Source organism: Aegilops tauschii, chromosome 3 (assembly GCF_002575655.3).
Source record: "Aegilops tauschii subsp. strangulata cultivar AL8/78 chromosome 3, Aet v6.0, whole genome shotgun sequence".
NCBI classification, from domain to species: Eukaryota; Viridiplantae; Streptophyta; class Magnoliopsida; order Poales; family Poaceae; genus Aegilops; species Aegilops tauschii.
Genome location: NC_053037.3, coordinates 183,274,991 through 183,347,079, shown reverse-complemented (window position 1 = coordinate 183,347,079; position 72,089 = coordinate 183,274,991). Strand labels below are relative to the sequence as shown.

General features: G+C 49.2%; 2 protein-coding genes across 2 annotated transcripts; both read left to right on the top strand.

The window, feature by feature from the left end:
* The first annotated feature begins 26,912 nt into the window (after window positions 1-26,912).
* Window positions 26,913-28,936, top strand: LOC109739541 (uncharacterized). Its single transcript, XM_020298624.4, has one exon. It carries the CDS (start codon window positions 27,073-27,075, stop codon window positions 28,666-28,668), a length of 1,596 nt encoding a protein of 531 aa, XP_020154213.1. The 5' UTR covers window positions 26,913-27,072; the 3' UTR covers window positions 28,669-28,936.
* Window positions 28,937-32,575: 3,639 nt separating this feature from the next.
* On the top strand, window positions 32,576-47,835 carry LOC141042828 (uncharacterized). Its single transcript, XM_073511723.1, has 6 exons — window positions 32,576-32,734; window positions 33,478-34,115; window positions 34,280-34,469; window positions 35,775-36,075; window positions 36,417-36,900; window positions 47,265-47,835. The coding sequence occupies exons 1-6, from the start codon at window positions 32,576-32,578 to the stop codon at window positions 47,833-47,835; spliced, it is 2,343 nt and encodes a 780-aa protein (XP_073367824.1).
* Window positions 47,836-72,089: the final 24,254 nt, after the last annotated feature.

The following is a 72,089-nucleotide window of genomic DNA, read 5'->3' as shown; positions in this document are numbered from 1 at the left end:
TTGAGTTGGCGGCAGTTGTCCATGCATTAATAACATGGAGACATCTCTTGTTGGGAAGGAAAGTGGACATTTTCACCGATCACAAGAGTCTCAAGTACATCTTCACTCAGCCCAACCTCAACCTCAGGCAAACTCGATGGGTCGAAATGATTCAAGAGTACAATCCAAGTATTGAATATACTCCTGGCAAGGCGAATGTGATTGCAGATGCTTTGAGCAGAAAGGCTTATTGCAACAGCTTAATTCTCAAGCCCTTCCAACCGGATCTTTGTGAAGCTTTCCGCAAACTCAATCTCCAAGTTGTTCCTCAAGGTTTTCTTGCCAACCTTCAAGTCACTCCAACTTTGGAAGACCAAATTCGTGAGGCACAACTCCTTGACTCCATGGTGAAGAAGGTAAAACATGGGATTGCCCAGGGTCTTTCCAAATACAGGTGCTATCGCATTGATGACAGAGACACTTTATTCTTCGAGGACCGGATTGTGGTTCCTAAAGGTGATCTAAGGAAGGTCATTATGAACGAAGCACACAATTCTCTTCTTTCCATTCATCCTGGAAGTACGAAGATGTACCATGACCTCAAGCAGTCGTATTGGTGGACTCGAATGAAGCGAGAAATTACTCAATTCGTGAATGAATGTGACGTCTACAGAAGGGTGAAAGCAGAACACCAACGACCAGCTGGTCTCCTCCAACCTCTTGCTATTCCAGAATAGAAGTTTGATCATATCAAAATGGACTTCGTTACTGGATTTCCTAAGTCCAAGCGTGGGAATGATGCTATTTTCGTTGTCATTGACAAGCTTACAAAAGTGGCTCATTTCCTTCCAATCAAAGAATCTATCACAGCAGCTCAGCTGGCAGAGTTATACACCTCCAGAATTGTCTCCTTGCACGGCATTCCGCAATTGATCTCTTCAAACCGCGGAAGCATTTTCACCTCTAAGTTCTGGGACTCCTTTCAGAAGGCCATGGGCACCAACATTCGCTTCAGCACAGCTTTCCATCCTCAAACTAGTGGCCAAGTCGAGCGAGTCAATCAAATCCTTGAAGATATGCTCAGGGCTTGTGTCATCTCTTTCGGTATGAAGTGGGAAGATTGCCTCCCATATGCTGAGTTCTCCTACAACAACAGCTTCCAAGCGAGTTCGGGCAAGGCCCCATTCGAGATTCTATATGGCAGAAAGTGCCGTACTCCTCTCAATTGGTCAGAGACTGGTGAACGCCAACTTCTTGGCAATGACTTAAGCACAGAAGCAGAAGAGATGTGTAAAGTCATCCGTGAAAATCTCAAAGCCGCGCAATCGCGTCAAAAGAGTTACTATGATAGCAAGCACCGTGATTTGGTTTCCGAGATCGGAGACCATGTCTACCTCCGCGTCTCTCCAATGAAAGGCACTCGTCGCTTCGGTATCAAAGGGAAGCTTGCCCCTAGATATGTGGGTCCTTTCAAGATCATTGGCAAAAGAGGCGACCTCGCCTATCAACTTGAGCTTCTGTCCAACTTCGCAAATGTGCACGATGTGTTTCATGTGTCATAGCTTCGCAAGTGCTTCAAGACTCCTGAGCGCACCATCAACTTCAAAGAGATTGATCTCCAAGAAGATCTGTCTTATCATGAGCATCCCGTTGCTATTCTTGAAGAAACCGAGCGCAAGACTCGCAACAAGTCTATCAAATTCCTGAAAGTGAAATGGTCACACCATTCCAACCGAGAAGCCACCTGGGAGCGCGAGGACCACCTCCGTTCCGAATATCCGGAGTTCTTTCAGTCCTAGATCTCGGCACGAGATCCTCTCGTAGTGATGGAGTGTTGTAATGCCCCGGATGTAACTTGCCATATTTGTACTCCGACTCTTGTCATTTTCGGCTTTAAGTTATGAGATTCCCTTCATGGTTGGGTTTTGTATTTGTTTTGCATTTTGTTCATGTCATGCATTTCATTTCCATGTCATCATGTGCATCGCATTTTCATACATGTTCGTCTCATGCATCCGAGCATTCTCCCCGTTGTCCGTTTTGTAATCCGACACTCCCACATGCACCAGCGCACCTTCTTGTCTCTTTTCATGAGCGGGTGTTAAACGATCTCGGAATGGACCGAGATTTGCCAAGTGGCCTTGGTACACCATCGGTAGACCGCCTGTCAAATTTCGTTCCATTTGGAGGTTGTTTGATGCTCCAACGGTTAACCGGGTAACCGCAAAAGCCTCTTGTGTATTGCAGCCCAACACCCCTCCAAAACGGCCCAATAACCCTTCCAAACCACTCCCATGTCCTCCGTCATTGGATCACGATCGCGTGGTCGAAAACTACACTCCATTTGGACACTCCTACGTCCTCCTAGCTATAATATGTGATCCCCTCCGAAAATCTCGCAGTCTAACCCTAGCCCCTTCCCCACTACGCCGCCGGACACGTCCGGTCCGCACCGGATAGGAGCCCGCCGCCGCCCGCGGCCAATCGGGGCGCGCCACGTGGTGCCGCGCCCACTTCCCCGCCGAAGTCCGCCGGGCCCGCCTCCGGCCCCCGCGGCCCGCACCGCGCTACGCCGCCGCGCCCGTCCTCCGCCTCCTCCCGCCTCGACGCCCGCGCCCCCGGTCGCCGCCGCCCGCGCCCCGGTCGCCGCCCCTGCGCCCTTCCTCGCCCCCGCCACCGGCAAGCGCCGACCTCGCCGCCGTCCGCGCCGGAGACCGCCGCCTCGCCGCCCCGGATCCGCTCCTCCCTCGTCCTCTCCGGCGAGCTTCGTCGACTCCGGCCGCCGTCTCCCTCAACTCCAGCGAGATCTCGTCGGGTGGACGAGATCCACCCGTTCCTCGTACCAAACAGCCTCCCCGCGTCCCGATCCACTCCGTCCCGGAGCTCTCTGTTATTTTTAGGCCCTGTTCATCATGTCATATCTCCATGCTTGGTGCTCCGAGTTGTGCATATAATATGTCAAAATGTTCATCATGAGATGCTCTTCATTTTGTTCCATTGTGCCATGCTTGTTTGAGTTCATCTTGGTACCTAAATCATCTCTGCAAGAGTGCTATATGATGTTTACTGCTGTTACTTATCAGATTATGATGTTTTGTCATTTTTTGTTGCATTTGATGTGTGCATCTTATGAGAATGAGCTCTACATGTGTTTTGGGCTATGCCATGCCATCTTTACAGGGGTGTATTCCATATATTTTTGTGATCAATGTGGTGACTAGCACAACCATGCAAAGTAGCTCTCGTGATATTGCTGCTTTCAGGGACTCAGAAATTTCACCAAGTCATTGCTCTGCTGATATTTTTATGCCATGTATCCATGTTGCTACAGTGAGATCCATGCTTCTTTTGAGTATGTTCAGTAAGGATGTTTGGGACATATAGATGTGCTCTAGCCATCCATGCCTCTGTTTGCAATTATGGAGTGCCCTAGCATGTCTCGATCTTGCTCTACTTTTGCTATAAAATGTTCCTGGCAGATTGTTTACATGTTAATCTATTTTGCCAAGGTTGTTGTAGTTGATCCTTGCATGCTATGAGCTTGTTCTTGCCATGGTTAGTTTCATGAACATGTCTTCTTGCTGATTCTATTCTTATCTTGTCTTGCAATGGCTTTTGATAAGTGAATCGAGCTCGCAAAGATGCCTTCATAATTCTGCTAATGTCATGCTCTGTTTTCTGCTAAGTCTGAATCTGGTAATAAAACTTGCTGAGGTGCCATCATATCTTCTGTGCTATTTTGGCTCATGATCAGTAAGTGACTATTGTTCTATGCATTCAGTAGATTCATGCCATGCCTTGATTTGCTATGATATGTTCATGTAGCATGTTTTTTGCTTGCTCTAAACATGGCTTCCTGATGTTATTTCTGGCATGTTAGTATTTTCACCAAGTCTATGGAGCTGATATCTTTTGCACTTTTGCCATGCTTGTTTGAACCTGCTCTGCTGTGATTTAGCCGTAGCTCAGTGTTCATGTTGTGTGAAGCATCTTGAGTACACCACTGTCATATGCTTTGTTGTTATGTTGGAGTGCAGTAGCTTAGTTTCTTGTGGCATGCTAAGTGGCATCATGCTGTTAATCGCAGAATTGTGCCATCCTTGTTTTGCTTGCCATTTGCAAACCGTGCATCCGATTTCGGTGATCTTTATATCGATTTCAACCGAAATCATCTCATCTTTCCAGCGGCATACTTCGTTTGCCAAGTTGATGCCTTGTTCATCTTTTCCCTTCCGGAGCACGCATATGCATTGCATATCACATCTCGCATATCATGCCATGTATTGCATCATGTTGCTTGTGCATTGCACCGTGATTTGATTGTTGGTCCTTTTCTTGTGTTCTTGCTTTGGGTAGAGTCGAGAGACGTGAACGCTTACGAGGAACCTGTTGAGAACGCTTACGAGGATCAAGCTTTCGACAACTCTGAGAACTTTGCAGGCAAGATGACCATACCCTTGATATCACTTCTATCTTTGCTTGCTAGCTGTTCGCTCTATTGCTATGTTGCGCTACCTACCACTTGCTATATCATGCCTCCCATATGGCCATGTCAAGCCTCTAACCCACCTTTCCTAGCAAACCGTTGTTTGGCTATGTTACCGCTTTTGCTCAGCCCCTCTTATAGCGTTGCTAGTTGCAGGTGGAGATGAAGTTGGTTCCATGTTGGAACATGGATATTTTGGGATATCACAATATCTCTTATTTAATTAATGCATCCATATACTTGGTAAAGGGTGGAAGACTCGGCCTTATGCTGGTGTTTTGTTTCACTCTTGCCGCCTTAGTTTCCGTCATACCGGTGTTATGTTCCTTGATTTTGCGTTCCTTACGCGGTTGGGTGATAATGGGAACCCCTTGACAATTCGCCTTGAATAAAACTCCTCTAGCAAGGCCCAACCTTGGTTTTACCATTTGCCACCTAAGCCTTTTTCCCTTGGGTTTCGCGGACTCAAGGGTCATCTTTATTTTAACCCCCCTGGGCCAGCGCTCCCCTGAGGGTTGGTCCGAACCGAGCAGCCTGCGGGGCCACCTCGGGGAAACTCGAGGCCTGGTTTTACTCGTAGCTTGACTTATCCAGTGTGCCCTGGGAACGAGATATGTGCAGCTCCTATCGGGATTTGTCGGCACATTCGGGCGGCTTTGCTGGTCTTGTTTTACCATTGTCAAAATGTTTTGTAACCGGGATTCCGAGTCTGATCGGGTCTTCCCGGGAGAAGGAATATCCTTCGTTGACCGTGAGAGCTTGTGATGGGCTAAGTTGGGACACCCCTGCAGGGTATTATCTTTTGAAAGCCGTGCCCGCGGTTATGTGGCAGATGGGAATTTGTTAATATCCGGTTGTAGAGAACTTGACACTTGACACTTGACTTAATTAAAATACATCAACCGCGTGGTAGCCGTGATGGTCTCTTTTCGGCGGAGCCCGGGAAGTGAACACGGTTCGGGTTATGTATGAACGTAAGTAGTTTCAGGATCACTTCTTGATCACTTCTAGCTTCGTGACCGTTGTGTTGCTCCTCTTCTCGCTCTTACTTGCGTATGTTAGCCACCATATTTGCTTAGTGCTTGCTGCAGCTCCACCTCATTACCCCATCCTTCCTATAAGCTTAAATAGTCTTGATCTCGCGGGTGTGAGATTGCTAAGTCCTCGTGACTCACAGATTCTACCAAAACAGTTGCAGGTGCCGACGATACCAGTGCAGGTGACGCAACCGAGCTCAAGTGGGAGTTCGACGAGGAACTTTGCCGTTACTATGTTTCATTTCCTGATGATCAATAGTGGAGCCCAGTTGGGACGATCGGGGATCTAGCAATTGGGGTTGTCTTCTTTCATTTTGGTTCCGTAGTCAGACCTGGTTTGTACTCTGTATGATGTATGTTTAATTTATGTATTGTGTGAAGTGGTGACTGTAAGCCAACTCTTTATCCCATTCTTGTTCATTACATGGGATTGTGTGAAGATGACCCTTCTTGCGACAAAACCACCATGCGGTTATGCCTCCAAGTCATGCCTCGACACGTGGGAGATATAGCTGCTCGATGTGCGGTGGCTCAGGTCGGCGGCGACCCATGCACATCCAGTGGGCGGCTTTTTTGGTGGAGTGGTGCTTCATCCTACACATTGATGACGGCGGATCTCGGCGGCGTGGCGAAGTGGAGACTCGGCACCCGATGCGCGGTGATGGACTCACGCAGGAGGAGGTAGTTGTCTGGCGTCATGGTAGCGTCGATGGCAGAGTGGCCTGACAAGGTAGAAGCCTCAATATCTGCTCTGAAGACGGACCTGTGGAAGATGGCGGCGACGATGCATGTGAGTGCGTCAGACCAGTTTATGCCCCAGACCCGGTATGTGGTCGGCTGGGGCTTCTAGCTGTTGATGATAGGCTTAGGTGAGTGGTCTGGGTATTTGGCCCAACTAGCACCCCTTCATCATATGAATAGGAGTAGTGGCATATGTTGCCAAGATGGCGGATTCATGCATATTGTTGTAATACTTTGTAAGGTCCTCGAGAATAATCTATAAAGTGGCCGTATGCATCTCCCAGATGCAGAGGCCGGGAGTCATCCTCCTTTTCTAAAAAAAAGCGAAGTATCCTGGGTTGCCACCACCCAGATCACCCCCTCCCCGGAGAAGTAGTTGCTTACAGTATTCAAATACTTAGATATGTGAGTTGCCTGAAATTCAGATTATGCTAACAAAGATATGTTGCTCTGAGGCAACACTACTGCTCTCCATTTCAAGAAGACGTGTGTTAGTCCCCATACATGCATGATTTTCGCTAGCACACCACCAATGTCCATTTTCTAAACTTCCAGGCATTAACTTGGACCAAATGGGAAAGGGAGAAGAGGATAACTCGAAATTAGACAAGGGAAAACTTTGTTTTTGCCACTCTAGCTTTTGCCAATTTTTCTTATGCCAGTCTAGAATTTGACACCTCACTTTTGCCACTCTTAGCTTTTGACGATACATCACAAATGCCATTCTGTGGTAAAAACAATAAATTTTCATTTCACTTTTGCCACTCTTAGATTTTGACAATGTATCACAATTGCCACTCTGAAAATTTTGCATTTGCCATGGAATGGCAAAAGTGATATATTGTCAAAAGCTAAGAGTGGCAAAAGTGAATTGTCCAATTCTAGAGTGGCATATGCAAAGTGGGCAAAAGCTAGAGTGGCAAAATCAAAGTTTTCCCATTAGACAAGGGAAAACTCACTGTCAACTACAAGTGTCCGGGCCTCAAGTTGCTGCCCCCTGTCAGCTAGAAGTGTTTGGTTCTTCGTAAGCTGACGCTCCCTGTCAACTAAAAGTGTCCGCGTCTCCGCAAGCTGCCGGTCCTTGTCGAGCCTGGCATAAAAGAAACAACAACAAGAGCAGAACCAGCGTCTCAGCCGTCATTGCCCGCGAAATAAAAGAGAACCCAAATCAACATGCACAAGACAAGCATTCGATCTTACAGCTCACCGCGGAGCCGGTTGTTGTCGTCCCGGAGGTTCTTGAGCTTGCTTTCCATCTCCTTAAGGGCTGCATTATCCAAATCACAAAATGTCAAAAAAAACATCTCCGGCCGAGAAGGACGGAATCTGCTCAGTTTTACCTTGGCACATCTCCTTGATAGCAGGCTCCTGATCTCGCACCGTCCAGTCATTCCGAAGCTTCCGCTTCTGCGCGCAAACGAAGCGGGGGCACAGAAGGGGAGAAAAATGAGACGAAATGGGTGGGTACAGAAGTGGCGGGGGGTTAGGCGGCAGTACCTGGAGGCCAGTATTCTGTCGGTTCTCCATCCGCACGGGCGAAGGTTCTGGAAGCTTCTAGAGCGGGAGAAGAGGTGTCAGGCAGATGCAGCAGAGAGGTGGGTTGTGGAGCGGGGAAGAGATTTTGAAACAAGATCTCGTCTACTCGGATCTGTACATCACAACTACTACCAGCGCAAACTCCTCTTCTTCACTTTGCCGCCCCCGCTTCCGCTTTCCATCCGCACCACCAAAGCCACCGCCGAGCCCATCAAGCCTCCGCCACCGCCACCGCCGTCGCATCCTAACGAGAGCGCCACCGCGATAGCGAGATAGGGAAGATGCCGGAGGAGGAGAGGTATAGACGGGAGAACTGACCTCTGCTGCCGCCAATGCCCTCGTTAGTGAGTAATTCCTCGTTATTTGAGTTATATTTGCCTAAAATGATGATTTACGGTACAAATTTGCAATACCGCTCACCATCATTAGTGAGTAATTCCTTTGTAGGCATACTGGTGATGAAGATGGATTAGATTTCTTATGTAATCGAGTCAGTTTGTTAGGGCTTGATCCCTAGTATTCACTATGTGATAGAGGCGAGGGTGTCCCCATCATTCGATGAGATGATAGTTATCGATTTGGTGGAGTCGACTTTGACGATCCGACTACAAACGTGCACGACGTTGCGCCTTAGCAATCGCTAAACTAACTCCAAGAGGTTATTGACCACATCGGAGCACGATCAACCTGACCACGGAGGTCTATTCCTGCACACAATCAAAGAACAAGCAAGAATATGATAAAAGCAATCTAAATATTGTGAATATAGATGAAGTGTTGATAAAGGTGGGGATCCTAAAGCGGTCTTGGCTTGGTCATTGGACACAAATAAAGTACACGAAGTTGCAATGGCTAACTTTTAACTAAACAAATCCCAAGCAAAAAGCTACCATATTGATCTACTTAAATAGGAGCAAGGGGTGGCGGCCAAGGAGGTGGGAGGATGTCCCAAGGCAGCCTAAAACTAACCCTAGGTCATACAAGGCTCATGGGCCCCCAAGTAGAGGTGATGCAAAACCTTTGGACTTGTAGTTTGACTCGAATTCTGCCGCAGCTTCAGATTATTTCGTCAATATCTCAACGCTCCGGACGTATTTTAGGGTGAATCAAATTGGGTTGGAAAGTGCACGAAATAAACTTTACAACAAAAAAGAATCGCCCAATTCGGAGTACGGATGAAAGAGGTATTGGCGTTTTGAGTCGGGTATGTCTGTGCAATCTGAAACTCAGTCCAGAACGTGTGGGACTTGGACCCTATTTTTCTTGGCCCAAAAGTGACGCAAGAGGAATTTTTGAACAACACCTAAACGTCTCCTTTTCCCTTATCTTCATATGTGGATTGTACACATGTCCCATACACCTGCAATTAGACTTGGCACAAAAGTCTGTGAAGTATTTTTGTCCTGGATAACATAAATAAATTATTGCATAGTTTGCATTAGAAATCACCTCACAAATATGCATGTATGCAATATTTTTGGTTGTATCCAAGGTAGTCATGTCCTCATCACTATGTTTTGAGATTGATGTTGCTATGACTTTGCTATGCTAATGCTTGTTACTAGAGTCCGAGGGCCATGATTTCACATCAAAACACTTATGCTTTCATGAATATATTTAAGATGTTGACCTTACCTGCAAGTTGTATGCACCTGTTATTGTTATGAACTTTAGATCCCCAGTTATCGTTATGAACTTTAGATCCCCAAGGTGACCATAAATTGGGATATCGGCGGGGATGACTTTAACTTGTGGAGTTCATGTTCACTATGTGTTAATGCTTTATTCTCGTTCTCTATTAAAATGAGCACCTTAATTAGCCTTAGTTTCCATTAGGACCCCGCTGCCACGGCGGGGGGGGGGGGGGTAGGAAAAAAGATGTTATGCAAGTTATCATCGCAAGCAAGTATAACTATATAGCGAATACGTGCCTACATATGCTTGATAAATTGGAGTTATTATGTGTTGCTCTAGGTTGTGACTGTTACATATTCAATCTCATCCAAATATCCATCGCTACTCCATGCCTGCACTTTAATACTATTGTTTTTGCTCAAGTTACTGTTGCTGCTCTGTTTTGGTACAAAACTGTTATTACTATTGCTACTGATTTTATTCTATTACCATCGCTATCACGGTTATCATATTATTGTGCTACTAATAAATTGTTGTAAGGAAGTGATTCTTAAGTGTGGTTGAATTGACAACTCAACCGCTAAGACTTATAAATATTCTTTGGCTCCCCTTGTGTCGACTCAATAAATTTGGGTGAAATACTACCCTCTAAGACCGTTGCGATCCTCTACACTTATGGGTCATCACTAGTAAAGTAGGAAGCTGAGTTTAGAGGTACGCAAAGACAATGTTGAGACAATGAAGATTTTCGACCCGTGGTTCCAATAGGTGGTGATATCGCACATCCACATAGATGGAGGCTTCAATCTATAGATGAGCTAAGATCACGAAGATCTAGGTTGCCATATTCCACAAAGTAATGAGTCCAGAAAGGGCCCGCACCCATGAAGGGTCTGTGAAGAAGCAACCTTGCCTATCCCTGTCGGTGTCAAAACCGGCGGATCTCGGGTAGGGGGTCCCGAACTGTGCGTCTAAGGCGGATGGTAACAGGAGGCGGGGGACACAATGTTTACCCAGGTTCGGGCCCTCCCGATGGAGGTAATACCCTACTTCCTGCTTGATTGATCTTGATGATATGAGTATTACAAGAGTTGATCTACCACGAGATCGTAGAGGCTAAACCCTAGAAGCTAGCCTATGATTATGATTGTTGTTGTCCTACGGACTAAACCCTCCGGTTTATATAGACACCGGAGGGGGCTAGGGTTACACATAGTCGGTTACAAGGGAGGAGATCTACATATCCGAATTGACAAGCTTGCCTTCCACACCAAGGAGAGTCCCATCCGGACACGGGACGAAGTCTTGAGTCTTGTATCTTCATACTCCAACAGTCCGGCTAAAGTATATAGTCCGGCTGTCCGAGGACCCCCTAATACAAGACTCCCTCAGTAGCCCCTGAACCAGGCTTCAATGACGATGAGTCCGGCGCGCAGATTGTCTTCGGCATTGCAAGGCGGGCTCCTCCTCCGAATACTCCATAGAAGATTTTGAACACAAGGATCGTGTCCAGCTCTGCAAAATAAATTCCACATACCACCGTAGAGAGTATAATATCCCACAAATCTAATCTGCTGACACATTTTGCAGCATGACATCACGCCATGGCCCGGTCATTATCCGAACCGTTTTTCTCAACCAGCTACTGCACATATTGTGAGGCGGTTTTCTTGGCACGTCTTGTCGAAGCAGAGATCGTGTCCCCTTATCACGGGATTCTCATCAATACGGTTGTGGGTAACCCAACCGCGCCATCAATTACGGCGCTTGGGGAATAAGCGAGTTCACCAGGCAGGTGGGGAGGCGCATAGTCTCTTCCGCCCTTATAAAGGGACAAGGATTCATCTTTTTCACCCACACCTTCCTCTTCTCCTGCCCACTCATACGCACTCGAGCTCCAGTGCCCAAGTTTTCATCCCCTCCGCAAAGCCATTCCAAGCATGTCCGGAGCAGGGGGCAAGTGGATGATCTCCTCCGTTATGGAGGAGGACATTACAAAGCTCCGGGGAGCTGGATACCTAGCCGCAGACATCGCACACCGGCTCCCCGAAGCAGGGCAGATCGTCCCTACTCCAGAACCCCATGAGAGGGTAGTATTTCTTACCCACTTAGTCCGCGGACTGGGATTTCCCCTCCATCCGTTTGTCCGCAGGCTTATGTTTTACTATGGGCTGGACTTCCATGATCTGGCCCCTAACTTCATCCTCAACATCTCGGCGTTTATCGTCGTGTGTGAGGCCTTCCTTCGCATCAAGCCCCACTTTGGCCTATGGGTGAAGACCTTCAACGTGAAGCCAAAGGTGGTAGTCGGTCAGCAGGCGGAGTGCGGAGGCGCCATGGTGGGCAAAATGCCCAACGTCACCTGGCTCGAAGGCTCCTACGTGGAGACCGTGAAGGGGTGGCAATCGGGGTGGTTCTACATCACCAAGCCGCGCGACACCAATTGGGTGGTGGCCCCCGAATTTTGATCCGGCATCCCCATGCGGCTCACCTCCTAGAAAGAGAAGGGCCTATCCTGGGGTCCGTCGATGGAGCTGACCGGACTACATAAATGTATCAAGAATATGATAAGCAAGAAGATCAAGCTTGTCAACATGGTCCAGGTCATGCTTTTCCGCCGGATCCTCCAGTGTCAAAGTCGGGAATTCAACTTGTGGGAGTTCGACTCGGCTGAGCACCAGACGTTGCGAGAGCTCTTCGACACGAGGCACAAAGACGTCTGGAAGGTGCTGTTTAAGGGCGCTGAGGTACCTCCTCCTCTTACCGAGGATCGTGGACTCAGCGCAAAGCGCCCTGCCAATCCGGTAAGTCTTTTAGATCTCATAAGATGTTCTTCTCCCCAGTATAACCGTGTGAGGGATCTGAGCCTCCACGCCTTTTAACAGGACTGGGTGGCGACAGCGAAGCAGATCGATTGTCCAGCCCCCCTGCCCGAAGACCCGGCAGATGCTCTCCTAACGGAGATGCTGGTTCCGGCGCCTTATGAGGCGCTGGAGAAGAAGGCCAAGAAGAAGGCCACGGGGACCAGGAAAGGTCTCCGGCGCAAGGTCATATCGGACTCATCGTCCGAAAACACCAAGGCGCACTCCTCCCATGAAAACGAGGAGGAGGAAGAGGAAAGTTCTCCCCCCCAGCCGGGGGAGACAAAAAAAGGAAGGCCGCCCCCTCTGGGGAGGCCGAAAGGTCCAAGAAGGGAAGGACCCTCCTTCCGGACTGCTCCACAACGGCCGCTTTTAGCGACGATGAGTGGTTGCCCCGGGACAAGCCCCTGGCGAAGTCGTAAGTATCCGGATACCATAATGGTTCTTGGTATGTTTTATTTTATTGCTTCTTATCACGCCGAATATGATTATGCAGTCCGTCCCGAGCCCATATTGACGTATCTTCTTCGGATGATCCTTTGGGTCCGTCGGATATGAACAACGATTCGCTCCCGATCGCCTCCTCCCCCCGCCCTACGGACGACGCCGAGGTGTTGTCTCAAAGGGCACTGAACCAAGGGGAGACGGCTCCGGAGGCGCCCCAAGGCGACATTCCAGGCGTTGGGCGCACGAGGGGCGAGACTCCCCTGGGCCCTAACGCCGGGGGCAGCAAGCCTAGCCCCCAGCCGAATACTGCGCCGGAACCTCCAGTGGTTCCGAATTCTGTCAGGCAACCCCTCGCCAAGGGGGGCGAGCCGTCCATGCCGATGGCCTCTGTCCATCCAGAGGCATCGGGCAACATGCTGGAATCGCTTCGCGGCGCTTCCATCGACGAAGAGCACCGCACTGTTGTGAGTGCGGTGGTCAAGAAGGTTCAGTCCGCCAAAAGCGGACTGACTGAAGCCTGTGCCAGCCTCCTAACAGGCTTTGAGGTAAGTAATCAAATTATAAGAAAATGTTACAACATAGACAGTAGCCCCTGATGCTCTGTTTGGCGTTCATGAAGAAAGGCCGAATAGAGGATCAAATAATAACCTCAGGAGTCTAATCTGAATGTGTCTATGTGAATAAGCAGGCTTCACTGCTGGCCGCTGCCGCTCGTACTGTGGAGGTCGCCGCACTGAAGCGGGACCTTGAGCGGTCCAAGGAAGAGCTTGGCCTTACCAAGAGGCAGCTCGAAGAGAACAAAGGTAAGTGATACCCCATCTGTATATTGATAAAGGAAAATGTGGTTTTTGAATAACAGGATCGTCATGAATTTTGCTAGGGGCCACAACCGAAGTGGCGACCCTGAAGAAGGCGCTGTCCGAGGCCGAAGACAAAGCGGCCAAGGAGCGCATCGAGCGAGAGAAGCAAGAGGCCCGAGTCGGCGAGGTGCAGCAAGAGCTCCAGGCTCTCGTCAAGAAACACGAGTCCTTGGAGCGTGACTCTAAGACGCAAGGGTCTGAGCTTGCGAAGGCCCTCGAAAACGCACAACATGCCAAGGCCGAAGCCCAGAAGGCCCTCCAGGAGATTCAGGCGGTTAAGAAGATAGCGGCGGGTAAGGCATTCATTATGCAAAGCAAGCATGTGAAGGAAACTTTCCTTTTACTTACCCGGATTCGGAGCTCTCAAGGAGCATTCGCAGATCTACCCCGCAGTGTGTCTGATGCCGTGGAGTTCTACCGGGCCGAGGAGGGGAGCTCGACGGAGAAGTTGTTCTGGTCTCAGTATACTGGGACCGAACATCCAGTGCCCCTGAGCGACCAGTTGAAGCAACTGGTCGAGCTGCACAAGGCGACCGAACTGGCCATGAGCGGTCTCATAGTCCGGATGTGGCCTAGCGAGCCCCTGCCTGGCAGCTACTTCGGCCTGGTGAGGCGGCTTGTGAATGCCTGCCCCCGGTTTGAAGTCATAAAGCGGTCCCTCTGCATTGAAGGTGCGCGCAAGGCTTTCGCCCGGGCAAAAATGCACTGGGCGAAGCTGGACGCCGAAAATCTGGTGAAGGAGGGGCCGCCGGAGGGCAAGGAGCATCGCCACCCCGAAAAGTATTATGACAGTGTCCTGAAGGGTGCTCGCCTTGTGGCGGAGGAATGTGCTAAGGATGTAATATTTGAATGAATGTACTCATGTGATCCTGTAATATGAAACGAGTTCATGTGTGCTATGCAACACTTTGTTAATTTAAAATATTACCTTCTGTGCGGCCGTTTACAAAATCTGAGAGTTGGCCAGTCGTCGGCTTCTGCCCCCATGTAACTAGTACTGGGGTGTTCGGGATAAACTTGATCACTCTTTATCCCAGTTTTGGGTCCTTCGAAGGAGGTATTCAGCACAATGAACCAGGCAATCGGACTATAAGGCTTTATCACTCCCACTTAGCCATAGAAGTCTACAATTTTAAATTTTGGCGAAGCCCCTAGTATTCGGAAGGCCGAACTTGGGGCGCTATGTACGCCTAAATCGGACAAGGTCGACTCCTCGCCCGAAGCGGAAAAAATCTTTAAGGATTTGAAACCTCTCGAACAACGACCAGCTCTCGCCGCATCATGACAGTCAGTTTTTGGCTTTCTCTACTGAGGTGCTCGTCCGGAAGAACCGGGACACATCGCAGTAGTTCTCCCAGTGCTACCTTAGCCGATATAGCGGAACGTAAGGTACCAAAACGTGGGAGCCGGGCAAACCCAACTATTGACCCAAGACATGATTCGGAGCCGATGCATATAATGCTATAAGTTCGGGGTGCCGCACTATCGAAAGTGTTCGGACTGTTCACGCCGCGTTATGGGGTACACTGAAGCCCCTGGCGCACTGGTCGTACCAAAATGTATGAGTGCAATTTGTCGTAAATAAGCAGACAAGGAAAAAAAGAAAGGGGAATGCAACAATAGGCTAATGCTATGCATTGTTATTAAATAATACGTCAAAGCGTACGGATACAAGTAGTGCAATAAGCAAAAAATAGGACTATTTGACATGTCCTATCCAAGGGCAAGCTGCATATGGGTATGTAAAACAGGTATATCGATCATTATCAGAGACCACCTGGGGATTCCCTTGTACGTCAGAGCGTCTTGCTTCCTTGGTATTTCCTTCCCACGATGGGTCCAACAATTAGACTGCCGGAAAGGGCTTCCAGAGAGTAGGGTCCTGAAAGAGAGAAGATGATAAAGGTATACGGCCCTTGGGGCGGTTGACCGCATTATGGGACGTGCCGTAGCCGTGCCTCCGCCTATGCCCATGGTATCTTGAGTGCGTAGTTATGTACGCGCGGCGCAAATTTCGCCACTTGACTGGGGCTAGGACGGAGGCCGAATTGCTAGGCGAGCTCAAAACGTGCCTGGCGATCCTCCTGCGGGGTACTCCGGACTCGCTTGAAGGTGTCCGGGGTCTTTTTGCCGAATTGGCGGTTTGCCTAATAAGGCTGCTTTGCGCTTCTGCTGTGAGGGCTGCAGTGTGCTCCTCCGTGCGGAGCGAGCGCTCTGTGTTTCCATTAACTGTTATAACCCCGCATGGTCCTGGCATTTTGAGTTTGAGGTATGCATAATGCGGTACCGCATTGAATCTGGCAAATGTGATTCGTCCGAGCAGTGCGTGATAGCCGCTGCGAAAGGGGACGATATCGAAGATTAACTCCCCGCTTCGAAAGTTGTCCGGAGATCCGAAGACCACTTCCAGTGTGATTGGGCCCGTGCAACAGGCCTCTACACCTGGGATTACACCTTTAAAGGTGGTTTTGGTGGGTTTGATCCTCGCGGGGTCTATGCCCATTTTGCGCATTGTATCTTGATAGAGCAGGTTCAGGATGCTGCCACCGTCCATAAGGACTCGAGTGAGGTGAAATCCGTCAATGATGGGGTCAAGGACCAATGCGGCAGAACCGCCATGACGGATACTAGTGGGGTGGTCCTTGCGATCGAAGGTGATCGGGCAAGAGGACCATGGGTTGAACTTTGGGGCGACTGGCTCCATCGCATAGATGTCCCTTAGTGCACGCTTCCGTTCCCTCTTGGGAATATGGGTTGCGTATATCATGTTCACCGTTTTCACTGTGGAGGAAACCTCTTCTGTCCTCCTGTGTTCGGCGGCCGAGGCTCCTCCTCGTTGTTGCTATGCAGCCCCGTGTCCTTGTTTTTGGCATTCAACTTGCCGGCCTGCTTGAACACCCAGCATTCTCTGTTGGTGTGATTGGCTGGCTTATCGGGGGTGCCGTGAATTTGACACGAGCGATCGAGTATGCGGTCCAAACTGGACGGGCCCGGATTGCTTCTTTTGAATGGCTTTTTCCGCTGACTGGATTTAGAGCCACTGAATCCGGCATTGACTGTCGTGTCTTCGGCGTTGTCGCCGTTGTTGCGGCGCTTGTGTCTGTTGCGACATGGTCTGCCGTTAGTATCTTTGGTTTCTGAATTACCAGGATTTCTTGATGTGTTGTTGCTGCAAGCCAGCCAGCTGTCCTCGCCCGCGCAAAAGCGGGTCATGAGTGTCGTGAGAGCTGCCATGGACTTCGGCTTCTCTTGGCCGAGGTGTCGGGCAAGCCACTCGTCCCGGATGTTATGTTTAAATGTCGCTAAGGCCTCGGCATCCGGATAGTCGACAATTTGGTTCTTTTTAGTTAGGAACCGAGTCTAGAATTTCCTGGCCGATTCCCCTAGCTGTTGGGTTATGTGGCTCAAGTCATCAGCATCCGGTGGTCGCACATAAGTGCCCTGGAAGTTGTCAAGGAATGCATCTTCCAAATTCTCCCAACTGCCAATGGAGTTTGCTGGCAGGCTATTCAGCCAATGCCGAGCTGGTCCTTTGAGTATTAGTGGGAGGTACTTGATGGCATGTAGATCGTCACCGCGGGCCATGTGGATGTGGAGGAGGAAATCCTCGATCCATACCGCGGGGTCTGTTGTACCATCGTATGACTGATACGTCTCCAACGTATCTATAATTTATGAAGTATTCATGCTATTATATTATCCATCTTGGATGTTTTATGGGCTTTACTATGCACTTTTATATTACTTTTGGGACTAACCTATTGACCCAGAGCCCAGTGTCAGTTTCTGTTTTTTCCCTTGTTTCAGTGTTTCGCAGAAAAGGAATATCAAACAGAGTCCAAATGGAATGAAACCTTCGGAAAAGTTATTTTTGGAAAGAAAGCAATACGGGAGACTTGGAGTGCACGTCAGGGGATCAACAAGGAGAGCACGAGGCAGGGGGGCGCGCCCACCCCCTGGGCGCGCCCTCCACCCTCGTGGGCCCCTCGTGGCTCCCCTTACCGACTTCGTTCGCCTATATATTCCCATATACCCTAAAACCTTCGGAGAACGGAATAGATCGGGAGTTCCGCCACCGCAAGCCTCTGTAGCCACCAAAAACCAATCGGGACCCTGTTCCGGCACCCTGCCAGAGGGGGGGATCCCTCACCGGTGGCCATCTTCATCATCCTGGCGCTATCCATGACGAGGAGGGAGTAGTTCACCCTCGGGGCTGAGGGTATGTACCAGTAGCTATGTGTTTGATCTCTCTCTCTCTCTCGTGTTCTTGATTCGGCACGATCTCGATGTATCGCGAGCTTTGCTATTATAGTTGGATCTTATGATGTTTCTCCCCCTCTACTCTCTTGTAATGGATTGAGTTTTCCCTTTGAAGTTATCTTATCGGATTGAGTCTTTAAGGATTTGAGAACACTTGATGTATGTCTTGCGTGGGATAACCGTGGTGACAATGGGTTATTCTATTGATTCACTTGATGTATGTTTTGGTGATCAACTTGCGGGTTCCGCCCATGAACCTATGCATAGGGGTTGGCACACGTTTTCGTCTTGACTCTCCGGTAGAAACTTTGGGGCACTCTTTGAGGTTCTACGTGTTGGTTGAATAGATGAATCTGAGATTATGTGATGCATATCGTATAATCATACCCACGGATACTTGAGGTGACATTGGAGTATCTAGGTGACATTAGGGTTTTGGTTGATGTGTGTCTTAAGGTGTTATTTTACTACGAACTCTAGGGCTGTTTGTGACACTTATAGGAATAGCCCAATGGATTGATCGGAAAGAATAACTTTGAGGTGGTTTCGTAACCTACCATAATCTCTTTGTTTGTTCTCCGCTATTAGTGACTTTGGAGTGACTCTTTGTTGCATGTTGAGGGATATTTATATGATCCAATTATGTTATTATTGTTGAGAGAACTTGCAATAGTGAAAGTATGAACCCTAGGCCTTGTTTCAACGCATTGCAATACCGTTTGTGCTCACTTTTATCATTAGTTACCTTGCTGTTTTTATAATTTCAGATTACAAAAACCTATATCTACCATCCATATTGCACTGGTATCACCATCTCTTCGCCGAACTAGTGCACCTATACAATTTACCATTGTATTGGGTGTGTTGGGGACACAAGAGACTCTTTGTTATTTGGTTGCAGGGTTGTTTGAGAGAGACCATCTTCAACCTAAGCCTCCCACGGATTGATAAACCTTAGGTCATCCACTTGAGGGAAATTTGCTACTGTCCTACAAACCTTTGCACTTGGATGCCCAACAACGTCTACAAGGAGAAGGTTGCGTAGTAGACATCAATGACTCAATGTTCACGGGTTTGAATCCTTCTGGGAATTCGTAATCCATCACTTCATCGGTGAAGCATAGGGGGTGTGCGGCGCCTCTGTGCCGGACTATGTCACGACGCAGTTCATACGAGTCTTGTCTGCTATATTCGGCCCGGTCGGATTTGCTTTTAGTGTATCCGACGTGACGATCATCGTCACGCGTTGGGGCGCGCCCCCGTGATCCATAGATCGATCTTGTATGTCCTGCTTTGTTTTCCAATACGTCTCGCAGGTCCCGCATGTTTCCCCGGGCCTTGGTATTTTTGTTTGAATGGCGGCGGGGTGCGGGCTGGACTTGGCTGATATGCCACTCTGTCTCGGCCACGAGGTGGCCGATCAGCCGCATCATACGCTGGTAATGTAGGTTTTAATGCTTCCTCCTCGAGTTGGGGTAGCAACCTACGCTTTGGGTAACTCTTGGTTGGGCGTTCGAGTTCGTATTCCTCGGCCGCCAGGACCTCGGTCCATCTATCCGCTAGCAGGTCTTGGTCAGCTCGAAGCTGTTGTTGCTTTTTCTTCAGGCTATTTGTTGTGGCTATAAGCCGGCGCTTGAAGCGCTCCTGCTCGACGGGATCCTCAGGCACGATAAATTCTTCGTCGCCGAGGCTCACCTCGTCTTCGGAGAGAGGCATGTAATTGTCATCCTCTGATTCTCCGTCTACTGCCTGTTCTTGAGGGCTGGCTTGCCCATCCTCCCGCTCGAAGCCTGGCTGGGAGGGATTGTCTTCGTCTTCGGCACTATTCAGAGCGTTATTGTCTCTTGTGCCGGTATCGCTGCTTTTGCTATGGCGGGACTTAGAGCGGCGCCGCTGACGCCGGTGCTTGAATTGCTTCTTGGAGGGATTGTCCTCTGTTGCCTTATCGCCATCGCCTTCTTTGGGGGTCCACCATGTATATATCATATGATGAGGTGGCAGTCCAGCGCCCTGTGGGCGGTGGTTCCTGTTCGTCTCCTGCATCGTCGTCCATACCGTCGATGTCTTCGGAGCCGAAATCGAGCATGTCGGTTAAGTCGTCGACAGTGGCTATTAAGTGGGTGGTGGGTGGGGAATGAATTTCTTCGTCATCTGCTTCCCAATCAAGCCGGACATAGTTCGGTCAGGGTTCTCCAGACAAGGAGAGAGACTTTAATGAATTTAGCACGTCGCCCAGTGGCGAGTGCTGAAAGATATCCGCGGAGGAAAACTCCATGATCGGTGCCCAATCAGATTCGATAGGCACGGACGCAGGCGGTTCGGAGCCCGTGGCTGGGGATGAATGCAGGTGTCCGGCAACACGGGTCTCATAGGTGGTGAAGTCAGTATTCGACTCTATCGCCGCTGAGTGTGCGGCCTCCGTGGCGGGTCCATCCACCCGTCCTCGGACGGCGCAATCTGCTCCGGAATGAAAGCCGGAGTAGCTGCAGGTGGGATCTCCCGAACATTGTCCGTTGGCAGAGCTAAGTCATGCCCGTCGTGACTGTGCGGTGCACCTGACATGGGCTCGAATCCGTCAAAGATCAAGTCTCCGTGGATGTCGGCAGTATAGTTTAGGCTTCCAAACCTGTCCTGACGGCCAGGGGCGTAGCTTTCGATCTGCTCCAGATGGCCAAGCGAATTGGCCCGCAGTACGAAGCCACCGAATACGAAGATCTGTCCGGGGAGGAAAGCCTCACCCTGGATCGCATCATTGTCGATGATCGAGGGAGCCATCAAGCCTTATGGTGACGGCACAGTGGAACTCTCAATGAAAGCACCAATGTCGGTGTCAAAACCGGCGGATCTCGGGTAGGGGGTCCCGAACTGTGCGTCTAAGGCGGATGGTAACAGGAGGCGGGGGACACAATGTTTACCCAGGTTCGGGCCCTCTCGATGGAGGTAATACCCTACTTCCTGCTTGATTGATCTTGATGATATGAGTATTACAAGAGTTGATCTACCACGAGATCGTAGAGGCTAAACCCTAGAAGCTAGCCTATGATTATGATTGTTGTTGTCCTACGGACTAAACCCTCCGGTTTATATAGACACCGGAGGGGGCTAGGGTTACACAGAGTCGGTTACAAGGGAGGAGATCTACATATCCGAATTGCCAAGCTTGCCTTCCACGCCAAGGAGAGTCCCATCCGGACATGGGACGAAGTCTTGAGTCTTGTATCTTCATACTCCAACAGTCCGGCTAAAGTATATAGTCCGGCGGTCCGAGGACCCCCTAATCCAGGACTCCCTCAATCCCACCATGACTTACGCCCATGAATGACTAGTCTCACTTGGGTAGATCTTCGTGAAGTAGACGATCTTCAAGCCCTCACAAACTTCTTGGCTTCTTCACGATAGTTGGAGACTTACAAGCACACCTAGCCGATCTACTAGGCACCTCCCTCCAAGAGTTAATAGATGGTGTTGTTGATGATGAACACCTTGCTCTTGTGCTTCGAAAGATAACCTCCTCAACACTCAAACCGTCTCACACATTTTTGGCTTTGGTAGGAGAGAATTTGGGTGTAAAGCAACGAGGTGACTAGAAATCAAAGATAAATGGTTGGAGTGGAATCATCTTTGAAATCTACACAAGAAAGTGGAGCTCTCTCTCAAAATATGGTTATGGGTGGTTTTGCTTCGCTAGACAATGCTGGAGTTGGTGGGGGTATATATGTGCAACACAAAAAATTAGATCGTTACACACACTTTCGAACACACCCGTGAGACCAAATAATTTATCCAGTCAGATTGGTATGTACAAAAGGCAACAACTTTAGCTTGTTCAGTCACACCAAGTGAAATTGATCTGTGGCTCTAAGATGTGATGACCTAAGCACTTTTGCACGCTTCGGTGTCACCAACTGAAACTGTTCAGAAATTCTGAATGTCTTATATATAGAAAGTTGGCATATTTGCTTCAGTGAGTCCAAATGGACATCTCCTTGGGACCAATTGATAGTCTCCATCGTGTCTACATTTCCAAACTCTTTTGCCCTTGTTTTGAACTCTAATTTGCATGATTTGAATGGAACTAACCCGGACTAGCGTTGTTTTCAGCAGAATTGCCTTGGTGTTATTTTTGTGCAGAAATAAAAGTTCTCAGAATGACTTGAAACTTCACGGAGAATATTTTTGAAATTAATAAAAAACATTGGCAAAAGAATCAACCAGAGGGGGCCCACCGGCTATCCACAAGGATGGAGGGCGCGCCCCTGCCTTGTGGGTCCCCTGGACCTCCACCGACCTCAACTCCAACTCCATATATTCACGTTCGGGGAGAAAAAAATCGGAGAGAAGGATTCATCGCGTTTTATGATACGGAGCCGCCGTCACCCCCTATTCTTCATCGGGAGGTCAGATCTGGAGTCCGTTCGGGGTTCCGGAGAGGGGAAATCGCCGCCATCATCATGACTAACTTCCTCCATCACCAATTTCATGATGCTCACCGCCGTGCGTGAGTAATTCCATCGTAGGCTTGCTGGACCGTGATGGGTTGGATGAGATTTATCATGTAATCGAGTTAGTTTTGTTAGGGTTTGATCCCTAGTATCCACTATGTTCTGAGATTGATGTTGCTATGACTTTGCTATGCTTAATGCTTGTCACTAGGGCCCGAGTGCCATGATTTCAGATCTGAACCTATTATATTTTCATGAATATATTTGTGTTCTTGATCCAATCCTGCAAGCTGTAGACACCTATTATGAGTTATGATCTGCATACCCCAAGGTGACAATAATTGGGATTCTTTCCGGTGATTACCGTAGTTTGAGGAGTTCATGTATTCAATAAGTGCTAATGCTTTGTTCTGGTTCTCTATTAAAAGGAGGCCTTAATATCCCTTTGTTTCCATTAGGACCCCGTTGCCACGAGAGGGTAGGACAAAAGATGTCATGCAACTTCTTTTCCATAAGCATGTATGATTATATATGGAATACATGCCTAAATTATATTGATGAATTGGAGCTAGTTCTATGTCACCCTAGGTTATAACTGTTGCATGATGAATGCCATCCGACATAATTATCCATCACTCGTCCATTGCCTACGAGTTCGTTTCACATTGATCTTTGCTAAGTTACTTGCCGTTGCTACTGTTACTTTTGCCACCGTTACCGTTACTTCCATACTACTTTGCTACTAAATACTTTGCTGCAGATATTAAGTCTTTCAGGTGTGGTTGAATTGACAACTCAGCTGCTAATACTTGAGAATATTCTTTGGCTCCCCTTGTGTCGAATCAATAAATTTGGGTTGAATACTCTACCCTCGAAAACTGTTGCGATCCCCTATACTTGTGGGTTATCACCGATACAGCTAGGGTTTAGGACAACGACTATATCTATTTGGTTGGGTGACTCTGATAGAAATGGTTCAGTGAGTCCGAGTAACACTTTGGATTTGATATAGTGGGAAATTATGAGTGTGTCTAAGGTTATTGGAGCTTGATCTCTAAGCACTTGACCAATGAACTCGTCTTCTCAACCTCATCCCCTTTTAATGTTGGGTAACGCAGTAATTTCAAAAAATTTACTACGCACAAGCAAGATCTATCTAGGTGATGCATAGCAACGAGAGGGGAGAGTGTTGTCCACGTACCCTCGTAGACCAAAAGCGGAAGCGTTATGACAACGCGGTTGATGTAGTCATACGTCTTCACGACCCTACCGATCCTAGTACCGAAGATACGGCACCTCCGCGATCTGCACACGTTCAGCTCGGTGACGTCCCACGAACTTTAGATCCAGCTAAGTGTCGAGGGAGAGCTTCGTCAGCACGACGGTGTGATGACGGTGATGATGAATTTACCGACGCAGGGCTTCGCCTAAGCACTGCAACGATGTGACCTAGGTGGAAATCTGTGGATGGGGGCACCGCACATGGCTAAGAGATCAACTTGTGTGTTTATGGGGTGCCCCCCCTCCCCCGTATATAAAGGAGGGGAGGAGGAGGCCGGCCGGCCCTAGGGGGCGCGCCAAGGGAGGAGGAATCCTCCTCCTAGTAGGAGTAGGATTCCTCCTTTCCTAGTCCTACTAGGAGGGGGAAGGAAGGAGGAGGGGAGGGAGAGGGAAAGAGGGGCCGCGCCCCCCTCCCCTAGTCCAATTCGGACTCCCTTGGGGGGGGGGTGCGCCACCTCCTGGCTGTTGCCCTCTCTCTCCCGTAAAGCCCACTAAGGGCCCAATAACTTCCCGGGGGGGTCCGGTAACCCTCCGGCACTCCGGTTTTATCCGAGATCACCCGAAACCCTTCCGGTGTCTGAACATAGCCGTCCAATATATCAATATTCTCTGACAATCGGAGTGACAAATCCTAATCTCGATCTGTGCCAACTCAACAAACACCATCGGAGACACCTTCTTTATAGTCATCCAGTTACGTTGTGACGTTTGATAGCACACTAATTGTTCCTCCGATATTCGGGAGTTGCATAATCTCATAGTCATAGGAACATGTATAAGTTATGAATAAAGCAATAGCAATAAACTAAACGATCATAGTGCTAAGCTAACGGATGGGTCAAGTCAATCACATCATTCTCTAATGATGTGATCCCGTTCATCAAATGACAACTCTTTGTCCATGGCTAGGAAACTTAACCATCTTTGATTAACGAGCTAGTCAAGTAGAGGCATACTAGTGACACTCTATTTGTCTATGTATTCACACATGTACTAAGTTTCCGGTTAATACAATTCTAGAATGAATAATAAACATTTATCATGATATAAGGAAATATAAATAACAACTTTATTATTGCCTCTAGGGCATATTTTCTTCATTTAATAGTATCGGCATACCTATAGACTCGATGTGATCTTCGATCACTTAAATATAAAATGGAGAGTCTTGAGGCATGAACCAACACTTGTCCATAACATTTTGAGGGGTCCAATTTCACCTCCCAAGTTGTATCTAAAATGAACTTTCCTGAAATATTCTTTGAATAGGCATTAGTTCAATGATATGTATGTTGACATAAATTACCAAACCACTCACGGGATTAGATGTACTTTCACTGCCGATGCCCCTTGAGTTTACCAAGCACTTGACCACCGTCCCAGAGGAATTCATGTTGAGGACGAACACCGGCTACACCTAGAGGGTGATGGTCCGGACGATCAACGACAGGCTCACCCTTGATAAGGGTTGGGCCTCCTTTGCCGTTGTTCACCAAATCAGGATCGAGTACCTTGGCTCCTTCAAGCCGACGACTCCCAACACCCTAAAGGTGATCGTCTTCAATGTCGACGGTCTCGAGGTGGTGGCCAAGTGCAAGAGGCACGAGGGGGCCTTTGCCATGGATGTCTATGAAGTTATCTCTGCACCGTTAAGACTTTTGCGTAGGATGTTTTAGATTTTTCCGACATTGCTTGTTATTTAACTGCCTTTGAGTGTGCGTAAGACTCTGGTATATGGGTTTTTACTATGCCTATTTATCTATGTTGAGCATGTAAGTGTGCTAGTAACCCACCACTTCAACAAGAGGTTACCAAACCGCATGCCTTGCAAAACACCATGCACTCTGCATCTGCCTAGAACATGCCTACAACCAAATACCATGCATATGTTTCCTCTCAGCTAGGCCGGGGAGGATGTAGGCAAACAAACTATGTGCACAAATATGGTTTTTATCCTGTATTCACTCAGCCAGGTCCAATTCAGTCACATATGTAAGGAGGCACAAAACAATGGACGGTGCTAGGCGTTGGTCAGCCGACTCAACTTTCGTTTGATCGCCTGCCGAGCACGAGATTGCGAGCACGTCAACGACACAGATAGACACATACTACGTCGTCGTTGCCATCTTCCCTCTTCCCGCACATGCGCACGAAAAAAGGAGGATCTCTGCGCTCGCTAGCCACCTCACCCTCACCCTTGGCTACCCCGTGCTTGCTGGGCACCCCATGCCGCCCGTGCTCGCCCTCAGCCGCCCGCATTCGTCTTCTCCCGTCATCACTTAGGAACTCACCTTTGTTAGTCGCAAAAAACATGGCCGCCATCACGGTAGCGATTTTCATTGTTGGTCATAGCAAACGAAGATGCATGGTTACAGCAGAAAACGTCGCCGCCGCTAATTGTAGCTCGCCATGCAGGTCGCAACATTTGCGTCGCCAGTTGTAGTAAATGACCTCACTGGTTCTAGCAAAATGACACCATGTTTCTAGCATTTCTGCTGCTGGCTACATCACCCCTGTCACCGTCATGGTCGTCGCCAATCGTAGCAGCGGCAACCGCCGGTTCAAGCAAATTGCATCGCTTGTTGCAGCAAAACAACATTGCAGCCACGACCGCCGATTTCGTGTTCCGACAAATTGCAAAGCCGGTTCCAGCAATTGGAGTCGCTGGTTCCAACAAAAAAACTCGTCGGTGGCAACATGGGCCGAAGTGGTTGCAGCTCGCGAACCTTGTGGTCTCCGCCTGTGCCAGGAGCTTGCAAGCCATGGCCGCAGAAACGCAACGCGCAGACATGCAGTTCCCAGCGACGATGCACGCTAGTCGCAGCATCCGTGCACGGCCTAGAGCTCTGCGGCATGTTCGTGCAGTGGGGGAGGAGGAGGAGAAGGCCATGGCGACGAGCGCGCAAGCGGGATGGAAAGAAGAAAAGACGAGGCGAAAGGAAGAAGATAGTGATTGAGGGGAAGAGGCCTATGCGTGGGGCTGCAAAAAACGCGTGATGCCTTGAAGTTGATGGGTTCTGCAACGCGCGACGAATGCATAAGCGACCGACGCAATGCTCAGCCAGTTGATCGTATTGAATCATTTACCGAAAATAATGTAGGTTATCAAGTACTTTCTCTATAACATTTTTATATTATGAGACGGATGGAGTAGGTCTTACACGCACTTCCCAAACTTCCATGGATCCAGACCCGTTAGGTAGGCAGAGCTCCACCAGTCCATCTGGGCATCTGGCCCTAATCGCACCGAACCGAAGTGTGTCCTACTAGTACTGGTGATCGCTTACGGAACTCTTACACCCTCACTGATGTAAGGGGCCCATCACACCAGGGCCTACAGGTCATAGTAAGAGCCAAACGCTATGATCATATCACATGGCAGCGAGAAAAGAAAAGAGGGGAAAAAACGAACGCTCGCCGACGGCAAGACGATCTATCTCCTGACGCCACCACCTCCAGCCTCGAGAGTCCAGATCCAAATCCGAACCCTAGTCCCCACGCGCTCTCATGGATAATTTCTTCAACTCCGTGTTCTCCGCCGCCGCCGCCGGCGAGCACGAGGAAGAGGAGGGCGAGGAGGAGGAGCGGGAGGGCGAGCAAGCAGCGGAGAGGGACGGGGGAGGCGATTCTGGTGGCGGGTGGAGCTTCGGTGGGCTGATGAAGACACTGGCCGAGGAGATTGAGGGGCAGCGGGAAGAGCAGGATGGGGGCGGGCAAGGCGGTATGGCGGCAGCGGATGAGGTGCAGGGGGAGGAAGGGGGTGGCTCCGGCGGCGGATGGAGTTTCGCTGGGCTGATCAAGACGCTCGCCGAGGACTTGCCTCCGCGGGACGAGCAGGAAGCCGCGGAGGATGAGGACGACGAGCAAGAAGCCGAGGCTCCGGAGGAGGAGGCGGGGGAGGAGGGTGTTTCCGGCGGCGGGTGGAGCTTCGGAGGATTGATGAAGACGTTCTCGTCGCGGTCGGAGTCGGTGCTCGAGGGCTACCGCCGCGACCTCCAGGACCTCGGGTCTGGCCTCCGCGTCGAGACCACGGCCCTTCGCGCAGCCGCTGCGCGGGCTGCGGCGGCGCTCCCTGGCGCGCTCGAGGCCGGTGCGTCCGTCGCTTCCGACAGGCTCGAGTCCGTCGGACAGGCTGTCGATGACCTTGGGGCCGCCGCTGCAGGACTTCTTTCCCATGCCAACGAGGCGCTCCGATCTGTCGACGCTGATGGCGAAGATGCGACCGGCGACGGCTCATCCCAACTCTCTGAGTCCGCCTCCGGAGCCTCCTGGCGTTCGTCCCTTCCATCCAAGAAGTACACCCGTTTCGAGGCACAGGTTCTGGCGCTGCGTGCCGACCCTACCACGTTCACCGAGGAGCCTGAGGACGCCGAGGGGTTCAGCAGGTGGCAGGAGGCATTCAGCGTCCAAGAGAGAAAAGATGAGATTGAAGGCGTGCTCAGGGAGAGTCCTGGGTTGGAGAGCTTCGTGGAGAGGCTTGTGCCTTCGGTGGTAGCCTATGACATGTTCTGGTGCAGGTATTTCTTTGCGGTGGACAAGCTCAGGCAAGCAGAGGATGTCCGCACCAAACTCGTAAGCAGGGCCATGTCAAAGGAAGACGAGGAAGAACTCAGCTGGGAGGTCGATGATGACGAGGATGATATTCAAGGTGATCACAAACAAGGCACTGTCACAATACCAGATAAGAAAGAGGAGCATATCGGTGAGTCTGTTAGCCATGAAGCACAGGTTGAGGGAAAACAAGAAGTAGCAGTGAATGAAAAATACGCAGCGGAAGATAAGGAGATGATTTTGGTAGCGCCAAAGGACAATAATGGTGAATCCAGCGGTGAGGCATCGACACCAAAGTTAAGCAATGGCACTGGGCAGGAAGTTAAGACTGAAGCTGGCGACTCATGTAAGGAGAGTGATTTATCACTGGTGTCTCGACCATCAGTGCAGGAGGAAGATCTTAGCTGGGAGGAGATTGAGGATGTTGGTGATCAAGATGAGAAGAAAGCGGGGAGTCCACGGTCAAGCCCTAGTAGCAAAGTGGAGGATATCCGAAAACGGTTGAACTCTGTGGAAGACGATGAAGACCTAAGTTGGGATGTTGATGAGTAAGAGAAAGAAAAAATAGCGCACTCCTAAACTGAGTGCTCTAAAAAGCCTCAAGTCAAAGATGTTTCCATAGTTTTAACCTGTTTGTTCTCAAATGGGATCCTGGTGGTGTTCATAAAAATTCTCTTGGAGTTCTGTCTTACAATGTGAATATTGTGATGGTACACTGGCAATTCAAATTCAACGGGGCTGTATTTTGATTACCCCCACTGTAAGAACTTAACAGAATGGTAGTGTTCTTCTGTTATGGTTAATAACTTGTTTGCGGTTAGTGTGCACTTATTTCTAGTTAAATCATTAGCAGCTTTCTGTTTGAATGTGATACACTAGATCATTTGCATTATGCACTCATTGCGACCGGTTTACCAAGCATGCTTTTGATATAGGTGGTTGCTATATATTCATCTGTTGCTTAATGAAGGTAACTTGACTGGAGTTCATAGGTTGTTCTGCACTCCTGTCTTACATTTGCAGTGCTTGAAGGCCATTAGAAAATTTGGTTTCATAAAGACTACATTTTCACTGACGTCGTCATATCTGTAGGTCATTATGTTTGTTTCCATCTCTTCAATTTGTCTTTGGAATTGCTGTGATACGTCGTTCTTCCTTACTGCTGATGCAACGATGTGAAATTGTATCCAGTTTCAGTATAGGTAGCAATATTGGTTCACTGTGAGATTGCATCTCTATTTTCAGTTTGCGGTCACCTTTTTTTTACTGGAACAATATTCCATTAACCAACTGGTGCGGCAACGTCGCTAGCAACCAAACTAAACTGGTGCAGCAACGTCGCTAGCAACCAAACTCGATATAAAAGTCCGGCTCTGCTCCGTCCAAACAGTGGCGGGCAGAGCTGCATGGAAACCAAACTGCGCTAAAGCATGTGCTACTGAATTACACGTCCTACGGCAGAATACAAACGATCAAAGTGTGCAAAGCATAGACTTCGAGCTTCACGGAACAACACACTTAGCTCCCCTTACACAAAATAAGAGGATCATCCTGGACAAATCTTGATGCAAAACCAGTGTTTGGATGATTAGGAGGAGATTCAAGTCCTGGACTTAAACACCGGTGCTCGCATTTTTCTGTATTTATTCCAGGCCTTTCGGCGATGAGCGTTCAGTAAAGAGGAGACGTTCCTGTCGACTACGAAGGCGTCCGTGGTGACTTCGTCAATTTCAAAATGATGTGTCGGCTTACTCTCTCGGCGGTGCTCGTAGGGGTAGGGTGTGTGCATGCGTTCATATGGATGCGTGTGTATGCGTATCTATGAGCGTACACTTCTGTTTAAGAAAAAACAAATAGACAAAATAAGATTATGTTTTGGTTATAAAACATATATTTCTGTCATTTCTTAAATTGATAAAATAATTATATGTCTGTGATTGAGCTGCTTTATTAGTTTATCTAAAATAAGAGAATGATTGGTATTTATTTTCTTACGAATCAGGGGATTTATTGCTATTTATTGGGTTATCAAACATGTCTATCGGATTTTATCATTAAAAATAGTTTATTTACCGACCATGAATTTATTGTTATAATACATATTGATCTGGTTTATTGGGTTACTGAGAATTAGTTCGATGAAATCAGAAGGGGATAAAAAAAACCCTAAAAATCGGCAAAGGGTGGGAGGACGGGCAAAGAGGCGATGGGGAGAAATTTTGATGAAAGATTGAACCTTACATACTTTTTAAGTAATATAAGAAGGAGAGATAGAGACTAAAATGATAGTCTAAAATCCTTAGGAAGTGTACGTATAGCAAAGAGAAAGATGGATCATATATACCAATATAGAAAGATCCAAACGGGTAGATTCAATAAATCTTGACCATCAACCATACTTCCTAAATGTTTTTATTTAATGTAATGTGGACTTGTGGACTCTTGCCGGTCTTTGTGTCCGGCATTGATGTTTAATTAACGTTTTTATTTTTAAAAAAATTGCGGTATTTTTTTTCGAGCGACCTCAAAAATGGGTTGAGACAGTGTTGGGCGTAAGCGCCGATCCAAACGTGAAAGCGGACACAAGTGTCCGCCTGAGCGACTCAAACAGACAAAAGCAAACAAAATCGCCGTCCGTTCAGGTCGGCCGGTTGAACTTGCTTTATGTTTTGGTTACGCACTTCAAATAAATTTTATGTTTGAACATGTGTGATTGACATGATGCTTTTTTAACATGGTACAGACACAAGCGCCATATATACACGCATACACTCACCCCTATGAACGCACACTTGCACACCCTACCCCTATGAGCATCTCCGAGATACGGAGGTGCATATCATCTTGAGATTTACGAAGTCACCGTAGGCGCCTCGTTGTCGACGGGAACATCTCCTTTCACTGAGGGACTTGAACCCTAATGGGCTAGGGATACCACTGTCCCTCTAACCATCCAACCACAGGTTGGTTCGCGATTGACATGATATTTTAGAAGTAAGGGTTATCAAACACATTAAGCGTTGCAGAAGGGGCGTCCGCTCGCCTATGCCATGCATGCGATTGTTACTGTTACGATGGGGCACACTTTCCGGTCTTCTCCCAGTCTTCTTCCATCCCAATCAGTGGCGAATCCACCAGGGAGGCTTCGATAGGTTCGAGCCTACCCTTCAGATTCGCTAAATTTATTTTTACTACTAAGCTTCAGCATATTTGTTAGGCCCAGCAGGAAAACTGACGCAGCCAGCCCATCTAAGGAAATTCGGTGACTAACCGCTCACGAGGCCATGAGCAGGTCGCCACCAGCAGGCCAGGACCAGGCGGTCCGGTCGACCGGCACAGGTTGTTTTATTACGTAGCTAAAGAAAAAGCTCTGCCTAATTTCTGCGGTTCTGTCTAATTTCTTACTCCCTCCGTTCCTAAATATAAGTCATTCTACAGATTTTGAATATGAACTATATACGGATGAATATAGACGTATTTAGGCTGTAAAATTGCTCATTTTCCTCCGTATGTAGTCCATATTTTAGAATCTCTATAAAAAGACTTGTATTTAGAAACGGAGGGAGTAGTTCAGTAGCCATCACCTTACAGCTCAGTTGCCATTTATAGTCAACAGATTCAAAGTTTCAGCTTATTTTGACGAATAGATTTGAAGATAATGGCTATTATAGTCAACAGATCAAAATTTGGTTCAAAATTTTATATTTTAAAAAAAATACAGAAAAATTCTAGCAAATATTACATGTTTCCAGAGTAATTTGGGAAAGTTTGAGCTTAGGATTTGAAGATAATGGCTATCTTGCTAAACAAATCCAATTTTTTTAATTTGTTATTTTTCAAAAAATCCAAAAAAATTCTAGTAAATACTACATGTTTCCAGTAGTGATATGGGACAATTTCAGTTTATTTGCACAAAAGGATTAGTCGAAAACCAATTTTTGTTCTTCAAAAGAGTGTTCAATTTTCTTGCCGTAAACTTTGAGCCCATCCTCCATTTTCTTTCTAGATTTGCCACTGATCCCAATCCAGCAGTCCACGCCGCCTTCTCCTCTCATTCCCTCTCTCCTACGCCGCCTTCTCCTCCCATCCCAAATCCTCCTGCTTTGCCGCGCTTGCCATCGAAGGAACAACTTGGGTGTCGTCGTCGTCCTCGCTCATCCACACGCGGCACCTGAGGAACCACCACCGGCTCCGTTGATCTGCCAGACCTAGGTCGTCGACGCTGCTACTGTCCAAGGCTAGGAAGAGGAGTGGTCGCGTTTGGATGCAAGTAGGGGAAGCAGCCAACCGCGCCCGGACGGCGGGCACGGCGCCGCTCACACGCCCGTCATCGTCCAAGAGGTCAGGAGCAGGACAAACAGCTTGTGATGGAGCTCGCATCAACGGGTGCCGAGCACCTCTCCAAGATGAGCCACTCTGGGCGAGCTGCCGCGGCGCCAGTTCCTCCTCCAGCGAGGTCATGGACGCCGAGGAGCACGCGTGGATGCTCGCCTGTCCCATCGACTCCGGGAAGCAGCAGGAGGCTAACCTCACCTACACGGCGAGGACGGAAGGGACGCGCGACAGTGTCATCGTCATCATGAACAAAATCACGTTGGTCGACGCCTTCCTCGACGCGGTGAGAATAGTTAATTCGAATAAAGTTACTTAATTTCCTTCCATTGTATACGTACGTTAGATCCGCCCTTGCAAGTAGAACAAGTGCATGGAGTTGTTCCCTTCGATCGTGTGCAAGGCAAGGACCAACGACCATTCAGGTCATACACCATGGCGCTGCTTCTAGCCATCTCGGCAGTGAATCTCTCATATTGGTAAACACTTGTTGGTGCTTCTGGTTTGCTTAGATTTTCCCAATACGATAAATGTCAGCAGAAAGAAATTCATTGCTGAAGTTCAAAAATATATGTGTACAAATAAGTCAATATAATAGATGTCCATGTTGTTAAACATCATGTCACGCTGCATGCCACCGGCCGGTACTAGGAGGAGATTACGTATGAGCCAAGGATAGAATAGGTAGTTGGGTAGTTTAAACATCTATCTCAATATCTCAACTGTATCTATCTCTATCTCCTTCTCCAAGTATTCTCCCTAGAAGATCTTTCTGTAAACAACTCTTGTACCGATCGCACTAGGGTGGCTGCGCCCCCTCTTTATAACGTGAAGCACGTCCCTCTCTTGAGGAAAGACGTTTTCCGCTATCGCACATGGTAGTCAGAGCCTTCCTTTTCCCATCTAAAGCTTCTGTCGAATCCATCTAGCCTAGCCATGTCTTCCTCCTCGAGTGCCGTCCCTTCCAGCCTCAATAGCCAAATCACAGAGAAGTTGTCTTGCACGAACTACGTGCTATGGCGTACGCAGATCACACCTCAACTGCGCGGCGCCGACGTCTACGGCTACGTTGACGGCACCACACCGGAGCCGACGGAACTCCTCATCACCACCAAAGATGGCAAGGAAACTTCATCGCCCAACCCTCTCCACCCTATATGGGTCAGGGAGGATCAGCAGGTCCTTGGCTACCTGCTGGCCAACCTCACGAAGGAGGTCTTGGTCACGGTGACCACGGTCACCACGGCGAGCGCGCTCTGGACGACGCTTGCTGCCATGTTCTCGTCGCACTCGGCGAGCCGCATCAACAACATCCGCACCTCCCTCATCAACGCGCAGAAGGGTAATCTCTCGATTGCCTCTTACTTTGCTGCTATGCGAGGATACGCGGATGAGCTCGCCGCGGCGGGCAAGCCCATCCAGGATGATGAGCTCGTCTCCTACATCATCCATGGGTTGGATGCGGTTTACAAACCTCTGGTGTCTGCCCTCGACGCTCGTGTCACACCCGTCACGCTCGACGAGCTCTTCGCCATGCTCTCCAACTTCGATCAACGCATGGCCCAATTCCATGGGTCCGGCGGCGGCGGCTTCAAGTCTTCAGCCAACATGGCGTCTCGTGGACGGGGCGGCGGCTCCCGTTCACGCAGCAATCCCCGCAACAAGGGGTGATCTGGCCGCGGCGGCGGCAACGACCGCGGCTCCTCTCCTCAGCGCGCGGGCGGCAGGGGCCGTCGTCGCGGTCGTGGCGCGGCAACAGGACGTGTCCCGACACTCCAAGGTGCCAGATCTGCAGGAAACCTGGCCACACAGCAAAAGATTGCTGGTACAGGTATGAAGATGATGATGATGATTCTCAAGATGATGACAAGGTTGTTGTGGCTGCTGATGGGTCCTACGGCGTTGATACAAATTGGTACGTCGATAGTGGGGCCACAAACCACATCCCTAATGAGCTCGAGAAGGTAACCATGAAGGAGAAATACAGCGGCAAGGATCAAATCACACTGCTAGCGGAGAAGGTATGAGTATACGTCACGTTGGTCATTCAATATTTCATACCCCTAGACGTAAACTTCATCTTAAGAAAATCTTGCATGTCCCTAGTGCACATAAAAATCTTCTTTCCGTCCATCGAATTGCCATTGATAATCATGTTTTTCTCGAATTTCATCCTTATTTCTTTTTGATCAAGGATCAGGCAACGAGGGAGATTCTCTATCGAGGTAGATGTGTTCGAGGGCTCTACCCGTTGACTCCGGAGTTTAGAAGATTCAATAAACAAGCTTGTGGTGCTATCAGGCTTACGTCCACACGATGGCACGATCGTTTAGGGCATGCCTCTTTTTCTTTAGTTGAAAAGTTGCTTAGGAAAAATAAGCTCCCGTTTGTTGGTGAGCGTCATGTTGAAACTATTTGTGATTCATTTCAACGAGCTAAAAGTCATCAATTGCCATACCCTATTTCTACTAGTGTTTCTACCAAACCTTTACAACTCATTTTTTCCGATGTTTGGGGTCCAGCCCCTAACTCTGTTGGTAGAAATACATATTATGTGAGTTTCATTGATGACTACAGTAAATTCTCTTGGATCTATCTTCTGAAAAGAAGATCAGATGTGTTTCAAGTTTTCCAAAACTTTCAAGCTCTTGTTGAACGCAAGTTTGATAGCAAAATCATTGTTGTCCAATCAGATTGGGGAGGGGAGTATGAAAAGTTGAACTCCTTCCAAAATCTTGGCATCTCTCACCATGTGTCATGCCCACATGCTCACCAGCAAAACGGTTCAGCTGAACGTAAGCATAGACACATTGTTGAGGTCGGCCTTGCCCTTCTGGCAGGAGCTTCTATGCCTCTCAAGTTTTGGGATGAAGCATTCCTCAAGGCCGTTCACATTATCAACATGCTGCCCAGTTGTGTCATTAATAATGAAACTCCGGTAGAACGCCTCCTTCACACCAAACCTGACTATAAATCTCTGTGTGTGTTTGGGTGTGCATGTTGGCCAAATCTCCGTCCTTACAACAATCACAAACTCATGTTTCGATCAAAACAGTGTGTCTTCCTAGGGTACAACACACAGCTTAAGGGTGTCAAGTGTCTAGATGTCTCCACTGGTCGCGTATACATCTCATGTGACATTGTCTTCGATGAAACAAAATTCCCGTTCGCCGATCTCCACCCTAATGCTGGCGCACTTCTTCGACAAGAAATCCTTCTTTTACCTCCTCATCTTACTGGTTTTGATCAAGGGGGAGAAAATATTGATGATCAACTGTTGACTAACTCACCTAATGATCTGCATGAGTTTTGTGTTGGTGAAACAGGAGAAAATCGCGAGAAAAACGCTGCTGAAAATAATCAGGACGGGCCATATTTCATGTGTTCCACCGGAGGAGACAGATCCTCCTCGAGATCCGCCTAGCTGCAGCGGATCAGATCCACCTCAGGATCGCCGTCCACTGATGGGGCAGGCGCAGGCGAGCGCGCAGCAGCCACCCCAGATTCGCGGCGCGCTGGTCCTGCAGGTGACACGCGGGCCTCGTCGGCTGGTTGCACCGGGTCTCCCGCCCCGCGCCAATCGCCACTCGTCACCTGGCAGGCTCCGGGTGGCCCAGGAGGTGCGCGGTACGCCACCCAGCCCGTGACGTACAAGCGGCGCGACGGCGCTCGTTCCAGGGAGGGCGCGGGACCTGGCACCGGTCCGACCGGTGCGGAAACCCGAGTGGATGCGCCATCATCACGCGATGATGAGCTGCACGTCCGCGCTCCAGGATCTTCTGTGGCTGCTCCAGGCACCCCGCAACATTCTTCAGCCGCAGAAAACCCGACGTTGCCAGGCGGCGCTGCTGGATCAGGATGCTCCTTGGGGTCCGAAGCTGCTGGATCTTCTGTGGCAGCAGAGATAGGGGTAATTCAACCGGTCTATTACAAGCATATAACCAAGTATGGTATGGTTTGTTCCACAGGTGAACCAGGTGAACCCAACACTTTTGAAGCAGCATTGTGTGATGAGAAGTGGAAGAAAGCCATGCATGAAGAATACATGGCACTGCAGAAAAATAAAACATGGCACTTGGTTCCCCCACAGCAAGGTAAAAACTTGATTGATTGCAAGTGGGTTTTTAGGATTAAGAGGAAATCTGATGGAACCATTGATCGATATAAGGCTAGGCTAGTTGCAAAAGGCTTTAAACAAAGATATGGCATAGACTACGAGGACACCTTCAGACCAGTGGTAAAAGCAGCTACTATTTGTCTTGTCCTGTCTATTGCTGTTTCCAGAGGATGGAGTCTCAGGCAGCTTGGTGTACAGAACACGTTTCTCCATGGTGTTCTAGAAGAGGAAGTATACATGAAACAGCCTCCTGGGTTTGAGAGTAAGACTGCTCCCTCCTATCTGTGTAAGCTTGATAAAGCTCTATATGAGTTAAAGCAAGCTCCAAGGGCGTGGTATTCTCGTCTCTATCACAAAATGCAAGCACTTGGTTTTGTTCCTTCAAACACTACAGGAAACAGCTACTTTGCCGTCTGCCACGGCGGACGGCAAAGGCTCGAAAGGCGGACGGCAAAGACCTTTGCCGTCAGCCGCGGACGGCAAAAGGCTCCGGCAAAGAAGGCTACGGTAAACAGCTGCTTTGCCGTCTGCTTCCTGGCGGCGGACGGCAAAGAGCCTTTGCCGTCTGCGGCGGACGGCAAAGAGGGTGGACGGCAATAATTGCGCTGTTAGTCTGTTAAGTGGCTAACGGCAGACCTTTGCCGTCCGCCGCGGACGGCAAAATTTCTCTGGTCTTTGCCGTCCGCATTATGATGTCATCTACACGTCACTAGATGGCAGGTTCTTTGCCGTCTGCCACGGACAGCAAAGTCTTTGCCGTCTGCCACTGTAGGCAAACTGACCAAATGGGTCATCTCCCAGGAAGCACAGTTGGCTGCCACGTGGCTTCTTTGCCGTCTGCGGCAGACGGCAAAGAGCTCTTTGCCAGCTCTTTGCCGTCGGTGGCAGACGGCAAAGAGCCTGCATATTGTCTGTTTTTTCTGTTTTTTGTTAAATCCCATAATTTGCACAGAAAATATATATGACATATAGATATATTTCACAGGCATTCATCACATAAACAAGTTCATACATCATTTCATACATAAACAAGTTCATACATCATTTCATACATAAACAAGTTCCATCCATCATTTCATACATAAACAAGTTCCATCCATCATTTCATACATAAAGAAGTTCCATCCATACATAAAGAAGCACTCCATAGCTAAGGTGACTAGAATGAGAAGACAAGAAGAAGAAGAGTAGAACAAGCACTCCATCCAGCACATAATGAAATCTGCAAAATGGCAAAATAAGAAAGTTAGAAATGGATCGTTTTTGAGGTAACTAAGGTGAAATGGATCGTTTTTGAGGTAACTAAGGTGAAATGGATCGTTTTTTAGCTCACTTAGGTCAAATGGATCGTTTTTTAGCTAACTTTGTTGAAATGGATCGGTTTTGAGCTAACTTTGTTGAAATGGATCATTTTTGAGATAATTTAGTTGAAATGGATCTTTTTCAGCTAACTTAGGTGAAATGGATCATTTAAGAGCTAATTTAGGTGAAATGGATCGTTTTTTAGCTCACTTAGGTCAAATGGATCGTTTATGAGCTAAATTAGTTGAAATGGATCGTTTATGAGATAACCTAGGTAAGATGGGTCATTTTGGAGTTAACGTAGGTGAAATGGACCATTTTAAAGCTAACGTAGGTAAAATGGATCATTTAGGAGCTAATCTACGTAAAAGGGGTCATTTTTGAGCTAACTTGGATGAACTGCATCATTTATAAGCTAACCTAGGTAAAATGGGTCATTTTGGAGGAAAATAAGCTAACTCTAGGTCATTATGGTAACCATATAGGAGGAAATAAAGCTAAGTCTAGGTCTTTATGCATTTGTTAAGCAAAACACTAGAGAAACTTACCGTGATCAGGGAGGTGTAGGAGCGGGGTGGCTAGTGCCGCTACCTGGAGAAGGATCGTGCGATGCGTTTCTGGAGTTAAGCTGCACCAAAGATCATTTCCAATGTCTCGTTAGCATTACGACACTCAAATGTTAAGACTACCAAGTAATGTCCATTCAAACTAAACTCACCGTGCTCCCAGGAGCAATCACTGGCATCGGCGGAGCGGGCTGACCGGACTTCTCGCACACAGACTGCACATTTGGTTTTCAGAACAGAGTCATACTAGTTAGTAATGAGACTCAAATGTTAAGACTAGCAAGTAATCTGCAGAAGAAACTTACCACAAGGAGCTCGTACATGGCCCTTGCCTGCATGTCATTCCTGCCCTCTCCTCCTCCATCATCTTTCTCGTCCTCTCCTCCATCTCCCGCTGCCTCTCCGCCGCCTCCGCCAGAAGTTTCTCCATTCTATCTCTCTCAGTCTGTATAGCAGCCTGCAACACCACTCACATGACCATTTGTAATCATTGATGGAAGCGCACACAATGTAATGGAGAAAGATAACTGAGTACGTATCACTAACCTTGATGGCGAGTTGCACTGGCCGTTCACGAGGCCTTATCTCAGGAGCGGAGCTCGACTGGCGCGCCTTGATCTCCGGGAGAGTGCTAGGACAACGGATAAGTCCATCTCCAATGGCTATGGAGCCATGGGACCTCCCGCCACCAGATATCATCACCAGCTCTGGATCAATGGGACCCTGGCTCGGGTTAAAGTCCTCCCCTTTCCTCGCCTTCCCCTCATCTCTATATCTCACGAGCTTGTTGTGGGAGGAGATGTTGGTGAAGTTGTTTGCGTCATCGAGGTCAGACTGAGAGAAAGCCTTGACTTTCTTGAAAGAGCCAGTGTGGGCCATGGCATACAGGTCGTACACCTCTGGCACCTTATCCGCCTTATTGTGGCGTGCCTGAAAGAGAGAAACAATGAAAATTAGTAATTAAAGGGCTCAAGCTAGCATGATGAATGAATTGCATGAATCATATAGCAAACCACATACCCAGTTGCGCCCGAACTGATATAAGTTGGAGCTGCCTTGATGGTGTGGCACACCTTGCATTTGGGCACGTTTGTCCTTGGCCTGGTTGTGGAGGGCTAGCCATTCTTGTGAGCACCACTCATCGACCAACACCTCCCAACAATCCATCCGATCCGCACACCATCTCGGAGGCGCCTAAGTTAGCAAATAGAAACTTGAGCGCTACGGCTAAGAATTACTAAATGAAGGAACTTAAGTAGAAGGCCTTAAGAATTACCTTCATGTACTGCTCCTTACTCAGGAACTTATCGCGGCATGCCGGCTTGGTCTTCTTGATACCACGCAAGGCGTAGTAGTCTCGAACAGCCTGCACCCGAGCCTCGTGCCGTAAGTTCTGGAGTAGGCGCTTGCAGACGTTCTGGATAACATTTGCGCTGTCCTCCTCGTATCCCTCCTCACACCTGTAGAATGTCTGCAATCAAATGAGACAATATTGATTAGTACAATTAATAACTAGCTAGTTGAAGATTTTGAAATGTGTAAAGGAGAAATTACCCAGAACGTCCTGATCACCATGTCTACCCTCGTGTCGCACAAGACACCGTCGATAATGACATCCGGCGGGGCCGGGGCAGCCACGTAGTGCTCCCAGCTCAACCCAAGCTCTGGAAGCCGACCCTCACCAGGCAACGTGACAAACCCCGGGAAGTTTTGCCGGCAAAGAACTCCAAGGACGGAGTTGGGCCGGCGGACACTATGATGGTGGTCCCAACCCCTGCAGCATGACAAGGCCAACGCATTAGTTATTTGAAGAAACGTGAATGCAGAAGGTACAAAAATATTAAATGCACTTACGTACCTCTCCCCATCAGGGAAGATCAACCACCTCTGCTCGCGGGTCGCCGGCACGGACGGGAGCCGTGTAGCACCACGCTGGTACACGGTGCCACCCTCCTCCTCAAGATCAGTCGGCTCCCCGCCATCACCAGCATGGCCACTCGGCTCCTCGGGCTGATCCGGTCAGGTACCCCATCCGGACGTGTGCTCCTCCGGGGTCTCGTGGGCCGAACTCTCGTGGGCCGAACTCTCGTGGGCCGAAGGCCAGTCGACCCGAGGCTCATGGGCCCAAGACCCGTGGACCGGAGGCTCGTGGACCGGAGTCCGTGTAGCCTCCTCCTCGGACGAGTCCACCCTAGCAGTCACGTGCTCGGGTGAAACGGCTGGGGGTGGCGGCGAGGAAGGTGCCCTAGCAGTCACCCTACCTCCTCTCCCGCGACCACGTGCCCCACCTCCTCTCTTCCTACCTCGTCCCCTGCTGGGCACCGCGGTCGACGAAGAAGGGCCCGGCGGTGTGGACATACTGTCCAGCAACGCTCGGCGGAGAGATACGTCTGGAATCGAAGACCTCAGACCACGCGCCGACGAAGAAGGGGCCTTGGCGCGCTCCCGACCAGCGCCCACCATCTTTCAACACCTGCCATGACAAACAGTAAACAAAATTAGTACAACATAAAAAAAAGACCGACATGAATAATAATATGTGTATCACTTAAGTGTATCATCATCAAGTACAACATTAAAAAATTTAATACCTGACACTACTAATAATCTTGATCAGTATCATCAATAAATGCATAATCATCATCATCATCATCATCACTATAATCAATGACGGGCTCATAGGGTTCAGTGGCATCAACATGTGCAAGGCCACCTTGACGTAATCGGTGAAGCAATGACAGGTCATCCGCAGCAGTAACCTCTTCTTGTTCCGGCTCTTCTTGTTCCTCCTCTAGGGTGATGTCGGATTCACTGTCGCTGTCTACTTCAATGTTTTGGGGTGAAGTATAGCGGTTCTTGAAACGCTTTTTGGAAAGACGTGTCTCTTGGAAGAATTCTCCTTCATATGTGTCTGGGTTAATGTGAGGTTCATAATCCTCTTCCTTTGGGGGAGATAGTCTAGCACGTGGCGGCACTTCATAAACGACATCCCAACCTTTCAGATTTGGATTAGTTTGGCAGGCCCACGGTAGATAGAATACTTGGGTCGCCTGTTGAGCCGTAATATAGACATCAGGAACATCTAAATGGGTGCTTTGGTTGATTTCAACTAGCCCTATATGTTCATGAGTCCTTCTAGTCTCCTTCGGCTGAAACCAATAACATTTGAAGACTACGACATTCGGTGGGTTTTCACCATAGAATAGAAGTTCATAAATTGCTTCAACTCTCCCATAATACTCGGTACCTCCTTCGCCGATAGCAGATACACAACAATTTGTAGACTTTCGGTCGGCCATAGATAGCTCTTTGCCATAGGTACGAAAGCGATACCCGTTGATGTCGTATTTGTCAAATGAACGGACCTTATAGTCAAAACCATTAGCGACTTGTCTCAATTCGGCGTCCATAGACTCTGAATTAGCCTACAAGTTTAATATGAAAGGATTGTTGCATTACGCACAAATTAGCGAATGAAACCGGGATAGCCGCCTACAAATTAGCCTACAAGTCTAATAGAAATTACCGTTTGTTTGAACCAAGAGATGAAACCGGGATAGCCGCCTCCTTGCTTTGCGAGAAGCTCATACTCTTTGACAGAATCCTTTTGGATCACCGCTCCATACGAGAATAAGGCGACGTATCGACTGTATGAAATATCCAGGAATAAGAGCAGTTCAAAGGAAATAGAAGTTGCGAAACTATGTACCGAGAACTTACTCGATGTACGGCCGCACTTCTATCAGGTTGTTGAAGATATACAACGAAATGGTCCGCCATTGTTCGTTATCCAAAGATACTGGATTTGAAACACTGGCTGGTGCGAGATTCCCTTTGAATAGGCTGAGGTTGGATCCACCCTTTTTAGGGTCGTCAGCATTGTACCGAGGCTTCGGATTATGCAAATGACGATTTTTGGCTTCGTAGTGTGCTGTCACGAAGTTTGCCGCCTCCTCAGTGATGAATGCCTCAGCCATCGATGCTTCAATTCTACGTTTATTTTTACATTTTTGTCGAAGCGTCTTCTGCATCCTCTCAGTTGGGTAGCACCAACGATTTTGCACGGGCCCCCCCAATCTTGCCTCGGTCGGGAGATGCAAAATCAAATGTTGCATTGGATTAAAGAAGCCCGGTGGAAAGATCTTCTCTAACTTGCAGATCAACTCCGGCGCCAACTCTTCCATTTCTTCTAGCACGCCAGGCGATAGTTCTTTCGCACAAAGAACACGGAAGAAATAGCTGAGTTCTGCCAGTACTAGCCATTCATCCTCAGGGATGAAGCCACGCAACATCACCGGCATTACCCGCTCAATCCATATGTGCCAATCATGACTCTTGAGACCAAATATCTTCAATTTATTAAGACTGGCTCCCCTCTGTAGATTCCTTCATACCCATCGGGGAACATCAACTGCATTTTCACCCACAAGATAATTTCCCTCATAGCTGGCCTTCCAAGATTGAACCATGCCTTTGGCTTCGTCCAGTTCTGCTTTCCTTTCGGTTCTTTCATGTTTTGTAACGGCCTATCACATAGCGCCTCCAGATCGACTCTAGCCTTAGTATTATCCTTTGACTTCCCATCTATGCCGAACAATGTACCAAAAAGTGCCTCGGCGATATTCTTCTCAGTGTGCATCACGTCGATGTTGTGTGGGCAAAAGAGGTCTTTGAAGTAAGGCAGATCCCATAAGCATGTTTTGTGAGTCCAGGCGTGCTTAGAATTATACCCCTTGAAGTACCCTGGACGCTCTGGATCTGGCTCGAGAGCGTTTAACTGATCCAGGGTCTGTTGGCCTGTCAATGCATGTGGTGCAGAGTTTTTGACAACTCTACCTGTGATGAAGTTCTTCTTGTCTTTCCTGAACTTATGGCGAGGATTCAGGAACTGTCTATGCATGTCGAAGCAAGAAAACTTGCGACCGGCCTGAAGCCAACGGAACTCAAGAGCTCCCTTGCATGTGGGGCACGGGAACCTTCCATGCACACACCAGCCAACGAATAGCACATACGCCGGCAAGTCATGCGTCGAGTACATGTACCAGACACGCATTATGAAGTTCCGTTTGCTATAGGCATCGTATGTCTTGAACCCATTATCCCAGGCTTCTTGCAATTCATCCTTAAGCGGTTGCATGTACACATTCATATTTTTCCCCGGATAGTTGGGCCCTGGAATTATCAACGTCAGGAAAATGTTCTTTCTTTGCATAATCTGTCCGGGGGGGAGATTGAGTGGAAAGACAAATACGGGCCAACAACTGTATTGGGCTGCCGTCATACCAAACACACTGAACCCATCCGTGCTGATGCCGACTCGAGGATGCCTCGGATCTGCCGCTTTGTCACCATGTAATTCATCAAACTTTTTCCACGCAACACCATCCGATGTGTGTACAATCATCAGATTCCCATCTGCATCTAGTTCGGTTCTTTTGCCCGTTTTGTGCCATGTCATCTGTCTGGCCGTCTCTTCGACCATGAAAAGACGTTGAAGTCTTGGTACGATTGGCATATACCGAAGAACACTAACGGGGATTTTGGTCTGTGTCTTCTCACCCATACCGTTGTCTACCACAACATACCTGGAAGACTTGCAAATGGGACAATAGTTCAAGTCCGCATAGTCAAGCCTAAACAAGACACATCCTTTCTCACAGGCATGTATCTTATCATAGGGCATCTTCAGTGCACGGAGGATTTTGTCCGACTGGTACAGGTTTGCAGGCATTACATGGCCTTTGGGTAGAAAGCGTCCAAATACTGTCATCATTGCATCGTAGCATTCTCTACCCAAGTTGAACTGAGCCTTCAGAGCCATTACTTGTGAGATGGCATCCAACTGACAAAGCTCAGTGTGCTCATGGAGCGGACGTTTTGAAGACTCCAACATTTCATTGAAGGCCTTTGCAGATTCCTCCATCTCCTCGTCCGAATCCCGAGCATCATCAAAGTCTTGCACCATGTTTTCCATCCCGGTACCATGCTCGTCGGTGCGACGACGATCCACCTCAGCTCGGTCACGTTGGGCAGACTCACCATGAAATGTCCACACCGTATAATCGGGCGTAAAACCACTCTTCTGCAGGTGTTTGCCCATTTCAGCCTCTGTCCTCTTTTCCCAATTGCCGCACCGTAAACAGGGGCACCAGGTTTTCCTCTGGCCATTTGCAAATGCGGCTCGCACAAACCCCTTGGTTTTTGTGAACCATTCAGTGCTCCATTTGTTCTGACCAGTGTGACCGGTGTACATCCACGCACGATCACTCATCTTGACTTTCAGAGCTACTAGACACACAACAAATATATATATATATATAATTCAGCATGTATGTATTCATCAGTTGATCTACTTTGTCAATTTTATTACGTCCATGCAACCTACACTCTAATAGGTAATGATAGGTCCTAATCCCACCCGAGTATGTTTAGATTGGGTTCATTTTCCCATGCTATGCCCCGGATCCTACGCAAAATTTCGGCAGCACCTCCCCGCTGTTCTCCTGATACACGTCTCTGCAATAAACAGAGAGGATGTGTACCCGGAGAACAACAGGGGAGGCACTGACGAAATTTATGCGTCGGATCCGGAGCAAAGCATATGGGAAAACGAACCCAATCTAAACATATTCGGGTTGTCCATGGATAGCGTTGGACAATTCGAAAGAATCAAGGTTATAAATATGCAAATGCATGCATATTTATAACTATGACGCTTTCGAACGGGAGACACATATTGGTTACGCATACTGATGATTCAAGACACATATATATCTAGCTATCAAGTTTCATCGGAATAGATCAAATAATTAATGGGGGAGGAGGACATGTCATTTGTGCTCACCCACGAACGAAGGGGCAGAGCTCGTCAAACGCACGGCGAGGTCGTCGAACACCAAACCTCGCAGCGATGAAACAACTGCACATTTAAAACTACCCGATCAACACAATTATATATGATGTTTTTCATAACAAAATCGAAAGATATATGACCTAACTAATAATTCACAAATATATGACCCCGTCGGCTTCTGGAAGGCCAAAGAACACCTTTTCGGGAGGTGTCGGGGGTCGGGGTGTCGTGTCAGTCTCGGGGTGCCGTGTCGGGGTCGGGGTCTCGGGGTCGGGGTGTCGGGTCGGGGTCGGGGTCGGGGTGTCGGGTCAGGCTCGGGGTCGGGGTGTCGGGGTCGGGGTCGGGGTCGGGGTCGGGGTCTCGGGGTCGGGGTGTCGGGGTGTCGGGGGTGTCGTGTCGGGGGTCGGGGTGTCGTGTCGGTCTCGGGGTGCCGTGTCGGGGTCGGGGTGTCGTGTCGGTCTCGGGGTGCCGTGTCGGGGTCGGGGTCTCGGGGTCGGGGTGTCGGGTCGGGGTGCCGGGTCGGGGTCGGGGTGCCGTGTCGGTGTCGGTGTCGGGGTCGGGGTGTGGTGTCGGGGTTGGGGGGTCAGGGGGTCTTCTCATTCTTCTACTACTTCTACTTCTTCTCATTCTTCTACTTCTTCTCATCCCACGTCTTCTTCTTCTTCTTTCTCCTCCTCCTCCTCCTCCTCTTCTTCTTCTTCTTCTTCTTCTTTCTCCTCCTCCTCCTCCTCCTCCTCCTCCTCTTCTTCTTCTTCTTCTTCTTCTTCTTCTTCTTCTTCTTTCTCCTCCTCCTCCTCCTCCTCCTCCTCTTCTTCTTCTTCTTCTTCTTCTTCTTCTTCTTCTTCTTCTCCTCCTCCTCCTCCTCTTCTTCTTCTTCTTCTTCTTCTTCTTCTTCCCCCTTCTACTTAACCTAAACCTAAACTAAAAACCTAAACTAATTAAAACTAAACTATTTAAACTAATTAAACCTAAACTAATTAAACTAAATAACCTACACTAATTAATTCTAAACTGAAAAAACTTAACAGGAAAAAAACAAAAAAACAGAAGAAGAAAAATGGGATCGAGGGGCTCACTGTGGGGGGCGGCGACGGGTCGGGGAGGGGCCGGCGACGGGGGGCCGGGGCGGGGCGGTGGAGGAGGCGGGGCGGCGGGGGCCCGGCCGGCGGGGGGCCGGGGCGGCGGGGGGCCCGGCCGGCGGGGGGCCGGGGCGGGGCGGTGGAGGAGGCGGGGCGGCGGGGGCCCGGGCGGTGGGGGGCCGGGGCGGCGGGGGGGCCGGGCGGCGGGAGGCCAGGGCGGGGCGGTGGAGGAGGCGGCGGGGGGCGCGGGGCGGCGGGGGGGCCGGGGCGGCGGGGGGCCGGGGCGGCTGTGGGCCGGGGCGGCGGTGGGGCGCGGGGCGGCGGGGGGCCGGGGCGGGGGGGCGACGGGGCGGTGGGGCGGCGGGGAGCCGGGGCGGCGGGGGCGACGGGGCGGCGGGCGGCGGCGGCGGCGGGGTCGGAGGAGAAGGGCGCGCGAGGACGAAGTGAGTAACGGGCGGGGGGGTACCTGCCGTTAGGCAAGTGCCCTCTTTGCCGTCAGCCAGCCTTTGCCGTCCGCCTTTTTGCCTCTTTGCCGTCTGCTAGCGGACGGCAAAGAGGTGGGCCGTTAAGATTTTTTCAAACGAGCGGGGGGTGGGGGCCACCACACTCTTTGCCGTCTGCCAGCGGACGGCAAAGATTCTTTGCCGTCTGCTGGCGGACGGCAAAGAGGTGGCTGATGGCAAAGAGCTTCTTTGCCGTCAGCCTTTTCTTTGCCGTCCGCTTATGTGTAGCTGATGGCAAAGAGCTTCTTTGCCGTCAGCTAGCAGACGGCAAAGAGCTGGCAGATGGCAAATTAGTTGATTCCAGTAGTGAAAGTCTGACACGTCATTGTTCATCTACAACAAGTTCAACACATGCATGTTTGTTCTCATATATGTTGATGATATTATTGTGACCAGCTCATCTGATGAAGCAATCACAGGGCTGCTCAAGGACTTGGGTGCAGATTTTGCTCTAAAGGATCTTGGTGACTTGCATTATTTTCTTGGGGTTGAGGTGAGGAAGCACAAGGATGGACTTCTTCTCTCTCAAGAAAAGTATGCAACCGATTTGGTTAAGAAGGCTGGATTACAAGGTTGTAAACCTTCACCTACCCCATTGTCCAGTTCAGAAAAGCTATCTCTTGCAGAGGGTGAACTCTTGAGTTCAGAGGACAGCACCAAATACAGAAGCCTAGTTGGAGCTCTCCAGTATCTCACACTTACTAGGCCTGATATCTCATTTGCTGTTAACAAAGTCTGTCAATTTCTTCATGCACCTACTAATGTTCATTTGACAGCTGCAAAACGTATAGTCAGATATGTGAAGCACACTCTAAGTCTGGGCCTAAATTTCAGCAAGTCACATTCTACTCTTGCTAGTGCCTTCTCTGACTCTGATTGGGCAGGCAGTCTGGATGACAGACGCTCTACTGGTGGTTTTGCAGTATTCTTTGCACCAAATTTGATATCTTGGTGTGCACGAAAATAGGCCACAGTGTCCAGGTCAAGTACAGAGGCAGAATACAAGGCATTAGCAAATGCAACAGCTGCGATTATATGGGTTCAGTCCATGTTAAAGGAACTTGGTATTCAAGGTAAACAAGTTCCTTGCTTATGGTATGACAATCTTGGTGCTACATACCTCTCTGCAAACCCAGTGTTCCATGCCAGGACAAAACACATAGAGATAAATTTTCACTTTGTCAGAGAGAGAGTTGCTCAGAAACAACTTGAGATTCGCTTTGTACATTCTAGAGATCAACTTGCAGATGGATTCACAAAGCCCTTGCCTACAAGAAGTTTTGAAGACTTCAAGCATAATCTCAACTTGATGAAGTTGTGATTAAGGGAGGGTGTTAAACATCATGTCACGCTGCATGCCACCGGCCGGTACTAGGAGGAGATTACGTATGAGCCAAGGATAGAATAGGTAGTTGGGTAGTTTAAACATCTATCTCAATATCTCAACTGTATCTATCTCTATCTCATTCTCCAAGTATACTCCCTAGAAGATATCTCTGTAAACAACTCTTGTACCGATCGCTCTAGGGTGGCTGCGCCCCCTCTTTATAACGTGAAGCATGTCCCTCTCTCGAGGAAAGACGTTTTCCGCTATCGCACACATGTAAATTAGGAATTTAAGATTAGCCACATCTTCAGACTGGAGCTGAGTTACATTACAAGATATGTTGTATGCTCGAAAGGTTCACAACTCTCATCATCTCTCATCTGGCAAATTTTTATACTGTTGTTGTTAGGAGCTAGGGTTCTGTCGGTTCTAGGGCGGAGATTGTAGGGGAAAGATGGAGGAAGACGAGGTCGAGGGCGCGGCGGCCGGCGGCTGGGCGACGTCCTTGCATGGTGGAGAAGAGGCGGCGGCGCAAGAGGCGGCTAGGGTTAGGTCTCCCGGCTCCCTAAGGGAAGCCGAGCAAATACTGATTGCTTCTTGCTTGCTTAGATTGATACATCTCCTCTCCTTATATAGAGAGGTTTACTTGACTCCTAAGCAAACGACCCTAATAACGATAAGATAATTGGGCTAAGCCCCTAATAACGATAAGATAACTTGGACCACAGGCCACTGGGCTAAGCCCCTAATATGCCGGTCATAACACTTCTCCCCGCCTGCACAAATAGCTCGTCCTCGAGCTGTAAGGCAGGGAAGCGCTTACTGAACTCCTCGAGGTGATCAACCAACGTCAAACACCTCCGCGACAGCTGGGGCGGCCAGGTCGCCGAGCCCGGCGGTGACAGCGTCCTCCTGAATGTAGTCTGCTGCCTCCAGGTAGAAGAGTCGGGGGCAGACGTGGCCGGACATGTAGGTCTCATCGCAGTTGAAGCACAACCCTTGGCGGCGACGCTCGAGTAGCTCGGCCGAGGTGAGCCGGTGGAACGGGCGCGCCGCGGTCACAGCAAGGGGTGCCGCGGAAGCCTGAGCAGGCCGACCCTGCGCGGGAACATCCGGACAGGGTGGCGGCCCAGCGACCCGGGACGGTGATGCCTGCTGGATGGCCACCGCGCGGCGCTCGAACGCGCGGGCGTAGTACATGGCCGTCTGGAGGTCCTGGGGTCCCTGCAGCTCGACGTCCATGCGGATATGATCTGGCAGACCGCCGACGAAGAGTTCGGCCCCGCTGGTGAGCCGTCACGCCGGACGCGTGGCACGCCAGGGCCTGAAAGCGGTCGGTGTAGTCCTGCACCGTAGAGGTGAAGGGAAGGCGGCCCAACTCCGCCAGCCGGTTCCCATGTATCGGTAGTCCGAATCGAAGGATGCAGAACTCGCGAAAACACTCCCATGAGGGCATGCCGCCCTCGTCCTGCTCGAGGGCGTAGTACCACGTCTGTGCGACGCCGCGGAGGTGATAAGAGGCGAGCCAGGTGCGGTCCGATGCGAGCGCCTGTTGCCCCTGGAAGAACTGCTTGCACTAGTTGAGCCAGTTGAGGGGGTCCTCGGCGCCGTCGTAGGTGGCGAAGGCGAGCTTGGCGAAGCGCGGCGGTGTCTGAGCATGACCGCCGTGAGTGTACGGCTCGGCGGTACGGAGCAGCGAAGAGGAGGGCGTTGGTCCGGTGTGCACAGGTGGTCCGCAGGAAAGCGGTGGCCCATCGAAGCCAGCGTGGAAACCCGTGGAGCTGGAGGGCCCGTCGTACGGCAGGGAGGGCGCCGACTGGTCTGCGGCCATGGTGTAGACTGGCGGCGGTGACGTCCCGGCCAACCAGGCCGGAAGCTGGGACGGCGAGGGCAGGAACCGCACTTGCTGAATCAGCACGCCCGCCGGCGCGGTTGTAGTCAGCCCGGTGCTGGGCAGCGGAGGCGCCGGCAGCGGCAGCTGCTGATGCCTGGAAATGGCAGAGGCGGCGGTTGCAGGGATGGCCGCGGCCGGCCATTGTGGCCAGATCAAGGCGGTGGTAGGGGCTGGTTGTAGCTGCAGCGAGGGCTGCGGTGGCCCCGGGGTGCGGCGGCTGACAGGGCTGCCAGGGAGGTGGCGGCGAGGACCCGGGTGGTGTCGGTGACGCGGTGAGGACCCGGGTGGCGTGGGTGACGCGGCGAGGGCCGGCGCCGGCCATTGGGGCACGGCGGCGGGCGGCGGGCGGCGGCGACCTGTGGTGGTGTAGAGGCCCGGTCGGCGCCGGGGGTGCCGAATACCACGGCAGGGCGGCTGGCCCGGTCGCGGCGGCCGGCGGCAAGGGCGGCGGCGGCCCGTAGGGGCCGGCTAGGTATAGCCGTATCCCCTGGATGACGGTGACGAGATCGTTGAGGACCCCGGTGATCTCCGTCGGGGAGTAGACGGCGGCCGGTGGTGCGGTGGAGGGCGTCGTCATCTGGGTGGTGGCAGCGCCGGAGGATGCGACCAGCGGCGCGGACGAGGAGGGCAGCGGCGCGGTGGAGAAGGTCAACGGCACGGTGGTGACGATCGGCAGCGGAGGCGACGGGATGGGCGGCAGCGAAGACATGATCGGAACTGAGCTACCTGATACCAAGGTGTTAGGAGTTAGGGTTCTGCCGGTTCTAGGGCGGAGATTGTAGGGGAAAGATGGAGGAAGACGAGGTCGAGGGCGCGCCGGCCGGCGGCTGGGCTCCGTCCTTGCATGGTGGGGAAGAGGCGGCGGCGGCGCAAGAGGCAGCTAGGGTTAGGTCTCCCGACTCCCTAAGGGAAGCCGAGCAAATACTAATTGCTTCTTGCTTGATTAGATTGATACATCTCCTCTCCTTATATAGAGAGGTTTACTTGACTCCTAAGCAAACGACCCTAATAACGATAAGATAATTGGGCTAAGCCTCTAATAACGATAAGATAACTTGGGCTACAGCCCACTGGGCTAAGCCCCTAATATGCCGGTCATAACAGTTGTCCAATGCATTGATGAGATCCTAGTTAGATGCATTAGTTCTTTTCTTTTGTAGCATCGATACTGATGCTTTGGTAGCATGCCCTCCACTTGTTTGTCAAAATGATAGGCTGAATGTGCCATGTGTATTACTAATGCTTCTTTGTTTTTCACCCAGAGCAATTCCATTCAGTTACCTATTGCACTTTCCTATGATTTCTCCCTTGCTTATTTTGTGAAGTTTCCATTGATATGTGTTCAGCTCTCTGTTGCATAATAGTTTCTATAAACTGTTTTGCACAGATTTTGACTGAGCAAGAATTACACAGGCCCTTATTGTCATGTCAATAAAACTGTAACTAAGGGAACGATAGCAAATGAGAAGTTCTACAAGCACCGACAAATCATCGAGCAGACAAACCGATAAGTAAGTTTACTTGTCGATGCAACGATGCTATATTTTCAGGCCCCGTTCGGTATGCAGGTCAGAAAAACTAAGGAATATAAAGAAAGTAAAGGAATGGAGTTGGTTGTACAGTGCAATCCTGCGTGACCCAAAACAGACGAATGAGAAAAGGAGAGGTGTTCGGTTCATTGGAAACCTTCGTGAGGTGTTCGTACTAGCAATGCAACAACATATATATTATTTTATTCATTGCATGTCGGTTTAGCTTCTCTCAGTTCCATGTGAAGTAATTTTTTATTCAGCTTGCATAGTGGCTGCCTCGGGCCTCCGCCCAAAAGAGAGATCAGACCAGATTTACACAATCCTTTTTTTTAAGATCCAGCTCGGCTGGCTTGCATTGATTTAGCAGAGGGGTGAAAGAATACAGGGTTTGATCAAAGCGATCAAAAGGATAAAACGGAAAAGAAGATGAAGAAAAATGACATGAGGGGGTGGTTTTACCCCCCCTCCCCCCAACCCCCGTTCTTTGGCTTCAGGTTTTATCTCGCGCCAAAATCCCAGAACGGGGGCTACAGTGCCTTGGCTCCGGCGAGCCGCCATTGCTCTAAGTTTTCCCTGATCGCCCTGGTGATGTTCGATGCCTCTGCTTCTTTCGCCCTGAAAACGCTGTTGTTCCTTGCGTTCCATAGCTCCCAGGTTGTGGCCATGATCATGGTTCGAACCCCTTTCTTATCCTCTTTTCTTGTGCGGGCCATGATTTGCTTGGTCGCCGCGGGTGTGGATGTTTGCTCCCTTTGCTGGGGGGCTATGGAGGCGCAACCTTTCCAAGATGCAACTGCATCCCACACTTCTTTGGAGATAGGGCAATTCCAGAAAAGATGAACTGACGTTTCTAGATTTCTTCTACAGAAATGGCAGAAGTAGGAGTTTGGCCATCCGCCGCGCTGTAGCCTATCGTTGCACCATAACCGATCCAAGTGGAGCAGCCACGAGAAAATTTTGATCTTGGCAGGGGCCCATGCCTTCCAGATTGTGTTCTTCATGTGTGTGGGAGGGGTGCCAGTGAATTGTGTTTTATATGCCGCACTGGTGGAGTAGATGCCATTGTCGCTCGCTGTCCATCTGATCTTGTCTTGCAGGTGCTCTGCTAGAGCTTGCCCTTGATCTCTGATCAGTCTTGCAAGAGAGACTACGTCGGTCACTATATTTTCCCAGCTTTCATGCCGAACATCTCTGATCCACTGGTCATTTCTAAGTTCCTCCGCTACCGTCCTTGTCTTCTTTCTTGAGATTCTGTACAGGGCAGGGAAAGAGTTGCAAAGAGGAGCGCCGCCCAGCCAATTGCATGTCCAGAACTTTGCGGTTTGCCCGTCCCCAATGACGACCCTGGTAGTCCTGGCAAAAAGGTTTTTGTCTTCCTGATCGCAGGGTGTGGGGAAATCCCTCCATGGTCTGTCCGGTTGCGCCCAGGACAGCCACAGCCATCTCAGACGAAGAGCTCTGCTGAAGCGATGTAGGTCTTGAATCCCTAATCCTCCATTCTCGATCGGCGAACAAACTGTGTTCCAGTTTACTTTGCACTTCCCTCCCGACAGCTCCTCTTCCTGCGCCCACAGAAACTTGCGCCTCGTCTTGTCTATTTCCTTGAGGAGTTTTTTTGGCATACGAAGAACAGTCATGGCTAAAGTTGGCATTGCAGATAGAACACTGCGTACCAGCACTCTTCTTCCGGCCATGTTCATTAACTTTCCCTTCCAGCCTGCTAGCCGTGATCTAATCCTATCTAAGATGAATTGGAGATGCACTATCCTAATTCTACCCGTGCAGATTGGTAGCCCTAGATACGTCATTGGGAAGCCTACCACCACTCCACCAAAATCTTGGAGAATATCATCTAGGTTTAGGTTGTCACACCTAATTGGAGCAACCGTAGATTTCTCCTGGTTTAATCGCAGGCCAGTTGCTTCTCCGAAGAGGTGTAGGATGTTCAGAAGCTTTGATACTTCTTCTTTCACAGGGTTTGCGAAGATGACTGCGTTGTCGGCGTATAGACTAATTCTCATACTAGTTCCTCTACCTGGGAGAGGCGCCAGGGTGCCTTCGGCTGCAGCTGCCGCCAGCAGATGATGGAGAGGGTCGATCGCCAAGATAAACAGCAAGGGGGGCAGAGGGTCACCCTGCCGTAGCCCCTGGCGGTGGGAGATGGACGGCCCGTTGTCACCATTTAGTAAGCAAGAGGACGATGTCGTGGACAGCAGGAGTGATACCCAATCTCTCCATCTAGCACTGAAACCGAGGTGCTGAAGAAGCTCTAGGATGTATTCCCAGGAGACTGAATCGAAGGCTTTTGCGATATCTAATTTGAACAGCAGAGCAGGTTTTCTGTTCCTATGAAGAGCCTTTACGCATCCTTGGACGTAGAGGAAACTATCATGGATGCATTTTCCTTTCTGGAAAGCTGATTGCGCCGGAGAGAGTATCGTTGGAATTATCGCTGCTAGTCTCATCGACAGAACTTTTGTGATGAGTTTTACAACTGAGTTGATCAAACTGATCGGTCTAAAGTGCTTCACTTCAATTGCAGCCTCCTTTTTAGGCAGGAGAGATATGAATGCCTTGTTGATCTCATGAAAGTTTTCTCTCGCAAGGTGATAGAATTTCCTGAACACTTCCATAATATCTTCTTTGATGATGTTCCAGCTTGCTCTGAAGAATTGGCCGGTGAAACCGTCTGGCCCAGGGGCTTTTTCAGCCGGAGACGCCACGATCCCAGCCCAAACCTCACCTTCCGTAAAGGGGTTATCCAAACCTTGAGCTGGTATCCTTGGGAGCTGCAGTTCATTCCAATTCAAGGTGAAATGCCATTGTCTTGATGTGCCTAGGGCCTCTGTGAAGTGCTCATGTATTTCTTCAGTTTTTGCTGCATGTTCAGTTACTATTGTTCCTTCTCTAGTTCTAAGCATGTGAATGTGGTTCTTCCTTCTTCTTGCATTGCATTTAGCATGAATTTTTTTTGTGCTAGCGTCCCCTGCCCGAAGCCATGTCACCCTGGAAGCTTGCCTTTTTCTGGCCCTCTCAATCGCGGCAAGCCCCAACACTTTGATCTTCAGAAGCTTTCTGAGATTGAACTCTTCCGCCGTTAGAGCTCTTTTTTCCTGAGCAATGTCAAGCTGCAAAATGACCTCGTTTGCTATGTGGAACTGCAATTTTGTTTTGCTGAAAAGTGATATGCTCCAGATTTTAAGATCCTTTGCTACTCTCTGCACCTTAATCTTGATCCTGAGAAAAGGGCAATCATGGTTGACAGGCCTCTCCCAGGCGTGCTGGACAGTTTCAGAGTAGTGTGGGTGTTGAGGCCAGAAATTTTCAAATCTGAATCTGGCCTTTCGTGGCTGACAATCTGCACGGGACAGGATTAGGGGGCAATGATCAGAGAAGGAAGTTGATGCGGCGTGCAGCATGTAGCCATCATGCAGAATTTCCCAGTCTGGGTTGCAGAAGAATTTATCTATGCTGCACAGAGTGGATTTTCTCTTTGGTTACTCCAGGTGAAACGCCGGTTTTTGCACTTGATCTCTCCAAGCCCTGCAAAATCAAGTGCTCTTCTGAATCTGCCCATCAATCTTCTATTCAGATGCTGATTGTTCTTGTCTCTTGCTTCATATATCATGTTGAAATCTCCGGTTATCGGCCAGGCTTGCCCTAATGGAGGCACACAACTTGACATTTCCTGCAGAAAATCTTCTCTGATCCCGTCGTCATTTGGACCATAGACAGTGGTTAACCAGAACTGAATGTTCGTTCCCAATTCCTTCACTTTGGCTGTGATTGTAAACCGTCCAATGGAGTGTGATTCGACCTCAACAATCTCTTTGTTCCAAAAAATGGCAGCTCCCCCTCTTGTGCCCATAGCAGATAGCACTGCACAGCCTTGCAGCATTGGGCCGCCGATTTCCTTTGCTATACCCGTCGTCCACACTTCCACCTTCGTCTCTTACAGCGTCAGGATTGCTGTCTTGAGCGTTGTGGCCACCTCACAGATTGCTGAGCGCTTAGCTGGAGCGTTGATGCCCCTAACGTTCCACGACATGATGCTGCAATTGTTACTAATCATGGGGACACAAAGATTTGCTCCGACGACTAACATTACTATTGCAGGAAACAAATTGTGAACAGTACACCACCACACTTGCCAGGGGGCGACGACGGCCACCAACAGGCCCAAAACCCCGTCGTCGTCTAACTAAGCATCCTACCTTGGAACTAAACATGGAATAAAAACCTAACTCTGAACTGGCGTGAAACCAGCCGTCGACGGAGACTACATGGAAACTAAACATGGAGGAAACTACTCAGCCGCCTTGGCTGCACCATCAGGGCCGTGAGCTGCCGCTGCGATCTTCAGAGCGTTGACGTCGAGGTTTGTCAGCTTTGCAATGGTCTGAATGTCTGCATCCGTCAGCGGCTCGTTGAAGCGCTTGATCAGCCTTGCCACGATCTCCGGGGTCATCTTGTCGCCTGGACCAAGCTCGCCGAGCTCCTTGACAAGACGAAGCGCCGCTCTCTGAGACACCGGGACAGTGGAGCTGGCCGCTGCTTGTCTTGCACTGCGCCTGGATGGAACAGAAACGGCCCTGGACTTGGGAGGAGCCGACGTGCGCTTCAGCTTCGGGGTGGTGAGCACTGGGGGCTGAATGTTGCTGAAGAGCTGCAGCGCCTCAGAATCCGCCTGAATCTTCATGTGGTTTACTCTCTCCGTGACCGCCACCATGGCCTGGAGCTCGATCGTAGCAGTCGTGGGCTGTGTGACGCAGGGCATGATGTTGGGGAGCAGAGCAGTGGGCAGCATCGTCGGAGGAGACATCTGAGGAGATGTAGCATCGTCGGAGGAGACATCGAGAACGCCATGCTGGAGGCTCTGTCCAGCCCGCTCGACTTACACAATCCTTTGGAATGACCACTGTGAGAGAACCTTTTCATAGGGATACTGTAGATGTTTCCTTTGATCCGAACGCTGCCAAGGGAAATAAAACTGTGGAATGGACATTCCTTTGGAAAAGTATCAAAATCCCGTGAAGCGAACACAGCCTCAAGGTTATGCCAGGAGGATCTTATTAGTGATGTTTACTTCTGTTTTGAGTAGGTAATGCTTTGATTTGCTGATGAGGATAAGCTGAAATTTGTACTTAAAAAGTCACATATTCTAATGAGCATGTTCTCTTCAATGATGAGATTCACAATGTTATCGGAGAAGGTAGTAAGACATAAAGATCTCGATTTTCATTAGCTCCAGTTCTATGATCCTAATCGTTTAGTTGCTATCAATTTGTGAAATTTATGACTATACCTTTTTTTAGTGCACTCTGTTTGAGTGTTCGGGTTCAGCTTGGAGGAAAAGAGAAACGTGTTGTCCGGAAATATGAAGAGGTTCCCATTCCACCACATCTGGTGGTTGTGACTTCGACCATAAGTGCATTCAATTTCTATCCTAAGTCCCTTCTATTAGATTTTTCTTGTTTATTTTTACATGGTTTGCTTACTTTCAAAAGCACAAATGCGCAATATTTGATTTCATTGCATCTGAGTTGGAAAGATTTATTGAGACTGAAGGCGACGACTTCCACTTGCCTGGGGGCAGGCATTGGGAACTGGATTTTACATTCTCTTTCCCAGTACACCAAACCTCAATATGGTCAGGCACCCTCGTTAAGTGGACAAAGGGATTTTGCATCAATGTCATGATAAAAATCAAATGATCAAAGTACATACTTGGTGACATAATGATATACTAATTTTCTTTGATGACCGGGCTTGCTCAGAAGCATTTCTTATCAAACACATGATTTTCCCTATGAAATATAAGCATCGTCCTAACCATATATCTACCCGAGTTGCCATCACTATTGTGTTGTTAGGTACTAAAATGTATTAATGTATCCATGAAACAAGAGTTGTATTTGATATATGAATATCATGGTCCTTGTGTTTATCTGTATGACTGCGCCTTTATAATCTGGCCTCATTGAATAAGAAATATAAATCTTTCTCTTATTTCCTTTTTTGACTATGTACTGCGAGCCAAAAAGCCTCACGGTTCTCTTTATTAAAAGAAAAGATAACAAAGTCCTTTACAAGCTAAAGAAAGAGAGAAAATACTTACATAGAAGAAAGTTAGTCTAGTCTAAGAAACTAACTAGGGTAAATTAGATAGCCAGTCCACATAACTATCCCTAACTTTACATTTGATCCTATGGGTTAACAGGGTCATATCATGGATAAAGTTGTTGTTGGGGAACGTAGTAATTTCAAAAATTTCCTATGCACACGCAAGATCATGGTGATGCATAGCAACGAGAGGGGAGAGTGTTGTCTACGTACCCTCGTAGACCGTAAGCGGAAGCGTTATATCAACGCGGTTGATGTAGTCGTACGTCTTCACGATCCGACCGATCCAAGTACCGAAAGCACGGCACCTCCGAGTTCTGCACACGTTCGGCTCGGTGACGTCCTCGCCTTCTCGATCCAGCAAGAGGGGCAAAGTAGTAGATGAGTTCCGGCAGCACGACGGCGTGGTGACGGTGTTGGTGAAGAGCAATCTTCGCAGGGCTTTGCCTAAGCACTACGAAAACTATGACGGAGGATAAACTAGAGGAGACGGGGTTGCCGGCACACGGCTTGGTGTTTCTTGATGTCTCTTGGGTGCTAGCCCTACCCCTCTATTTATATGTTGAGCCTTGGGGTCGAAACTTGGAGTAAAAGCTTCCACAAAGTCGGTTTCACCCGAAAGGCAAGAGTCCTTCTCGGACTCCAGGGCCAGACGCCAGGGTTCCCGGCGTCTGGACCCAGACGCCAGGGACCCTGGCGTCTGGCCCCTGGACTCCGCAAAACTTCCTTTTGCGCTTTCCAAAAATCTCGTGGGCTTTCCCCTTTGGCCCAGATAAAGTGTTCTCATGCCCAAACATTTCGGGAAACATCCGGAACCCCTTCCGATGGATTCCGGAACCTTTCCGGAGATCAAACACTACTATCCACATATCAATCTTTACTTCCGGACCATTCCAGAGTTCCTCGTCATATCCGTGATCTCATCCAAAACTCCGAACAACATTCGGTCACCAACATACATAACTCATAGTACTATACCGTCAACGAACGTTAAGCGTGAGGACCCTACGGGTTCGAGAACTATGTAGACATGACCGAGACACCTCTCTTGTCAATAACCAATAGCGGGACCTGGATGCCCATATTGGCTCCTACATATTCTACGAAGATTTATCGGTCAGACCGCATAACAACATACGTTGTTCCCTTTGTCATCGGTATGTTACTTGCCCGAGATTCGATCGTAGGTATCTCAATACCTAGTTCAATCTCGTTACCGGCAAGTCTCTTTACTCGTTCCGTAATACATCATCCCGCAACTAACTCATTAGTTGCAATGCTTGCAAGGCTTATAGTGATGTGCATTACCGAGTGGGCCCAGAGATACCTCTCCGACAATCGGAGTGACAAATCCTAATCTCGAAATACGCCAACCCAACAAGTACCTTTGGAGACACCTGTAGAGCACCTTTATAATAACCCAGTTACGTTGTGATGTTTGGTAGCACACAAAGTGTTCCTCCGGTAAACGGGAGTTGCATAATCTCATAGTCATAGGAACATGTATAAGTCATGAAGAAAGCAATAGCAGAATACTAAACGATCGAGTGCTAAGCTAACGGAATGGGTCAAGTCAATCACATCATTCTCCTAATGATGTGATCCCGTTAATCAAATGACAACTCATGTCAATGGCTAGGAAACATAACCATCTTTGATCAATGAGCTAGTCAAGTAGAGGCATACTAGTGGCACTCTGTTCGTCTATGTATTCACACAAGTATTATGTTTCTGGTTAATACAATTCTAGCATGAATAATAAACATTTATCATGATATAATGAAATAAATAATAACTTTATTATTGCCTCTAGGGCATATTTCCTTCAGTTGTGCCACCAAAGTCTGAACAGGGGCCTTTCATTCATGAAAACCTTCCCATTCCTGATGATCCATATACCAAGCAGCAGTGAACAACACCTGAGTGAAGAAAGGCTTGCCAAAATCCCTCCTAGCATGCAGAGCCATCTGATATGTGGTCATCCCAGGTGGTGGCTCCCATGCAATCTGCAAGTAATTCCAAACCCTTTGGCTGAAGTTGCGGGAAAAGAATAGGTGCCCAACATCTTCATGAATCAGGTGTGGACATAGAACACATGTGTGATCCTCAACATGCCGATGCCTATGTTGAAGCATATCCCTGGTGTTTAATCCATCTCTCAGCAGCAACCAGCCAAACATCTTTATCTTTAGTGTACATGAGCATTTCCATATCCACTGAAATATTGGGTCTACCAGAACATTCTCATGCACCTGTATAATATGATTTAGATCTAAAGCACCCTTTGTTAAAAGGCCAAATCCATTGATCATTGATCTCAGTTAGCTCATAACCTTCTAGAATTTGCTGCAAAGAGTGTAATTCCTGAAAGTCCTGGGTCGACAAGGGTAAATGCATGCATTCCTTCAATAACATCATGTGACAAGACCCGAGCAACAGAAAGCTGGCCATCAACCACATAAGAGAACAAACGAGGAAAACTCTGACTGATGGAGGAATCATTTAACTCAAACCCAATTGTCAGTTCAAAACAAAATGGACCTGCCATTTCCAAGGGTGGGTTTAGCCAGCTCATAGTATTTGTGAGAGAGCCTAAAGACATCACGCCACCAGAAAGAACCACACAAAGTAGTTGCATGAGGCACCGATTCATAGTAGTATGAATCCCAGATTAGACTAACCCAAGGTGTGTCATGGTGATTATAGAACTTATGCAGAAATTTCATGAGAGAGCCTCATTTTGCACTCTCAAGTTAAGAACACCAAGTCCACCCTTGTTTTTTGGCAGACAAACTAAATTCCAAGCAACAAGAGACTGTCTGGGTGTTTCAGAATTACCCCTCCAAAGACATTGCCTCTGGTTGAGAAAGCATGAAGTGACGGAAAGCCTCCTTTCAATTCTGTGCACTAGAGGCATGAGATCTTGGACAGAGGGCCTTGTAGTGCCCATAGGCAGACCTAGGTATGTAAAGGGCATGGATCCCAACTTGCAACTCAAAACACTAGCTAGTCTGATGACTTCCTCATTTGAGACATTCATAGGTATCATCAAGGATTGTGTAAAGTTGACAGACAAACCAGTGGAGGCAGCATAAACATCCAACATGTCTTTCAGAGCAAGAAGCTGGTGGTCCAAAGCAGGCGGAACAATCAAGGTGTCATCTGCATACTGAACTATAGGGTAATCCTGGAAATGTGTGGGTATTAGGAGTGTTAAGATCCCCTTAGCACACATGTCATTGACCACAGACTGGAGTAGATCAGCAGCTAACACAAATAATAGGGGAGACATTGGATCACCCTGTCTGACACCTCTCTTACACTTGAAGTGATGCCCAGGCACTCCATTTAGTAACACAGAGGATGATCCAGAGGATAAGATATTGTGGACCCAAGAAATCCACTTCTCATTAAAACCTTTATATCCCAGAATTCTAATGATAGCATCATGTTCAATAGTGTCAAAGGCCTTTGTGAAATCCAACTTCAGCAACACAATTGGTCTCTTAGAAGCTTGGCATTGGTGGATATATTCAAAACACCAGCCCAAACAATCTTGAATGGTTCTAGACTTTATAAACCCATACTGATTGTTATGGATGCAAGACAAAATAACTTTCTGTAAACGAATGGCCAAGAGCTTAGTTAGAAATTTCAAGCAGGTGTTGATGAGGGAAATTGGCCTATAGTCATTTATAGTTTTAAGACTAATTTTCTTGGGGATTAGGGTTATGAGTGAATTGTTAATGCACTCAAGGTCCATCTTCCCTTCAGAGAACTCCTTGACCAGCAACATGAGATCATCTTTAATTATATCCCAACATTTCTTCAAAAAGAGACCAGTAACACCATCTGGCCCTGGAGCTCTGGCTGGTGGCATCTGTTTGATGACCAAGTTGATTTCCTCCTCACATAAAGGCTTTGTTAAATCATCTTGACCATCAACCTTTTTGATTAATGCCCCTAGGTCAAAACCCATCTGGATATCATTAGAACATCCCATAAAATCCTTCAAAAACATAGCTGCCATAGTTGAATGGTCTGATATCACATCACCATCATCAGAAATAACACTAGAAACAGTATTAGACCTGAAACGTTCAGTTGCCATTGCATGAAAGAATTTGGTATTTTCCTCCCCCGCCTTAATAGATCTAATGGTGCATCTTTGCTTCCAATAAAAGAATTGCAACCTAAGTATCTCTTCCAGCTGCAATCTCACAATTCTTCTAAAGTTGGACTCCGGCAGAATTAAAGGTCTCTGTTCCTCTAAGGAATCAAGACACATCATCACCTTATTGCAATCAACAATCAAACACTACAAAAAAAGACACATCCGTGACATTTTGGGCCGAATGAAAAAAAATTCCGTCATGCTTATGACACTTCTATGACAATAATTGTGACAAAACCTGGTATCATCATAGATGTGGTGGGCTCCTACTTCTATGACAAAAAATGGACTTCTCGTCCTGGGCGGGCCGGAGACGCAGATGCATGACATTCTTTGGGCCGTTCATGACGGGAAAAACCGTGGTAGAAGCGAGGGAGAGGAAAATTCCGGGGACTTCCCGGTTACAGTCGATGGTCGAGGCCGAGCGATGCATGAAGGTTTGCACGTTTCTCTCGTACACTACGCGTGTCTGTGCGAGGCGTTGGGCTCTAACTGAACCCGAGCGAGGCGTTCGCTTACTGAACCCGAGCGATTGCACTGGCTACGCGTTACTAAACCCGAGCGATCGATCGATCCCTAGCTGTTAACTGAACCCGATCGAGCGATTCCTTCGCTACTGCTGCTAACTGAAGCCGATCGAACCTGCTGCCTCTTGATAAACAGTGAGCGTTGTTGGGGGTTGGATGAACAGTTCCCGGTGGGGGTTGGATGAACAGGACCCCGTGGTAGTAGAGGCCGTTGCCGCTGGATGAACAGGTCCCCGATCGAGAGGAGGCCGCCACACACCCGAGCCAGTTGGGGTGGACGAACAGGACCCCGTGGAGGGCTGGTTCAACAGGACCCCGTGTGGTGGGCTGGTTCAACAGTAGGTGGTGGAGGCTGGATGAACATGACCCCGTGAAGGGATGGTTGAACAATAACCGGTGGAGGCTGGATGAACAGAAGCCCGTGGAGGAAGGAGGGAGATGCCATGGATGAATAGTAGCAGGTGCAGGCTGGAGGAGGTCGACGGTGGATGAACAGTAGCCCGTGGAGTCCCGTTTTGCGGTACGCCACACCCCTCCCGATGAACAGGACCCCTTTTCGACCGTAGGAGGTTGAAGAGAAGTCTGTTTCCTCCGTTTTGCCGTACTGCAGACCCCTCCTGATGAACATGAACCCATTTCGACCGTAGGCGGTCGAACAAAAGGCCGTTTCCTCCGTTCTGCGGTACGCAAGCCTCATTACGGCTGTTCCGTCCAAACCGGTTGGCTCCCGATGAACAAGAGGCGTTCTATTGCCTCCCGATGAACACGACGCAGTTTCTCCGTTCCGACCCAGCCGGTTGGCTGCCGATGAATAGGACGCCGTTGCTGCCCTCCGCTGCCTCTCCATGTACATGAGCCATGGTCGTACGTATGCGCGAGTAGGCGTTCGAGACCCCACCCGTATGTACGTACGTGGCCGTATTTACTTTCTTGCACCCTGGCTGTACGTACGTGTACACGATATAGACGGGACTGCGTGACATGCTACGTCCGCGCCTCTACTATGACACGTGTCCTTCCTTACTCGGCCACAGTTCATCGATGCAGCCTGCAGACAAACCGATCGACTAGTATGTACGTACACGTTCGCGACCAGACAGACAACCCTATGTACAGACCAATCGACTAGTATGTACATACACGTTCGCGACCAGACAGACAACCCTACGTATGGTTTGACCAGGTGGGTCCCAGCTGTATGGGAGGTAAGGAGGCACTTCCTTGCGTGCGAAGATATGGCTGGTGGGTCCTAGCTGTCAGGGGGAGAATCATATTTTTTGCCCGTAATATGGACGCACTTCCTTGCATGCGAAGATGTAGCTGGTGGGTCCAGCTGTTGGGGGAAAATGTTTTTTTCATGAAATACGGTGGCCCGTCCGGTGGGTCCCTGCTGTCAGGTGGAGGAATCATTATTCTGCGCGTAATAAGGAGACACTTCCTTGCTGCGGCCATGGACCCAACTGTCAGCCTCCCCACGTACAGTACTCATCCGATGGAAGTCGTTCCTTGACCACATTGACCATGCCGCGCCGAGAGCACTAAGGCGATGGACGACGACGAGGCCTAGGAAGGGGACGACGCGGAGCCGGGGAAGACGTGGCAGTGGATTCCCACGCGGAGAGGAGTACGAGGGTTGACTAGTTCAACTGCAGTGTGAGGCTTCCATCGCCGCAGAATAACAGGGTTTGTGGGTGAGTAGAGGGATGGCCTGGCCAGAGGTTGGAGTAGGGTGGGGGGCTGTCAGGCCTACGCGGTAGCAGAGCCGGCCACGGGAGGCAGGTGCAGGCGGCACGACCGGCGCTGGTTTGGGCGGCTAGAGCAAGAAGACCAGAGGTTGAAGAAGCACTACGACCGTTGGATGGACATCGTACGGTCACTGAAGGCTATGGACCCGTAAGTCTGTGGTAAACTACTCACGCTTCATCTGAAGGGCAATAGAGTTGATGTAGAAGCCCTGCGTGATCGAATCCTCCTTCGTCAGGGCGCCGGAAAAGGTCCTTAAATGGGATCTCACGGGTACAGAAGGTTGTGGCGGTGGAAAAGTGTTTTCGTGGATGCCTCTATTGGTTTGGGGATATATGGGAATATATAGGCAAAGAAATTAGGTCAGGGAGTGCATGAGGGGCCCATAAGGGTGGGGGGGCGCCCTCCGTCCTTGTGGCCGCCTTGTGGCTCTGCTGACTTCATCTCCAAGTCTTCTGGGTGTCTTCTGGTCCAAGAAAAATCATCACGAAGGTTTTATTCCGTTTGGACTCCATTTGGTATTCCTTTTCTGCGAAACTCAAAAAACAGGGGAAAAACAGGAACTCGCACTGGGCACTAGGTTAATAGGTTAGTCCCAAAAATAATTAAAATAGCATATTAATGCACATAAAACATCCAAAACAGATAATATAATAGCATGGAACAATAAAAAATTATAGATACGTTGGAGACGTATCAACCCCTCCCAGCCAACCATCACATATGTGAACTTCAGATCAAAGTCAATAGCAGCAAGCACATTCTGGCTTGTGTAGTGCTTCCTCCCCCTGTACGCTGCAGACTGTGACCTAGGAACTCTGACAGTGACATGAGTACCATCTATTGCCCCAATGCAATCCTGAAATTGCATCACAAGCCCGTGTTAGTGCTCAACTTGAACAATACAAGCATATCAAGCCATGAAAAGTGTATATTGTCAATGCTCACCTTGAAGTATGGATACCATCTTGGGCTTCCGCGAATCTTGGATGGTGTGACGCCCTCGATTCAATCGTACACTAATCATGCACGCAAACGTGTACGATCAAGATCAGGGACTCACGGGAAGATATCACAACACAACTCTAAAACATAAATAAGTCATTCAAGCATCATAATACAAGCCAGGGGCCTCGAGGGCTCGAATACAAGTGCTCGATCATAGACGAGTCAGCGGAAGCAACAATATCTGAGTACAGACATAAGTTAAACAAGTTTGCCTTAAGAAGGCTAGCACAAACTGGGATACAGATCGAAAGAGGCGCAGGCCTCCTGCCTGGGATCCTCCTAACTACTCCTGGTCGTCGTCAGCGGGCTGCACGTAGTAGTAGGCACCTCCGGTGTAGTAGGAGTCGTCGTCGACGGTGGCGTCTGGCTCCTAGACTCCAGCATCTGGTTGCGACAACCAGGTAGAAAGGAAAGGGGGAAAAGAGGGAGAAAAGCAACCGTGAGTACTCATCCAAAGTACTCGCAAGCAAGGAGCTACACTACATATGCATGGGTATATGTGTAAAGGGCCATATCAGTGGACTGAACTACAGAAAGCCAGAATAAGAGGGGGATAGCTAATCCTGTCGAAGACTACGCTTCTGGCAGCCTCCATCTTGCAGCATGTAGACGAGAGTAGATTGAAGTCCTCCAAGTAGCATCGCATAGCATAATCCTACCCGGCAATCCCCTCCTTGTCGCCCTGTTAGAGAGCGATCACCGGGCTGTATCTGGCACTTGGAAGGGTGTGTTTTATTAAGTATCCAGTTCTAGTTGTCATAAGGTCAAGGTACAACTCCGGATCGTCCTTTTACCGAGGGACACGGCTATTCGAATAGATAAACTTCCCTGCAGGGGTGCACCACATAACCCAACACGCTCGATCCCATTTGGCCGGACACACTTTTCTGGGTCATGCCCGGCCGCGAAAGATCAACACGTCGCAGCCCCACCTAGGCACAACAGAGAGGTCAGCACGCCGGTCTAAATCCTATGCGCGCAGGGGTCTGGGCCCATCGCCCATTACACACCTGCACGTTGCGTACGCGGCCGGAAGCAGACCTAGCCCCCTTAATACAAGTGCGAGGTTACGGTCCAATGCGGCGCGCGGCGCTCGGTCGCTGACGTCACGAAGGCTTCGGCTGATACCACGACGTCGAGTGCCCATAACTGTTCCCGCGTAGTTGGTTAGTGCGTATAGACCAAATGGCCAGACTCAGATCAAATACCAAGAACTCGTTAAGCGTGTTATTTTGAAGTAACCGCGGACGCCGTCCAGGGCCAGGCCCACCTCTCGCCTAGGTGGTCTCAACCTGCCCTGTCGCTCCGCCACAATATCCACTCGCGGGTACTCCTACGAGCCGACCCGACTTTAGTCACCACAGGTATCATGTATAGAGTATATAAGTATATACCCGTGATCACCGTCCAAGTGATCACGGCCTGATAGTATAGCACAGCAGACGGACAAGAATGTAGGGCCACTGATGGAAAACTAGCATCCTATACTAAGCATGTAGGATTGCAGGTAAAGGTAACAACAGTAGTAGCAAGGACAGGCTATGCATCAGGATAGGATTAACGGAAAGCAGTAACATGCTATACTACTCTAATGCAAGCAGTATAGAGAAGAATAGGCGATATCTGGTGATCAATGGGGGGCTTGCCTGATTGCTCTGGCAAGAAGGAGGGGTCGTCAACACCATAGTCGTGCGGGGTAGCAGCGGCGTCGGTCTCGGCGTCTAGCGAGAGAAGAGGGGGAAGAAACAATAAATACAATGCAAACAAATGCATGACGATGCATGACATGACAAAGCGTGATGCTAGGTGTGCCGTAACGCGGTAGTAGGTGATATCGACAAAGGGGGGAAACATCTGGAAAGTATTCCCGGTGTTTCGCATTTTCGGACAGATGAACCGGAGGGGGAAAGTTGCGAGTTCGATAGGTTAGGGATGTGTGGCAGATGAACGAGCTACGTATCCAGATTCGTCTCGTCGTTCCGAACAACTTTCATGTAGAAAGTATTTTCATCCGAGTTACGGATTATTTTACATGATTTTCTAAGGTTTTAATCATTTTCTGATTTTAATTATTTATTTAAATACAACATTATCCAGAACAGTGCATGATGACGCAGGCATGACATCAGAGTGATTTCAGCAGGTCAACTGGTCGGTTGACTAGTCAAATCAGACAAGTGGGTCCATTGGGACCCACATGTCATTGTCAGGGGCACTAACAGGAGGGTTTAGACTAACTAAATGGGTTAATTAGAGGGTGGGGCCCAATAGTCAGTGAGAGATTAAGATTTTAATTAACTAATTTAATTAATTAACAATTTATCTATTCAATTTTATTCGTTTATGGCGTGGGCCCCGCATGTCAGTGCCACGGGGCTACCCAGTCAGCACGTTGACTGGTCAACCCAGTCAATGGGGCCCCCATGGCCCACTGGCAGTGACCCAGGGGTGGGGCCCACCTAGCCACATCGGCGGACAGCGTCGGAACGACGCCGGCGAGGCAAAACGCGGTGGCGCGGCTCGGGAGGTGGCCGGAAAACACCTACAGGGCACCGTTCGTGGAGTTTTTGGGCGCGTTCGAAAGCTACGGCTGCGCTGCGTCCAACGGTGGTGGTTGTGGCGGCAGGGTGACCGGAATCGAGCGCAGCGAGCTCATCGGCGGACGCGAGAGGAAACGGCGACGCAGCACGCTAGCGAGCGAACTGAGAGGCTAGGCGAGACATGCGTCAGGTGGCGAATGCAACGGGCGCTGGCCCGTGACCATTTGGTCACCGGAGGCACGCCGGCGACGAGCGCAGGCGGCAGCGCGTTCGGGCGCTCAACAAGCTAGGGCATAGGGGCCATATGGAAGCACGTGTGCGGGTGCGTTCGGTCCCTGGACGCGCCAGGAACACGATGCCGTGCTCAGGCGAGCACGACGGAGAGCATGGCCACGGCGGCGAGGCGATCCGCGGCGAAGGGCTCTCGGCAACGGCGACGAGGTAGCTACGGTGCGCGAGGGGCTTAACGAGGAGGAGCAGGAGGCGGGGGAGCTCACCGTGCGGCACGCAAGATGGCCCGTGGTGGTTTAGTAGCAGCAGGGGGCGTCGCCGGAGTTGGTGAAGAACGGCGGCGACCGAAGATGTGGAAGAAGGGGGTGTTGCAGCAGCGCCTCCGAGCTCCAGCTGCGGCCACCGGTCGACGAGGAAGACGATGGCGGAGACGACGGACACGCTGGCGAGGCGAGGCGATGGCTGTGGCTGCGCGTTTCACGGCGGCGGGTCCATGGCGGCGTTCGGACACGGTGGGGAACGAAGGGGAGAGGGAGGTGCATCTGAGGAGGGGAGGCGCAGAGGCCGAGAGGGAGAGCGGGGGCGAGTGGGAGGCGGGATCGAGGAGGCGGGGGGCGTGGCGGCCTTATCCTCGACGCCGGCGAGGGGGGGCCGGCGGGGACGCGCCCCTGTTCCGACCCTGGTCGGGGGAACAGGGAAGGGGAGGCAGCGACCGAGGGAGGCGGCTGGGCCGGCCGGATGGGCCAGGTGGGCCGGCCTGGCTGCGAGCTGGGCCGTCTGGTCTAGGGGGTCCTTTTCTCTTTTTTTCTCTTTCGTCTTCTGCTTTTGTATTTTCTTTTCTTTATTTTTTCTTTTCTGTTTTATTTTACTTTAAAATACTTAGGCACTTTCTAAAAAAATGTTTTCTCCACAATAATTACCAGTGCAATATTTGGCACCCACCGAACATTTTTGTTTTGACTTTTGAAAACTTTGGGTGTTTGTCACTAATTCATTTTTTGAATTTGAAATGTTTTGAACTAACACTTGATTAGCAACAGTAACGGAGATGACATGGCATCATCAGGAGAGTTTTACTATAGCCTAATTATCCGGGCGTTACAAATCTCCTCCACTACAAGAAATCTCGTCCCAAGATTTAGGAGGTAGAAGGAAACAGTGCGGGGTATTCATCACGCAGGCGATCCTCGCGTTCCCAGTTGGCTTCATCTTCAGAATGTTGCGACCACTGGACTTTGAGGAACTTGATCGCCTTCTGACGTGTGCGGCGTTCAGCTTGGTCGAGAATGCGGACCGGATGCTTTTTATAGGAGAGGTCCTGCTGCAATTCGAGCACTTCATGATCCACTGCTCGGATTGGGTCCTTGAAGCAACGGCGGAGCTGTGATACGTGGAACACGTCGTGAACCTGAGAAAGGTTCGGCGGAAGTTCAAGTTGATATGCCACTTTTCCACGCCTTTCGAGAATAGTGAATGGGCCAATATAGCGAGGAGCTAGCTTGCCCTTGATCCCGAAGAGGTGAGCACCCTTCATTGGTGTGACTCGAAGATAAGCCTTTTCGCCAGGTTGATAGACCATGTCTTTATGATGACGGTCATACTGACTCTTCTGACGTGACTGAGCAGTCTTGAGATTCTCACGAATAATGCGGACTTGTTCTTCGGCATGTTGGATAATATCCGGACCAAAGAGTGGACGTTCCCCAGTTTCTGACCAGTTCAGAGGGGTTCGGCACTTTCGTCCATATAACACTTCAAAGGGGGCCATCTTCAGACTAGCTTGATAGCTATTATTATAAGAGAACTTAGCATACGGGAGAGATTCCTCCCATTTCTTGCCGAAGGAAATAACACAAGCTCGAAGCATGTCTTCGAGAACTTGGTTGACACGTTCAACTTGCCCTTGCGACTGAGGATGAAACGCAGTACTGAATGACAGATGAGTTCCCATAGCTTCTTGGAAACTTGCCCAGAATCTTGAAGTGAATAAGCTGCCACGGTCTGAGCTGATAACCAATGGAATACCGTGGAGTGAAACAATCCTGGACATATAGAGCGTTGCCAGCTGACTAGCGGTGATCGTTGTTGGGTAACGTAGTAATTTCAAAAAAAAATTCCTACGCACACGCAAGATCATGGTGATGCATAGCAACGAGAGGGGAGAGTGTTGTCCACGTACCCTCGTAGACTGACAGCGGAAGCGTTATCACAACGCGGTTGATGTAGTCGTACGTCTTCACGATCCGACCGATCAAGTACCGAACGTACGGCACCTCCGAGTTCTACACACGTTCAGCTCGATGACGTCCCTCGAACTCCGATCCAGCCGAGTGTTGAGGGAGAGTTTCGTCAGCACGACGGCGTGGTGATGATGATGATGTTCCACCGACGCAGGGCTTCGCCTAAGCTCCGCAACGGTATTATCAAGGTGTAATTTGGTGGAGGGGGGCACCGCACACGGCTAAGAGATCTCAAGGATCAATTGTTGTGTCTATGGGGTGCCCCCCTGCCCCCGTATATAAAGGAGCAAGGAGGAGGCAGCCGGCCAAGGGAGAGGCGCGCCAAAGGGGGGAGTCCTACTCCCACCGGGAGTAGGACTCCTCCTTTCCTTGTGGGAGTAGGAGAAGGGAAGGGGGAAGGAGAAAGAAGGAAGGGGGCGCCCCCCCTCCCTAGTCCAATTCGGACTAGCCCATGGGGAGGGGTGCGGCCACCCTTTGGGGTCTTTCTCTCCTTTCCCGTATGGCCCATTAAGGCCCAATACGAATTCCCGTAACTCTCCGGTACTCCGAAAAATACCCGAATCACTCGGAACCTTTCCGAAGTCCGAATATAGTCGTCCAATATATCGATATTTACGTCTCGACCATTTCGAGACTCCTCGTCATGTCCCCGATCTCATCTGGGACTCCGAACTCCTTCGGTACATCAACATACATAAACTCATAATAAAACTGTCATCGTAACTTTAAGCGTGCGGACCCTTCGGATTCGAGAACTATGTAGACATGACCGAGACACCTCTCCGGTCAATAACCAATAGCGGGACCTGGATGCCCATATTGGCTCCCACATATTCTACGAAGATCTTTATCGGTCAGACCGCATAACAACATACGTTGTTCCCTTTGTCATCGGTATGTTACTTGCCCGAGATTCGATCGTCGGTATCTCGATACCTAGTTCAATCTCGTTACCGGCAAGTCTCTTTACTCGTTCCGTAATACATCATCCCGTAACTAACTCATTAGTCACAATGCTTGCAAGGCTTATAGTGATGTGCATTACCGAGTGGGCCCAGAGATACCTCTCCGACAATCGGAGTGACAAATCCTAATCTCAAAATACGCCAACCCAACAAGTACCTTTGGAGACACCTGTAGAGCACCTTTATAATCACCCAGTTATGTTGTGACGTTTGGTAGCACACAAAGTGTTCCTCCGGTAAACGGGAGTTGCATAATCTCATAGTCATAGGAACATGTATAAGTCATGAAGAAAGCAATAGCAACATACTAAACGATCGGGTGCTAAGCTAACGTAATGGGTCATGTCAATCACGTCATTCTCCTAATGAGGTGATCCCGTTAATCAAATGACAACTCATGTCTATGGCTAGGAAACATAACCATCTTTGATTAACGAGCTAGTCAAGTAGAGGCATACTAGTGACACTCTGTTTGTCTATGTATTCACACATGTATTATTTTTCCGGTTAATACAATTCTAGCATGAATAATAAACATTTATCATGATATAAGGAAATATATAATACTTTATTATTGCCTCTAGGGCATATTTCCTTCAGTCTCCCACTTGCACTAGAGTCAATAATCTAGTTCACATCGCCATGTGATTTAACATCAATAATTCACATCACCATGTGATTAACACCCATAGTTCACATCTCTATGTGACCAACACTCAAAGGGTTTACTAGAGTCAATAATCTAGTTCACATCGCTATGTGATTAACACCCAAAGAGTACTAAGGTGTGATCATGTTTTGATTGTGAGATAATTTTAGTCAACGGGTCTGTCACATCCAGATCCGTAAGTATTTTGCAAATTTCTATGTCTACAATGCTCTGCACGGAGCTACTCTAGCTAATTGCTCCCACTTTC

Excerpts from the sequence above, each read along its gene's own strand:
- LOC109739541 (XM_020298624.4), top strand. The coding sequence starts at position 27,073 with ATGGATAATTTCTTCAACTCCGTGTTCTCCGCCGCCGCCGCCGGCGAG.
- LOC141042828 (XM_073511723.1), top strand. The coding sequence starts at position 32,576 with ATGGACGCCGAGGAGCACGCGTGGATGCTCGCCTGTCCCATCGACTCC. Across the intron at positions 34,116-34,279 it reads AGCAATCCCCGCAACAAGGG|GTATGAAGATGATGATGATG; the intron begins GTGATCTGGCCG and ends TTGCTGGTACAG. Across the intron at positions 36,901-47,264 it reads AAGCAAGCTCCAAGGGCGTG|CTCATCTGATGAAGCAATCA; the intron begins GTATTCTCGTCT and ends TATTGTGACCAG.